Source organism: Gossypium raimondii, chromosome 4 (genome assembly GCF_025698545.1).
Source record: "Gossypium raimondii isolate GPD5lz chromosome 4, ASM2569854v1, whole genome shotgun sequence".
In the NCBI taxonomy this organism is placed as follows: Eukaryota; Viridiplantae; Streptophyta; class Magnoliopsida; order Malvales; family Malvaceae; genus Gossypium; species Gossypium raimondii.
This window is the reverse complement of record NC_068568.1, coordinates 40228700-40290678: the sequence shown is the minus strand read 5'-3', so window position 1 is coordinate 40290678 and position 61979 is coordinate 40228700. Positions and strand designations below refer to the sequence as shown.

Genomic DNA, 61979 nt, shown 5'->3' with positions numbered 1-61979 from the left:
GCCAACTTCATCCCACCTGCAATCCCCCATAATTCATCCTGTAAAGGTATACAGGAGCCAATAGTTCTGCTAAAACCAGCAATCCAATTTCTGTCACCCAGCTCCAATGGATTATAAATTGTTGAATTGTCAAGGGCAAGAATTATTATCTAATTCAACTAACTTTTCAGTTTTTATAAATTACGATACAGAATTTTGGCAAATTAAAGTAGTTTCCATAAATAAATAAAATAAAATAAAAAAGAGAAAGAAGAACTTGTCCTCCCCTTCAATCCATGCACCAATCCCCTAAACTCTCATATAGCCTTGGTAAATCTTTCCATATAAATCACTTTGAGAGCATTACCCGTTAGAGTAATGGTTGAATTAGAGGATAAAATAAGGGAGAAAGCCATGTTTTGGGTCTTGAATAATAATTAGAATTAAATACAATGACTAATGAGTAAATTAACCAGAAATCTAATCACACACAAAAGTTCAAAACCCATTATATGATAGAATTTATGGATTGAATTGCAAAGAATTAGAAATATAAAGGGACTACTGCGAGAATTAACCAAACATGTATTTGAGCCGGCATTTGTAATCAGTTTTATTTTAGGGTTTTGAAGAAATCCTTGGGTTTTTTTTATAGGGGTGGGGATGGAGTAATTAAGGGTGTATTCGATTTGGTTTGTGGACAAGTTTTTTATTTTTGAAATCTAAATCGAAATCTTATGGAATAATAATAATAATAATAATAATAATAATAATAATAATAATAATAATAATAATAATAATAGGGTTAAATGAATTAGTCTATATAGATATTGAAATGGTCAATTTATTATTTTATTAGGACTATTCCGATTTTTTTGGGTAAACTGTAAAAATAGTCACTTTTGTTTGCCCCAAATTACATTTTAGTCACTTATGTTTGAAATTTTACGTTTTAGTCACTTACGTTATCGTTTTGGTATGAAGTGGTCACTCTACCATTAAGCTCCGTTACCTCCCTAATGGTAGTCCTACATAGCAATCCAAATGGATTTTAAATGCCAACTTGGATGTCCTACGTGGTAATCTAAATTAAATTTATTTAATTAAAAACTTGTTTTCATTCCAACAACCGGACATCCAAGTTGGCATTTAAAACCCATTTGGGCTACCGTGTAGGACTGTCGTTAGGGAGGTAACGGAGTTTAACGGTAGAGTGATCACTTCGTACCAAAACGATAACGTAAGTGACTAAAACGTAACATTTCAAACATAATTGACTAAAATGTAATTTAAGGCAAACAAAAGTGACTATTTTTTAAGTTTACCCTTTTTTCATTCAGTTTGATTTGGATAAAACGAGTTTCATGTGGAAAAATTGAACTTGAACTGAATTGTGCGATTTGGGTGATAAGACCAACCTGGAATCGAACTAAACAATACAAAACTCGAGTCGAACCAAATACATTGATTCGAACATGTGCTAAACAAGTGTTCAACAAAAATTTTAATCACCACTCCTTACAAAGTCAAGACAAATCTTCTTTTTCATTCATTTCGTGGCATGTAAAAGAAGGGTTGAATTTTATGGTAGTCCTTATATTTATCAATTTGTGCATTTAGTTCATTTACTTTTATTTGTTTAAAATTGGTCTTCTACTTTTTGATTTGCTCATTTTCAATCTCTCCGTTGATTTTTACAGTTAGCTTTGTTAAAAATTTAGCTCTTCAATCTTTACATATGTTATCAATTTGATCCCTACTCTTTTTCCTTATAAAATTTATAAAACTATTTAAATATCAAAATATATATACTAGTTAATTTTTTATAAAATTTTCTAAATGTGTTAACAACTTAATGATACAAAACGCCAAATTTTGGTATCAATAACTAGATTGGAGATTATTATTCAATTAATTACGAATTTATTCTTACGCAATCGAAAAACTTTCTTAATAATAATCTCTTTTTTTTTATTATAAAAATTCATCTCTTTCAACTCTTCCCACTTTCTTCTTTCATATTCCCTCCACTCTCTTGGCTTCCCTTGGTAATCGAAACTAACAAACAAAACATCCACTCCCTCTTTTTTATAAAAGATAGAAACTCAAAAAGGAGAAAGGAAAGAAAGTCTTCATGCCTCTTTTTTTTTTTTTTTGAATGGTTTCCTTCAATTTTCTAGAGGCCCACAACCTTACTGTGGTGCTGCGAGACACCATTTTCATTAAAGGTTATTATCTGATTTTGTGAAAAATATTTTTTTTTTATTTCTTGTTTTTTATTTTCGAAAAAAAATCAAATATTGTATTTAATGAAATAACACCATGCAAATCGAAGGGTAAAATACAAAAAAAGCTAATTTTTTTTTAAATTTATCGAAATAGGCTCGGTATTTTATTATTTACCGGAATGAGCCATTTTCCTCTAAATCGCGTCCACGTCAGCGCGCTTTGCTGACATGTGGATGCGATTTGCTAACACGTCCCCTGACTTCACGCTGACGTGGACGCAATTTAGGGGAAAAGAGCCCATTCCGGTAAATAATAAAATACCGGACCCATTTCGATAATTTTTTAAAAAAAAGTGGTTTTTTTTGGTATTTTGCCCCAAATCGAAAAAGGAAAATAAGTGAAAAGTGATTTTCAGTAAAATATTTTGTATCTATTCAAATGTCCAACTGTTTGCTCTCTTTTATAAATCAAATCCTCACTTCTGAACTTGTTTTTTCATTCTAAAATTTTTCATTTTTTTTAAATTTTTTCTATATTATTTTAAAGTATGTATAATAATCACCTAAATGATATATTGTTAATTTTAAATTATCTCTAATCTAATATTAATCTAACATTTACATTTAGTGTTAATCTAATATTGTTATCCGCACTAAAAAGAAAAAGATAAATAATTGAACCTAATCAAACTTTAAAAGATAAACCTAAAAATTATTTTAAAATTGTAATTACGTATGAATTTGTTGACATGTTAAAACATGTAGAGTAGAAATGCTAATTCAATTATTTCATTAAAATAATTTAACAGTTGATAATAATTAAAATTAAATGATGTAATTTGATTGAATCAAAAGTTTATGATTGATTTGAAAGTTGAAGTTAAATTCGACGGTTTATAATCTAAATTACTTATTGTTGCTAAATGATAATTACAAGTTAAAATCTCCGGGTAGTAAATTTTGGGAATTTTTCTATCTTCAATTTGTTGCCACATATGAGAAAAATTATAATTTTTCAATTTTTCTATATATATAGATATTAATAATTAAAGCAAAATTAAAAAACATGAGTTAAATTGACAAAATTGTAAAAATTAAGGGACTAAATTTGTGATTGCACCTAATTTTGACCGAGTTAATGGAAAAATTAACCAAGAATTGGAAATGAGCAGATCAAAAAGTAAATGAACCAATTTTGAGCAAATAAAAGTAAAAAACTAAATCTGCACGAATTGATAGCTGATCTTAATGATTTCTTTGCTTTAAAAAATATTTTAAAACAGAAATAAATTTTAAAAATTTGATAAGTATATTCTTTTTCCAAAAGTTATAAAAAATAAATTTAAAAACATATATCTAAAATTTCTCAAAAATTGTATAAAAATATAAACAAAATTACAATAAGAATTCTAAAAATATAAATAAATATTAAAAATAAAAAAGTCTACTCCACAATTTCCTTCTTTTAAAACAAAAAACCAAAAACTTTTCAACTACCCCCATAGAAAAAAAGGAAAAACTTCATTCATGAACCACATCCACATACCCATCTCGTCTTTGAAATCAATTTTGTGGGGTTTGTTGTCTGACGAATATTAACCAAAAAAATTTCTTTTTTCTCACTTAGTCTCACAATCAAAACACATCTTCATCTCTATCCCTTTCGCAATAATTCTTCAAAAAAACTAAAATATTGATAAATATATTTACTCAAATTTATTTTTTTATTTTTGGAAAAGGCTTTTTTAATGAAGTTACATTTTATTCATTCAAATTTTTTTTACAAAATTATGTCTAAAATTAATATTTTATCTACTTAAAACCACTTTTATAAGGCAATGCTAAACACGATCAAAACTTTTCAATAATAATTTTCAAATTTATTTTTAATAACAATATTCAAAAGCATTTTTCAACTTCAATGACAAATTGACCCTAAAGTAAATTTCTACTCAAATTTATTAGTTACATTGAAAAATAATTAACATTTCAATTCCAAAATTCTAGATAAGGACGCTTGCGAAACGGATCGTAAGTTTGTCTAAGTCGCGGATTTGATTTAGGACTCTAGACGAATGAAAGGAAACTTGGAGTTCAACTCAACCTGAATCACATACAGTCCTAGTCAAAATTGAAAAGGTAACAACAAAAATCAAGTAACAATAGAACAAGGAGAAAAAAAAAAGAATTAGGGTTCTTTAAGTGTAACACCCTATTACCCAACCCGATCGTCGGATCCGAGTTATAAGGTATCACATTCGTTTCTGGAGCAACTACAATCGATAATATTCATTTCAATGTCAATATATATATATATATATTTAAATTTAAGTAATTCATGCTAATTAAACAATATATCATTATTTCCAAGCCTTATACAAGCATACGAAGACTCTTTTATTGTAAAGAATACAAAATTTAGAATTGATGTTGCGACTTCAGGGGGTTTCCTTGTTGTGATGTGACTATTGATTTGCCACAGTTCGTTGTGACAAATTAGAGTCTTTTCAACACTGAACGAGATTGTTTTCTAGTCATTTTAGATTAGTTTGTTACGTTTTCCATTTTTAGTACCTTATGATTGTTTTTACCATATTTTGGCTATTGAATGACCTAATGGGCCAATATGGGCCTAAGGAAGGACTAATATATCGATTTAGTGTGTAGGACATTATTTTCAAGCTAAGAATGAGAAGGACAAAGGCAACATCGCGACACCAGCAAGTGGTGTCGCAACACCACACTTTGAAGCCAAGGAAGTCACCCATGAAGTACAGTATCGTGACACCGGTCCAGTGGTGTCGCAACACCGGAGCAACAGGATGCAAAAATAAGTCAAGGGTGTTTTGTTTGCACAACATTTTTTATTCAACTTTAGGGTTTGTAATTGACCTAATTAGGGTAGAACATTTGGCGATAAATATTAATGTTTAACCTAATTTTAGGAGGCTTGACCGATTGGCCGTTTTAGATTAGATTTTTAGGATTTTGTTTTCAGTTTTATTTTTCTTTCAATTTAGTCTTTTATTTTCAAAAATAGAATTTTTCCTTTATTCTAACTTGGATTCAATTTGGATCCAAGCTTTTTTTATTGAGCTTTTATTAAATTCTTTTTTGTTATCAATTGCAATCGACATTATCTTCACAATTGTCAAAGGAATTTCGGCTTTCGCGCACAAATCGATATCGAAATAGACCAATTTTTTTATTCCTTTTTTTCTATTTAATTATTTGCTTTGCATGTTTAGTATGAATTACCTTATAACATCATATTTCATGCATATGACGTTTTAATTTCATTTTACAAAAGTTTCCTATAGTTTCACATTTTATTCAATTTAGTCCCTAAAACTAAAATTACCATAACTTTCAAATTTGACCCTTGATTTCGTAACCGATCTCAATATCATCCTTTTAAGACCCTATAAAGTCTATATTTGCATAAATTTCATATAAATTTCGAAATATTTACACTTTAGTCCCTAAAATCAAAGTTAACAAATTCTTCACTTTACAAACTAGTCCTTTTTCATATCTAAGCTTAAAATAAATCAATTTAGCACCAAAAACTTCAAGATTCAGCAATGATAACTTTTATAAATTTTAACAGTTTCACAATTAATCCCTGGGCTAACTAAATCAAGCTCCCAATATCTCAAAAACCTAAAAATTACAAGAAACAAACTAAAAACGACTTACCAATAGAAGATCTAAGCTAGGACATTCAAACCCTCTCTTTTCTTCTTAGAAACAGCGTGAAGAAGATGATGGGAAAGAATGGATTCCTTTTTCTAATTTTATGTTATACATTATGTTTTAATTATTTTAAGTTAACAAATAATATAAATTAAACAAATTTTATAGAATTAAAGGCCACCAACCGTCCACTATACTCATTAGTGTCCTAATTTCTAAACCAATCCTTGATTTAACACTTTTCAAGCCTTTTAACCAATCAAAATCAATAAGGATTAACTTTTACAGCTTTTACGATTTAGTCCTTCTATCCTAATTAACTATCCATTCAATAAAATTACTAGACCAAAATTCAATATAAATTTATACTAGGTTCATAAATATTATACAAAAATATTTACGGACTCGATCATTAGAAAATGGGGTTTTGAAACCACAATTTTCGACAGCACTGAAAAATAGGCCGTTACAATTCTCCCCATTAAGAATATTCGAGCTAGTTTAGCTTTGCTTTTGAGAATTTCTTTTAAAAAATTCATTGGAAAGGTGATTTTGAGAAGTACTGTTGAAAAGTTTGGTTTAAGATTTCAGTGTTTAGTATTGTTGTCAAAAAGTGCTTTTGAGAAATAAAATGTGCATTTTCAACATGATGTTATAAAGTAACAAATAAACATTTAAATAATGTTCAAATTAGTTAATATTTTGATATTTTAATAATAATATATAAAATAATTTATTATAATTTTTTGTTAATATTTTAATATATGATAAATGAATTTTAAATATTTTTTAAGCAATTAACTAGAGAAAGGAAAGTACCATGTGTTGGAGGGGTAAAAACATAATTAAGTTGTCAAAAGTACTTTCGGAAGAGAAAAGCTAAAAATTTTAACTTCTCTATTTGGGGAAAAGTTATTTTGAAAAGCCAAAATTTCCCGTCAAAATTTGCTTGTTTAGCATTCCTTTTTGCTTCAAAAGTGTTTTTCATGTCAAAAGTGCTTCTAACAAGCACTACTAAACATAGCCTGAGAAAAGATTCGGGTACTGTGACCTCATAGCTTCTTTTGTTTCCCACGTAGTTTCCTCAACTTTGTGTCAGTGCCACAATACTTTTACCAGATGTACTCGTTTATTCAGAATTCTTTTATTTCACGAGTCAAAATATTTATCGGTTATTCATTATAGGTCAAATCAGGCTATAATTCTATCTCATCTAAACTTATTACATGGGAAGGATAAAAAAATAACAACATGGCATTGATACATAGAAAATATTATGAATCTTCTCGAGCTGTAGAGGCAAAGCTAGTCTGTAAGCTACTGGACCAATTCTTTCTAGAATCTTGTACGACATTATCAATCTCGGACCAATTTTCTTCTAGGGCGAGACTTTCAAAAACACTTTATCATCTATCTGAAACTCAATATATTTCCTTTTCATATCAGCATATGATTGTTTACGATTTAAGGCGACTTTTAAATAGTCCCAAAGAACTCCGACTTTATCCTCAGTCTTACGAATTAGATCAATTCCTGCCAACTTTCTCTCGCTTAACTTGGACCAGCATTTAGGTCTTGTTGCAATTTACCAATCATGTTCTCGAACTTATCATTGACCTAAAAAAGTCTTATTGCAACTTTGCCGTGAAACTAGCAGGGTTCTTTATGGTAACTGATGGCTTTTCACTCGGATCATCATTCGCTTTGCTATTACGAGTATCACGAGTCATTGTGAAAGCCTAAAAATAACACTACACTCAAAATGAAAAATTAAGCAAACCGCGTTATGCACTCAGAAATAAAATCAAACTCTCAATGAGGTAGTAATTAATCTTGTGAGTCTTTTAAAAGTGTTTATATCAACCAATCAGAATGTGTGAGAATCAAACTCGCAAAGCAAACCTAGTGACACTAGAAGTCCAAAATCAACTAGATACCAAAGAATTATGTTGCACGGAGGAAACAAACCTACTAACACAAGAAACAATAAAGTATTAGAATGCGTAAATGAACAATAAAAAGCAAAAGCAAATGAAAACGTAATGTTAAGAGTTAATGAAAACCGTTGAAACTCGAAAACTCGAAAATTGTGGAGCAACTTGATAAACTTTGTTCAAGGTGTTCAAAATTTCAAAAAATCACAAAATTTAAACTAGAGTCTCCTCAAATAATGTAGATTTGATCTGGAAAGTTTCAAGATGAAATTTAGCCCACGTAATATTTTTTAATTTCTTCTTTCTTTTTACTTTTTTGATTTTTTTTGTGGGAAATATTTTTTATATTTCAAAATAGTGTCAAGAATTAGTATGTAAATTTTTAGGTCGTTCGGAAAACGTTTACCCATTGATTTTGTTTTTCAAAAAATTTCTTGGTAAAAAAATTATTTTGAGGCTATTTTGATGTAAATCAATTTATAAAGACACAAATAACACCTAAAATGCTCAAAAAATAGATGCCAACTAATAGGGATACGCATGGAATAAGATCATAAGTTTGTTCAAGTCGCGGATTTGATTTAGGGCTTTAGACAAATGAAAGGAAACTTGAAGTTCGAGTTTGACTCAACCTAAGCAATCGAAGTTAGAATTGAAAGGGAAACAACAAAAATCAAGTAATAATAAAACAAGGAGATAGAATTAAGAATTAAGGCTGCTAATTAAGTGAATGCAAACAATTAAAACATATATGAAGAATATAGACTAAAAACTGAATGAAATCACAAGAATAATTAAAGAGAAGGTTTGGTCAGCCAAGAACAATGAAAACCCAGGTGTTTGGAGTCATTTGGGTCGTTCTTGATGCAAAAGAAGCCGTCCAACAAGGATCTAAACAAAAAAAAAACATATTAGAAATTGAAAGAAAACAAATGAAAAAAGAAATCCAGCATCAAAGAAAGGTACGGGTGACCAACAGGAGTCCAAGAATGAGTAGAACAAGGTTTCTTGGAAGATAAGAACTCGTTATTGAACTTTAAAGATGTCTCCAAAAATATCTGAAGCAATATAACAGAACAATCTAGTAGAATGAAAAATTAAGCCAAAAGCAATTGTTTTGTAACAAAAGAATTCAAACAACAAGAAAAGTAAAGAACTCCTATTTTTGGGATGTTTCTTGATGAGAGAAGATAGGAGGACACCTCTCTTGATTGAAACAAGACCTGGAATTAAGTAAATTCAAATATTAGATTCAAAATAACAAGAACATAATAGAAAAAGAAAGAAAAGAGATGGAAAAGATAAAAATGGCGTGTAGAAGTCCTAAGAAGCCTTGGAAACAAGATGAATCCACAACCCCTTTCAAACAACTCTAATTTCCCTTCCAAGAAAAACTCATTGGCAATAGTAGGCTTGAAGATGATTCCAACGATCTAAAAAGATAGTTAAAACTCTTTTAAAAGAAAACTCAAGAGAAAGTTTTTAAAAGAAAACTCAAAAAAATTTATTAACTCAAAAGCAAAATAATCAATGAATGAATACAAAGGGGGTACACCCTATTTATAGCCTGTCAACCCCCTAACTAATCTCCTAAAATTAAAGAATGTGATAAGTATGCCAACTAAACATGGAAACTCATCAACTAACTAACTAATTTTAATGTGAAAATAAATCTAAGGGTAGAATTGAATGAGAAATCTGTCCAATGCTCTAAATGGGCTCCTTAGGCCGAATTTTTACGTGTTGATATATTAATTATGTAAAATTTAACAAAAAAAATTAAAATGTTTACAAATTGGGCCACTTTAATAATTTGGCATGATATTCAATTAAGTCATTCTCCAAACTTCATGATGGGTTTATGGACATCTTAATAGACCGATTTTCAAGAATTTGGACTTGTGATCCATTTGCTCCCGAAATTGGCTCATTTAAGCTCGTACATGTAATCCATCGCGCATTGGTTTCAAGATTCGGTTTCTTGAACCCAAAATTCGCAGATCTGAAATCTTGATTTTCGCAACACCACACTTTGAGGCCAAGGAAGTCACCCATGAAGTACAGTATCGTGACACCGGTCCAGTGGTGTCGCAACACCAGAGCGACATGATGCAAAAATAAGTCAAGGGTGTTTTGTTTGCACAACATTTTTTTATTCAACTTTAGGGTTTGTAATTGACCTAGTTAGGGCAGAACATTTGGCTATAAATATTAATGTTTAACCTAAGTTTAGGAGGCTTGACCGATTGGCCGTTTTAGATTAGATTTTTAGGATTTTGTTTTCAGTTTTATTTTTCTTTCAATTTAGTCTTTTATTTTCAAAAACAGAAATTTTCCTTTATTCTAACTTGGATTCAATTTGGATCCAAGCTTTTTTTATTGAGCTTTTATTAAATTCTTTTTTGTTCTCAATTGCAATCGACATTATCTTCACAATTGTCAAAGGAATTTCGGCTTTCGCGCACAAATCGATATCGAAATAGACCAATTTTTTATTCCTTTTTTTCTATTTAATTATTTGATTTGCATGTTTAGTATGAATTTAGGGAAATTTGCATCTAGATCCATGAGCGATTAATTTCATTAAGGAGATTAACGATCGGATGTGGGAATAATTAACAGAAGAATTAGGGTTTGATTTCGAGTTAGTTTATTTAAATCATGTGTGATTAAACCCTAGGATTGACGACCCTAGGAAGCAATTTAGGATAAACGAGGTCGAAAGATAAGTTTACCAAGTAAATCATAAATTATCCCGGTCAAGAAAGTGAGGTCGAAAGATAAGTGATTATTGGTCGATTACTTAATTAGTTAGAGGTTGAAATGTAATAATTGGTTAGTTAAAAGCTAATTTGATAAAACCCGAAATCTGAATTTAATTAAGAACACTAATGCAAGCTAATCTTCTTCTTGTTTAATTGGGTTAATTTCGATTGTTAAATTGTCTTCCTTAGTTTTATTTAATTTATGTTATTTCAGTTATTTAATTTCAATTTGATTTTCGTACTATAATTTTAGGTTATTACTTGGTAATTTGCAACAAATGCAGGATTCTAGCATTACCAGTGAATTCTCCGTACATCAGTATACTATGCATCATCTCTTTTACATATCCCGTACAGCACACAAATAACCCTTTTTGCATGCCAATTGTATCCTATCCTTTCTTATATTCATCCGAGCACATTTAACACATCAGATCAATTCTTTATAATTTAGTCCATTTCTCACATTTTTGTACCAATTTGTATACAATTCAAAGTACATTCACACAATATAAATTTATAATTCAAACACATACATTTCATTTACATATATAAATATACCATATGGACTTATCAGACAAAAACAACAATGTCCGAAGTGTCGAGAACTAATCCGTAATTTTCTCTATTCCTCGATTATCTTTCAGTTGAATCAAATCTCAATCTATACAATAATTCATTTTAATTTATTAGTTTAAATTACCTTATAGCATCTTATTTCATGCATATGACATTTTAATTTCATTTTACAAAAGTTCCTTATAGTTTCACATTTTATTCAATTTAGTCCCTAAAACTAAAATTGCCATAACTTTCAAATTTGAGCCTCGATTTCGAAACCGATCTCAAGATCATCCTTTTAAGACCCTCTAAAGTCTATATTTGCATAAATTTCATATAAATTTCGAAATATTTACACTTTAGTCCCTAAAATCAAAGCTAACAAATTTTTACTTTATAAACTAGTCCTTTTTCATATCTAAGCTTAAAATAAATCAATTTAGTACCAAAAACTTCAAGATTCAGCAATGATAACTTTTAGAAATTTTAACAGTTTCACAATTAATCCCTGGGCTAACTAAATCAAGCTCCCAATATCTCAAAAACATAAAAATTATAAGAAACAGACTAAAAACAACTTACCAATCGATGATCTAAGCTAGGACATTCAAACCCTCTTCTTTTCTTCTTAGAAACGGTGTGAAGAAGATGATGGGAAAGAATGGATTCCTTTTTCTATTTAATTTTATGTTATACATTATGTTTTAATTATTTTAAATTAGCAAATAATATAAATTAAACAATTTTTATAGAATTAAAGGCCACCAACCGTCCACTATACTCATTAGTGTCCTAATTTCTAAACCATTCCTTCATTTAATACTTTTCAAGCCTTTTAACTAATAAAAATTAATAGGGATAAACTTTTATATCTTTTACGATTTAGTCCTTCTATCCTAATTAACTATCCATTCAGTAAAATTACTAGACCAAAATTCAATATAAATTTATACTAGGTTCATAAATATTATACAAAAATATTTTCGGACTCGATCACTAGAAAATGGGGTTTTGAAACCACCATTTTCGACAGCACTGAAAAATAGGCCGTTACAATTCTCCCCATTAAGAATATTTGGGCTAGTTTAGCTTTGCTTTTGAGAATTTCTTTTAAAACGTTCATTGGAAAGGTGATTTTGAGAAGTACTGTTGAAAAGTTTGGTTTAAGATTTCAGTGTTTAGTATTGTTGTCAAAAAGTGCTTTTGAGAAATAAAATGTGCATTTTCAACATGATGTTATAAAGTAACAAATAAACATTTAAATAATGTTCAAATTAGTTAATATTTTGATATTTTAATAATAATATATAAAATAATTTATTATAATTTGTTGTTAATATTTTAATATATGATAAATGAATTTTAAATATTTTTTAAGCAATTAACTAGAGAAAGGAAAGTACCATGTGTTGAAGGGGTAAAAACATAATTAAGTTGTCAAAAGTACTTTCGGAAGAGAAAAGCTAAAAATTTTAACTTCTCTATTTGGGGAAAAGTTATTTTGAAAAGCCAAAATTTCCCGTCAAAATTTGCTTGTTTAGCATTCTTTTTTGCTTCAAAAGTGTTTTTCATGTCAAAAGTGCTTCTAACAAGCACTACTAAACATAGCCTGAGAAAAGATTCGGGTACTGTGACCTCATAGATTCTTTTGTTTCCCACGTAGTTTCCTCAACTTTGTGTCAGTGCCACAATACTTTTACCAGATGTACTCGTTTATTTCAGAATTCTTTTATTTCCCGAGTCAAAATATTTACCAGTTCTTCATTATAGGTCAAATCAGGCTATAATTTTATCTCATCTAAACCTATTACATGGGAAGGATAAAAACAATAACAACGTGGCATTGGTATATGGAAAACATTATGAATCTTCTCGAGCTGTGGAGGCAAAGCTAGTCTGCAAGCTACTAGACCAATTCTCTTTAGAATCTTGTAAGACCTTATCAATCTCGGACCAATTTTCTTCCAGGGCGAGACTTTCAAAAACACTTTATCATCTATCTAAAACTCAATATATTTCCTTTTCATATCAGCATATGATTGTTTACGGTTTAAGGCGACTTTTAAATAGTCCCAAATAACTCCGACTTTATCCTCAGTCTTACGAATTAGATCAATTCCTGCCAACTTTCTCTCGCTTAACTTGGACCAGCATCTAGGTCTTGTTGCAATTTACCAATCATGTTCTCGAACTTATCATTGACCTAAAAAAGTCTTATTGCAACTTTGTCGTGAAACTAGCAGGGTTCTTTATGGTAACTGATGGCTTTTCACTCGGATCATCATTCGCTTTGCTATTACGAGTATCACGAGTCATTGTGAAAGCCTAAAAATAACACTACACTCAAAATGAAAAATTAAGCAAACCGCGTTATGCACTTAGAAATAAAATCAAACTCTCAATGAGGTAGTAATTAATCTTGTGAGTCTTTTAAAAGTGTTTATATCAACCAATCAGAATGTGTGAGAATCAAACTCGCAAAGCAAACCTAGTGACACTAGAAGTCTAAAATCGACTAGATACCAAAGAATTATGTTGCACGGAGGAAGCAAACCTACTAACACAAGAAACAATAAAGTATTAGAATGCGTAAATGAACAATAAAAGGCAAAAACAAATGAAAACATAATGTTAAGAGTTAATGAAAATCGTTGAAACTCGAAAACTCGAAAATTGTGGAGCAACTTGATAAACTTTGTTCGAGGTGTTCAAAATTTCAAAAAATCACAAAATTTAAAATAGAGTCTCCTCAAATAATGTAGATCTGATCTGGAAAGTTTTAAGATGAAATTTAGCCCACGTAATATTTTCTAATTTCTTCTTTCTTTTTACTTTTTTTATTTTTTTTGTAGGAAATATTTTTTATATTTCAAAATAGTGTCAAGAATTAGTATGTAAATTTTTAGGTCGTTTAGAAAATGTTTACCCATTGAATTTTTTTTTCAAAAAGTTTCTTGGTAAAAAAATTGTTTTGAGGCTATTTTGATGTAAATCAGTTTATAAAGACACAAATAACACCTAAAATGCTCAAAAAATAGATGCCAACTAATAGGGATACGCATGGAATAAGATCATAAGTTTGTCCAAGTCGCGGATTTGATTTAGGGCTTTAGACAAACGAACGGAAACTTGAAGTTCGAGTTTGACTCAACCTGAGCAATCCAAGTTAGAATTGAAAAGGAAACAACAAAAATCAAGTAATAATAAAGCAGGGAGATAGAATTAAGAATTAAGGCTGCTAATTAAGTGAATGCAAACAATTAAAACATATTTGAAGAATATAGACTAAAAACTGAATGAAATCACAAGAATAATTAAAGAGAAGGTTCGGTCAGCCAAGAACAATGAAAACCCAGGTGTTTGGAGTCATTTGGGTCGTTCTTGATGAAAAAGAAGCTGTCGAACGAGGATCTAAACAAAAAAAAACATATTAGAAATTGAAAGAAAATAAATGAAAAAAGAAATCCAGCATCAAAGAAAGGTACGAGCGACCAACAGGAGTCCAAGAATGAGTAGAACAAGGTTTCTTGGAAGATAAGAACTCGTTATTGAACTTTAAAGATGTCTCCAAAAATATCTGAAGCAAAATAACAGAACAATTTAGTAGAATGAAAAATTAAGCCAAAAGTAAATTGTTTTGTAACAAAAGAATTCAAACAACAAGAAAAGCAAAGAACCCCTATTTTTGGGATGTTTCTTGATGAGAGAAGATAGGAGGACGCCTCTCTTGATTGAAACAAGACCTAGAATTAAGTAAATTCAAAGATTAGATTCAAAATAACAAGAACATAACAGAAAAATAAAGAAAAGAGATGGAAAAGATAAAAGTGACGTGTAGAAGTCCTAAGAAGCCTTGGAAACAAGATGAATCCACAACCCCTTTCAAACAATTCTAATTTCCCTTCCAAGAAAAACTCGTTGGCAATAGTAGGCTTAAAGATGACTCCCACGATATAAAAAGATTGTTAAAATCTTTTAAAAGAAAACTCAAGAGAAAGTTTTTAAAAGAAAACTTAAAAAATTTTATTAACTCAAAAGCAAAATAATCAATGAATGAATACAAGGGGGGCACACCCTATTTATAGCCTGTCAACCCCCTAACTAATCTCCTAAAATTAAGGAATGTGATAAGTATGCCAACTAAACATGGAAACTCATCAACTAACTAACTAATTTTAATGTGAAAATAAATCTAAGGGTGGAATTGAATGAGAAATCTGTCCAATGGTCTAAATGGGCTCTTTAGTAGACCTGTCCATGGGCCGGGCGGCCCGGCCCGGCCCGACAGCCCGCCCGAAATATGGGAGGGTTTGGGTAAAAATATAGGCCCGAAATATGGGCTTGGCAAAATTTTAGGCCCGCTTAAAAATGGGCAGACCTTGGGCAATATTTTTTGGCCCGAGCCCTACCAAAAAATATTAAATATATATATTTTTATTTTTAAAATATAATAATTTTTATTTTAAGTTTATTTACTTTCATTTCCTTAACTAGTGTTACAAAATAATAATAATAAAACATCAAGTTTGTTTTACTAATCAAATGTTAGATTTTGTTACAACAATTAATACAATTAATACAATTAATAATTTGATAAATTTACTAATCAAATGTTAGATTTTATTACAACAATTAATACAATTAACAATTAATAATTTGATAATTTTACTAACAATTAATTTTAATAACAATTAGTTTTAATTTTATTAAAAAAATAATTTTAATTTTAATTTTAATTAAAAACGGGCCGGGCCAGGCCTGGCTCGGGCCCCATATTTTTTCTTCGGGCCGGGCCTGGGCAAAATCTCAGGCACATATTTCAGGCCGGGCCGGGGCTTAGTAAACGGGCTGAAATTTTTTATGGGCCTTGCCCAAACTCGGCCCGGCCCCGCCCGAACTCGGCCCGGCCCGGCCCATGGACAGGTCTACTCCTTAGGCCGAATTTTTACATGTTGATATATTAATTAAGTAAAATTTAACAAAAAAAATTAAAATGTTTACAAATTGGACCACTTTAATAATTTGGCATGATATTCAATTAAGTCATTCTCCAAACTTCATGATGGGATTATGGACATCCCAATATACCAATTTTCAAGAACTTGGACTTGTGATCCATTTGCTCCTGAAATTGGCTCAGTTAAGCTCGTACATGTAATCCATCGCGCATTGGCTTCAAGATTCGGTTTCTTGAACCAAAAATTCTAAGATCTGAAATCTTGATTTTCGCTATTCTTGAAATCACATGACATAACAAAATTGAACCAATATTTAGTTTCTTGATTTTCTTCCAGAGAAAAAAAATCAAGTTTCTTCTTAATAATCGAAGTAAGAAAAAAATGTAAAAGAACTCTAAGGGTGTGCCTGGTTGGGTGGAAAAGTGAAAGGAGTAGTAAAGTGGAAAGAAAATAAATTTTGAGTATGTTTGATTGCGAAGAAAAGTGAGAGAAAAGAAAATAAGAGAGATCATTTTTCATCATAATGCGTAAAAATCAATCATTCCAAATTGGATTAATGAGAGGAGAGAAAATGAGAGAGATGTGTATGTTAGTTCAAAATTATGCATTTTTCAAATTTTTTATTTTCTTTCCATTCTTTTTCAACTCTACCAAGGAAAGGAATTTTTTTTATTCTTTCCATTTTTTTCATCCTTCCTACTAAACATACCTATGAAAAGAAAAATTATATTTTCTATCTTTCTATTTTTCTATACCTACAATTTTTATCTTTTCAATTTTGTTTTCACTCTACCGAGCAAAGCTTAAATTCAAGTCATATAATTAGTCAAATGGTAAGGAAATTAGTGGGAATACAACAACAAATGTTATGTTGAACTTTTTTTTTTTTTTGTGTTATTGTGTGTGTTTATTTGAAATTTCTAGGTTACTGTGTTATTTTATACTAGGTTTCTCCTATTGGCTAGGAAAGCTTTCTTTCTTCAACATTGTGAGGGAACCTAGTTCAAACTTCAATATTTTGCATTTGAAATGAGAAAAGAAAAGGAAGGATTAATATACATTTTGCTTACACAAAATTGAATTTCGTCACACTTTGATACCTCTGCAATAACACCATTAGATTTGATTACATGACCTTGACGAACTAATAATGTGACAACATGTGGTAGCTTCATATCATGATATATAACAAGCCTTAATAATTTTTTAAAAAAATATAAAATTGTCTCACATTAAGAATAAACCTTTGTAAATGGTTGTCCAAATTCGATAAACCTGAATATCAATTTGTTCACATTCATTCTAAACATTGTGTTTTTAGTAATTTTATATATTTTAATTTTTTTATAAATTATCAAGTTTTTATATTATTATTTTAAACTAAAAATATTCAAAATTTTAAAACAAATATATGATTTTATAAAAATATAAAATTTATTTTATGTAAAATGAACCTAGACAAATTGTTGTCTTGATTCAAATGAGCCGTAATAACAATTTATCTAGATACATTTTATAAGTGTTTCTTTTGTAATTATATATATATTTAAATTTTTATAAATTTTAGGGTTTTATATTATGATTTTGAAATTTAAAATATATAATACATAAAAGGTGTGTATTTACTACCTCGTTAGTGTACTTTTTTTATTCCATAGCGATTTTTAAAATTATCATATATTTATTTTTAATGTTTTTACTTGTACCCTAATCCTACTTCGGAGCCTAAAACTCCACAACAGAGTAGTAAATATTTTTCCATACATAAAACCTATTTTTTTAAATATATAGAATTATAAAATATATAAAAATTTATTGTACATAATATAACATGAACAAATGGATGTGTATATTCTAATAAACCTAGATGTCACTTTGTCCAAACTCATTGCAGACATATTCTTTTAGTAATTTTATATATTTTAAGTTATTTATAAAAATTGATTGTAGAAATCTTGAAATACATAAAATCGAATAATAACATATTGATATTTTATAAAAGCTCAACGAATTAAAAAATCGTGACAAAATAATATATAAATAATAACAAGTAAAATGATAAAATTACTAAAAGAACATGTATACATTTTATTGTAATTTTTTTAAAAAATCAAAATTTTAAATTTTGTCGATAATTTATTCATTTTTGCTATTTTTACGTGTATATTTTATTTGGAATTTATTTTTAATATATTTTAAATAATTTTGAATTCTTTTCGAGTTTTTTAATTATACAAATATAGAGGATTAATTTAAAAAATTATTGATCAAATTGATATAATATATAAACATGGAGAGTTAAATTTGTTAATATGTTAATTTTAAAACTATCAAGTCATCTTTCTATTGTAAAGTTTTCAACAAATAATGAATCAAAGTTGAATGATTGTTTTGTAACTTTTATAATTAGATAATTATAAAAGAAATTTAAGCATAATGATACTACCAACAATGCAATTTACCCTTTTAGTCATGGTTAAAATATGTTCCAAGTTGTTGTGTTTTTTTATAAATTTAGAATTTAATTCCTATATTTTTATTTTAGAAATTTCAAAATTTAATTTTACTTGTTGAGACCACCTTAAATTTATTAGTGTGGTATTTTAAAATTAAAAACACTCACTTAATAGTAATATAATAAAAATAATATTATAATAAATTTGAATTCCATTTTTAAAGTTGAGAAAGTAAAAAATAAAAAATAAAAAATAAAAAATTAAATTCTAAATATACAAAAATTAGATTTCATCTATTTATGACGTGGGTGCTTAGCGGAGTTGTCTGTCCATTTAGAGAACAATGCATTGAAGAACGGAAGTCCCTCTGCACGTAAATTAGTAACAAGAGTAAGGGTAGTTCCGTATTTAGAAAATTACGGCCGCCTCTCGATTCTTTCCCACCTTCACAATTTTCGTTTACACCCCGTTTCACCGTGACGTGACGGTTTTTCTTTTTAACCTCTTAATTGAAAGTTGAAACAACGAAGACAGTCAAAGAAAAAGAAATTATTATTAAATTCATGGATGATGAGCTTAAAACCAAAGCAATGGCTTCAAATTCAACGAATGTAAACCCTAGCAAAGATATCGAGGCATCTAAAACTAAAGAAGAAGGCGAACTCTCTGATTCATACGACGACGTAATCGCACTTTCCCTCTCTTTAACCCTAATTTCCATGTATTTTTATTCCTTCTTTTTAACTGGTTTTTATCTGCTGAGGAAATATAGGAAAGTGTTCATTTCTATGAATATTTGTTTATCCAACTTTATCGATTTATTGTGAATATATGTAAGCTTTTTGGTGTTCTTGAACTTTTGATTATGGTAGCGGGTTGTTTGTGCTTCTTTGCTGCGAAATCGAGGGGAAGAAAAAGAAAACAATTTCGTCTATTTCGATCTTAAATAAGATAAAATGAAGGCTGGATTCTTCTTTTTTCATAGTTTAAATTTTTGCAGATTTAAAGGCATAATATGTATTGCTTTAAAAAAGCTAACTAGATTATAGTTGTATATTTTACTATGCTTAGTTCAATTTTAGCTTAGAGACCTGTTGTTGCTTTGTAAAATCATGGAGCTGAACCAGAGCTTTCTGTGAGAATTTCATTTTATTTGAATTTTACTAAGCTCTGTCTTGGTTTATGTTTTTTTTTTGCTGTTTGTCTATTGTTTTGGGTTCTTTTTTTTGCTTTCACTTCGTAATAGACTTATGTACCAAAGAACATAAATGTGCCACTTATTGTTGTGTTATTTTCCTTTTCCAGGAAAATCTGGATTGCTCCACTGCTCAGTCTAGTGGTACTATTGCCCCACCTTTGGGGCCTAACTCAGTGCTTTCTGCGGTGAAACCCATACCACCAAATCTGGCTGGTAAGTCATAAAGGCTAACATCGAGATTCTTAAGTAGCTTTGATGTTTCCAACATATTTGGAGCTTATTTTGTTGCAGCTGAGTTGACTATTGAAATGTCCTGTTTGTATATTGAAGTATTAAACTAGTGCTTAAAATGTACTTTGACAAATGCACTATTTGGTTGCTATTTGATGGTACACATTCAAACTTCATAAGGGGCATTTCTAAGTCTTTTACTTGCTTAGTTTTTGTAGAGATTTTATTTTATGGTCTACTGCCTTTACTGCACTATCTGGAAAATGTCTTTTACCTGCAAAATAGGATGTTTTCCTAATATTGTTTAAACATTTTTTCCTAAATTTTAGTATTATATTATAATGTTTCTGCTGATATACAGGGAATGCTATTGCTGGTAATAATATCGCTGGCGCTGTTGATGTTCTTTCACAACAACCAATTCCACCAATGAGTCAGAAAAATGTTGAGAAGAATCAGTTGCCAGTTAAATCCACTAATCGTAGTTGGTATGCTCCTTCCGGAGGTAGCAATAATCTTGTAATATGCTTCTCAGATGATGATAGTGGAAGTGACTCAGAAGAATGCAGCCGACAAAAACCTGTTGAAAATAAATCCAACTCGATTAGGGATGGTACTCAGAGACCCTTAACTTCATCTGCACCAAAGTTGAACAAGTTAGGACAGACTTCAACAAATACTACCAGAGCAATTCCCAAGAAACCTTTAAGCCGTACATTTATCTCATCAATGACCAAGATCAATGGTGGGGCCAATCCCAGGATTGCTGTTTCTTCGGTTGATCAGGGATCACAAATTAGATCTTTTAATCCCCGCAACAAAAGTTTGGCATGCCAAGATCTTTTGTCTGAGCAAGGTGTAGTTTCCAACAATAGTAAACTACAGGACTTGAGGCAGCAGATTGCACTTCGGGAAAGCGAATTGAAGCTTAAAGCTGCCCAGCAACATAAGGAAATAGTTCTGACCTCAACTATGAACCTAGACAATAGTGGAGGAAGGAAGTGGATTGCAACTTCAGCATATGGTTCAGTTGATCCAAAAGAACCAGACAAGAAACGCTTGAAACTTGGAGATTCTAATTTTACCCAATCAAATTCAGGTGCTCAACCAGAGGTACATCACGTAAAATCTAATTTAGTGTCAAAAGACCAAAAACTGGAGACAAAGAGTCTGCAGAGCAAGGATAAGGTTGATCATAGCAAGAAAGTAGATCCAGTAAGCAAAACCAAGTCAAGCATTAAATGGAAAAAGAAAGATGACAAGCGGGTTGACGTTTCATTGGAAGATGCATCAAAAGTGGTGAAGGATGGTAAACTTTTTTTGTATCTTCTTTAAGTTTATCTTATACAATCCCGTGGATGCTCTGACTGACATGTTTCTTTCATCCTGCAGGTGTTGACATGCATAAAGATTTGCATCAATCCGTAAGGACCAGTAGGGAGGTTGATCCAAGTATTTTAGCAAATCAGACTGTAGCTTTAACAAACGCAAGTGCCAGTGCTATGAAAAATAACTTGGTACGTTAATGTTTTAGGGTGCTCTTTACTCGTAAATGTTTTTTAAAAATAATACTGGCACTGTATGGTTAACATATTAGATCTGTTTTGCATTATCTACTCGTGCAGAAGAAAAACATTGACCTTCATTTTGATGCAATTGGTATTTCAAGGATTATCTGATTAGTTAATATCTTGTTCTGAAGTTATTGGTGCTAAATTATGGACGAACAGAAATGAGTTTTATCTTCATAAAATTAGAAGTCTTAAAAAAATCAGTTTCCAAATGATTGTCTTCGTATATCATCTAAGCTTTTGGTATAGTGGTTAATAGTTTTGCAACTTACAGAGATACGTGGAATTAAATCATCCAACTAAGGTTGGTTTAAGTAATCCACGAAGTTCTTCACCAAGCAAAGCAGTGAGAGAGCTGAATTTATCAAAAGGGAACGATTACCGTGAAGTCACATCTGGTGATAAAACACTTGATCCCCATTTTAGCAAAAGATCTCAGGTCTCTCTATGTCTGTTGATCAAATAATTTTAACTTTATTTAGCCTCATTATGACTGTGCTGAGACTTGATTAATGTTGCATTTCAGACTTCTCAAGATACTGCAAGTCTGTGGAACAGTTTGGGTAATGTAAATATCCCTGGTCATTCTAATGTGGATGTAGATATACATTCTTTAGTTGAGATTGAGGAAAAACTGGACAAGGAGCTAGAGGAAGCGCAAAAGCACAGATGCTTGTGTGAAATTGAAGAAAGAAATGCTCTTAAAGCTTACCGGAAAGCTCAGAGAGCTTTAATTGAAGCTAATGCTAGATGTACAGATCTTTATCGTCAAAGGGAACTTTGTTCGGCACGCTTCAGATCTTTACTTGTGGATGATCCCTGTTTATTACGGTCTTCCAGGCAACATGAACACACTAGAATGGGATTGGATGCCTCAGACAATGTGCCTGAAAATATGGACCTTGTACCAATATCAACTCATAGATTACTGCCTGCCTATGACGGTCTTAATCAACCAGGGTATGCTGCAAATATCCAATGTATCAATATAGCTCGTCACAATTTGTCTATACAGCATGATAATGGGCGAAATTTGGGTTCTGAACCATGCAGTGAGCAGGATGCTAGTACATCAGAGCCATTTCCTCATAATAGCAACAATGCTGCAAATGGAGTAAGATCTCCGTGTAGTCCGATTATTTCTGCAGATGAAGATGAAGGGACCTCTCTAATGGACCATGATTCCGTTCAGCCCAGTCCTGAGTATCAGCAAAAAAAACAAAACTCTGAAGTAATTCGTAAGAGTGCAAATAATGAGTCTAATAATCAGGATTCTTTGCTTCTTGAAGCAACATTGAGGTCTGAACTATTTGCGCGGCTGGGAATGAGAACATCAAAGAACATTGATTCATGTTACAATGAGCCTTCTATGGAACGAGGGGCAGAAAATGATGTTGAAAGTGAAAAGACCCAGATTAGCAATGGTAGTGTTACACTCTCAGAGGCAGAGAAAAAGCATCAATTTGATGTTTCAGGTAGCTTTTTCATCACAAGCAATGTTTTAGCAGTGTTATTTTTGTTTGTTAAAAAATGATTAAACAATAGACATTTCCTGATTTAGGCCCTGAAAAGCCAAATGAAGTTATGCCAGAAGCTTTGGTGCTCCAGGAAAAAAATAATATTCCAAAGTTTTACGCTTCAGCAAATCCAAAGGACAATGGAATTTCTGTTGGATGTCAATTTTCAGCGACATCTATAATATTTGCACCTTCTTCCATTTTGAGGAGTGCAATGGGCCATTTGAAGGCCATGGCCCCTGTTACTAGACAAAGAGTGAATCATGTCTACAGTGAAGAGGTTGCTTATGTCAACATTGATGAAATGGAGCAGTCTGGTCAGATAGCAAACTCTTTAGAGGCAATTTGTGATTTATCTAGGAAAGGAATGGGCTCCTATACGTGCAATATTGCAATTGACCCATCTTGGCCACTCTGCATGTATGAGCTCCGAGGAAAATGCAACAATGATGAGTGCCCGTTTCAACATGTTAAGGAGTTGTCTAAGAGAAATACATACATGAATGGAAATGATGATTCTGACAGTGCTGGTATGAATGTCATTTTACATCTTTGGAAACCTGTGCATTGTTGCTAACCTAGTTTAAACCATCCATTTGCAGATTCTCAGCTTGTTCTGGCATCATGTCAACAGCGAAGTAATGGTCCAACAAAACCTGTCAAATATAATGATGTTTTCATTTCACCAACTTATATAGTCAGCTTAGATATTTTGAAAGCTGATCCACTCGAATCTGTTGTGCCTTGGGCGGATGCACACTCCTGGTGGAAGTATTTCAGTATTTGCTTAGCTTTATCAAGCTTTTTCCAGAAAGATTTACCTACAGATGAGCCTTTCTTTCATGAGGATGATGGTCGTATTGAAGTGCGTGGCAGCTGGAATAGGCAATCCTCATATTTCCAGAGTAGAAATGGAATAGCGGTTTGTAATCATACATTCTGTTTTATTTTTCTACACTTGCTCTTTTTGGGTTTGAGCTCTATAATCTTTTTCTTTTGTATATTGTACTTTACAAATTTCTGGCCTGATATTTATGTACGGATGTTTACTTTCAAGTATGTCTTGTTTAAGTCCCAAGAACTGTGAGCATAAGGTTGACCTTCCATTGAGTCATCAGTAATCTCTTGTTAATTGTGAGATGCGTAGAAATTGGAAAGCCTTTTTTATTTTTCTTAGAATACATTCTCTATCTGATTTCCTGTTTTCTTTATACAGTTTCCTATGGTTATACCCTGTAGTCTTGTCATGGGAAAAACCTGTGCTCTTTCCTAGATGGTCAAAAGCAGTGGCCCTTGTATTTTGACTTTGAATCAGCACCTGCTTTCACTCATTTTTGTTTATTTAATACCATGAGATATGTTTGCATTTTTTTTTTCTGTATTACAAATTACAAATTGGCATATTGTGTTGTTTACATCCATATTCTAATTAGGACACTCCTTTCATGGTGTGTACTCAGAAAAAACTCAGCCAAAGCCAAGCTTCAGATGCTAAGGCCCAGTCCTTGGAGATGGCTTTGCTTATCCTCAATCAGGAGGTTAACAAAGTGGAGGGTATGAAAAAGGTAACCCTGGCCACCTGCAAGATAACTTTTGGTTCATATTCACATACTAACACTTCTGTTTCTGCCATCAACTCCACTTTTTAACTCGCAGGCTCTTTCTTTACTTTCACGGTCCCTTGAGGCTGATCCGGCTTCAGAGACTCTCTGGATGGTTTATCTGCTTATTTGCTATAGTCGTAGGCTATTTGTTGGGAAGGATGACATGTTCTCTTTTGCGGTATGTAAATTTATATGCATGGTTATGATAATTATTTGGACTCTGCATGTTGGTAACATTTAGATTGGAGGTATGGTATTGGTTAAATTGTAACTATATGCTCACATGTAAAGGATTCTGTCTACTGGGTATTCTTGGTTCTCTCTACTAATGGTAGTTCATATGGACACTAGCAGCTTTGGCTGTCCATAGAAGTTCGCTTCATTTGGAAACTAATTATATAATCCATTGTTTTATGCATGCTTTCTCCTAGGGTCACTAGTTTCCATTAGTATTTTCATCACTTAGCCACAATGGGAATGGAATAGAAGCAGAAGGGCTAAAGAAATTACTAGTCCAATGATTGCATGCATGGGAATGTTACAGTAATGGTAATTTTGGGATTGGGTAAATTGTTTGGGGGGGATTGAAAAATATCTGTGAGATTGTTAGTATTGCTTTGTATGTGTGCGAGTATTTGTTCATCTGTCATTCTTTTCAGTTTGCTTAAGATATTCCCTCCTTTTGTTCCTTTCTTAAGTATTTATGTGTTTTCAAGTATATCTATTTTGTTCTTCTCAATATTTATTCTTTTAATGTAAAATATTTGCTTTGCATTGGCATTAAATTTGTGTCCTATTCCTACTTAGGTAGCACTTCCCATCTTGGGTATTCCTTTCCCCCTCACACGAAAACAAAGCATGCATGAATGTAAATCATGTGTATGAGTTTGAGACAAACACATATAGACATGCATCCTTGTTCCTCCCTTCAGAGAATTCGGATAAAATTCAAACCTTTTGTTTGGGCGTACTTCTTCTCTTGGTCTTCAGGTCAGAAACAATGAAGGATCGTATGAACTTTGGCTTATGTACATCAACAGTCGAAAACAACTGGATGATCGGTTGGGTGCATATGATGCGGCTCTTTCAGCACTTTGTCGTGGTTCATCTTCCTCTGGAAAGGATGTACTGCATATGAGTGCATGCATCCTAGACCTGTTTTTGCAGATGATGGATTGTTTATGCATGTCTGGGAATGTTGAGAAAGCCATCCAGAAAATATATAGACTTTTCCCTGCTACGACAAATTCTGATGGGCCTCGTTCGATGTTTACTGATATCCTCGCATGCTTAACCATTTCTGACAAATGTGTATTATGGGTTTCTTGTATTTACTTGGTTATTTACAGGAAGCTGCCAGATGCTGTGGTCCAGCAGCTAGAGCGTGAGAAAGAACTTCTTCCGGTCAAATGGCCCTCTGTTGATCTGGGCAACAATGAAAAGAAAAGGGCTATGCAGTTGTTAGAAATGGTAGTAAGTTGTGTTGACTCGTACATCAATACTGAATCATTTAAGAGTGAAAGTGATCTCAGATCGGCACAACTTTTTGCTCTCAATCACATTAAGTGTTTGGTTGCACTCAATAGCACTGACTGCTGTCAAAGCATGTTTGAAAAATACAGAAAAGTTTATCCATCTTGCTTAGAACTTGTTCTGATATCAGCACGAGTGCCAAAATATGATTCTGAGAATTTGAGTTTTCTTGGGTTTAAAGAAGCCCTTAACAACTGGCCAAAAGGATCCCCTGGAATTCACTGTATCTGGAATCAATATGCTGAATATGCCCAGCAGAATGGAAAAGCTGGTCTTGCGAAAGAACTCATCACATGTTGGTATAATTCCGTTTGGAAAGTTGAGTACCCTGAAACTGAAAATTTGAAACCCATAGATGATGGGAACTCTTTTGTCTCTTGGGGAACGAATTCAATGTCAAAGTCCAGCGTTGTGGTACCTAATGCAAACCAGACAGATATGATGTTCGGATATCTTAATCTCTTTCTTTATAACTTTTTGCAAAATAACAATGTTGACGCTTGCTCAGCTATTGACCAGGCATTGAGGGCTGCCACTCCCATGGGTTTCAATCATTGTGTAAAGGAGCATGCCTTATTTTTGCTCAATGATGAGTCTCAAAAGGGTGATGTTCCTATTAGTTGGCAGATCAATACTTTGAATATGTATTTGGATACTGCTCGCTCTTTCCAAGTCTCTGAGCCACTATCTAGACATTTTATCACCAAGATTGAAAAGCCAAGAGTCCAGCAACTTGTTCGAAACATTCTCAGTCCAGTCTCGTCTGATTCTTCTCTTGTGAATTTGGTCCTTGAAGTGTGGCATGGCCCATCTCTTCTGCCCCAAAATCTAACACAGCCGAAGGATCTAGTCAATTTTGTGGAAGCCACCTTGGCATTAGTGCCATCCAACTATGAGTTAATGTTTTCCGTGTGTAAGGTGTTAAGCCAAGGTGACTGCTTTAGGGATGTTTCTCCCAGTCTTATGTTTTGGGCTAGCTCAACCTTGGTCGATGCATTCTTTCATGCCGTCCCAATTGCACCCGAGTTTGTATGGGTGAAGGCTGCCAATATAATGGACAATGTTCCGGGCATCGAGACCATTCTTACAAGGTTTTACAAGAAGGCTTTAGCAGTATATCCATTCTCCCTAACGTTGTGGCAGTCGTATCACACTCTAACTGATAAGACTGATGATCGGAACGTCATGGAAGAAGCAAGAGAAAGAGGTATTGTACTTGATTGAAGTCTCTTTCCCTTAAATTGAGTGTATACTGTTAGGTTGGTAGTTTCAGCATTTGCCACAGAAACAATATTGGCGAGTCTTACTTGAGACGATTTGGTATTTGAGGAAATTTTTGGCTAGGTAAATATTGAGCCAGTTCATGTGTAATAGGAGAGATTGATGTGTAAGTAGGAAACACAAAAGAACATACAAATTATAGGAACTAAATTGAAATAGGGATTTATCTTTTGGTGGGATACTAATCTGAAATAGGTGAAGATTTGTTTAGATGTAAAACAAACCCAGTTGTTGCGCCCATTTTGCCTTTAGATTTTATGTTGCTTTTTTCTTTCAATCAATGTAATTGCTCATAGCGTTTGAGTAAGTTTTGGTTCATTTTGTTTTGTTCCACCGCTTTCTCAGAGTAAAGAAGAGAAATAAATTAACTTATCAGTACGAGGGTATGATCATTAAATGTCTAAATAACTTTAAAAGAAAGTCGAGCATATTCGGCACTTAACCAAAATTTCCATGAAGGATGCCGTTTGGTAGTATTAGTTGGGATTTGTGCGGTGCCTGACTAATGCTGCAAATGTGGAAATCATTCAAGTAAAAAATCATCATAACACATGATTTCGTCGAAATAGTTAACTTATAGCATTCTCATTGAAGATGCAATGTGGAATGATAGTACGAATGAGCAGTGCAAGCACATACGGCATCTAAAATTGGAATCAAGATGCTTATTATTGAGGGCCCAACCGGGTTCGAACCGGTGACCTCTTGATCTGCAGTCAAATGCTCTACCACTGAGCTATAGACCCTAGTTGTTCTTTTCTGGCTGTATTAACACTTATATAGACTCTAAATTTATATGTGAATCAAATTTCAACCTATCTTATCACTTCAAACCTTTTTTAGAGAAAAGTTTATATAACACAGTCGATCACTTGATGCTATTTTATTAATTTGTCAAATATCAATGACATCTAATATCAAAATTAGTGACATGCCATTCATTGTTTTTATTTATAACTATATGATATTCAAGGTTTTTTTTTTTTTTTTTAAAATATACTAGTCTGATGATTTAATTAGTAAAATAGTTGAGGTGGTGGGTTAATTAGAGAAATAGACGAAGTCCACACTTTGGGGGTCTGAATTTGAAAACTTCAATACAAAATTGGAAGTCGGTCCCTGGAAGTGTCGACTTTAAACTGGAACCCCAGGGTGAGCACTTCACTAATTTGTCATGTTTTTTTCACGCAGCAGCAACTCATGAGCATGCATGAAGATGCAGGAAAATACAGGAAAGAAAGGAAAGTATAGAACCCGTGGCAGCAAGCATGAAAGCAAGAAAATGCAGTGTTTTATTTTCATGTAGCAGAGGAAAGAAATAATGGACCCATGAACAAGCATGAATGAAAGAAACATTAAAAGTATACTAGCATGCATGCTGAGGTAAGCAAGTATGAGTCAACTGTTTTAAATTTTATGCATTTTGGTTTTGTGTATATAAATGAACAACCACTCTTCCCTCAATTCCTCCCAATCTCTTTTTCTTCTCCCATTTCCTTTCCAACACAACTATGTGTAACAAATTCTCTACAAATCCCTCACTAATAAGTAAGTTATTTTTTAAAAAAACTTTTTTAGTTGATAAATGTGAAATTTAGAGATTAGTTGAATGTTTATTGTTATATTTGATATTTTTGTTATTTTAGATGTTAGTATTACTAGATTGCTATATTTTAATATATTATTTGTTTAAAGATTGATATATTAATAATTATCATTTTAAATTTGTTTAGAATTTGAGTTTATTTTTATATAAAGGAAAATATTGGTATATTGATATATTACAGTTTATTATTAGTTTGTTTGATTGAAGGGTTAATATATTGATATAGTTTATTAATTGTTTGTAGAATAGTTGCTCTATTTTTTGTTTAAATGTTAAGATATTTTTAAGTTTTTGTATATTTTGTTATTTTTTATGTTTATTAATGGTTTTATTAGGAAATATAAAGAATATTTTGAAGTAGGAAACTTTTATTTGTAATGTTATTAGTTATTAGTATTACTTTTGGGATTATTGTTAGTTTCAGTATTAATATATTGGTATATTTATATATATTATTTTTAACTGTTTGAAAAATATATAGTTTATTATTTGTTCAAATATTTTTTATGTATTTTTAAGTTAATTTACAGTAAAGTTTTTTTATTATTAAGTATTTGAAAAGATATATTTGTATTTTAATTATAAATTTGGTTATAGATTTATGTTTATGGAATGGTAGATTAATATATATTGTTTGTTGAGTGTTTGTAATAGTATATAGTTTATTGTTAGTTAAATGTTAGTATATTAAGATATTATTTAAATATTATTTTATTGTTATATTTTAGTTTATTATCAGTTTATATGTTAGTTATTAATTGGAGAAAAATTAAAAATTTTGTAACAATGACCAGTGGTGGAATTTTGTTGAGATGCAAAGGTAGACATATTTCGTCACGCATTGATCAATCGGTAAAATCTTGCAACTAAAAACTTTTTCGTACGCAAAAAATTGATTTTTAAAAAATATATATTATGAAGTTTTCTTTATTTTATTTAAAAATTGAAAATAACTAATGTATCTATTTTATTATAGGCATCGTGAGAGGCAGATGGAAGGAGCACATCATTCGACATCGAAATTTGGGTTTTTCAATGTGACTTTCGCGCAACATTGGAAAAAGATTCATGCATTGGTTACAACGTTGGTTGAATGTTGGAGGCTTGAAACGCACACATTCCACTTTTCGTGTGGAGAATGCATGATAACATTAGAGGACTTGGCACTACAACTTGGCCTCCTAATCGACGGTCGGCCTGTGATTGGAAATAACGTTGTCAGGTGCAACATTTATGAGATTTGTGAGGAGTATTTAGGCATGGCTCTGGTGAGTTAATACATAAAAAGCCTTCGTTTGGAAATGACATGGTTGGAACACAATTTCACAGTGAACAAAAATTTGAGTTCAGAGGAAATTGAGGTAGCTAAAAGGGCATATGTTCTTGAAAATAATAGGGTAAAGTCACAAATACCATTCATCAACATAAGAGAATATATATACATGTCATATCGCACTTAGAATCAAAATAGGAGAACTACTCCTATTTGCCCTCTACTTCTTATAATATAGAAAATGGAACACCTGGACATCATTATTTAAATTAAAACTAATGAAATTTGGACTAAATTGAGAGGATTAACAAATTGTTGGACCCCACCGAGTAAATAAAAAATTTTAGTGGCCGAAATTCAGATAGTTGTATCTCAACCTTGGTTCGGTTAGGATATAACCAGATGGCTCCAAAGTGGGAGACATAATAATTAGGATTGAGTGGCGGCAATGGTTTGTAGAAACCGTGCTAATGTAGTATATATATGTGAGGGGGGGGAACGAAATTTCTCTTGCTTCCCAAATCTTTTTCTCTAAGCATCATCTTCTTTAGTTGCCCTGAAGAAGAAAAAGATGTAGTTGAATGCAAGTTGCAGCCATCGTGCGAATTTTAGTCTAAAAGTTGAAAGATTGGGAACTGATAAGTTTTCTTGTCCCTCTGAACTTATGGATTGAAGAAAATAAATAGAGTAAGAAATTCAAAGTTTCTAGATAATTGTGGAATCTGAGTCTTAAAGATTGAACACCTTTAGTTTAACTGATACATGGTTGTCATATTTAGTTGCCAAGACAAAGGAGGCTCTAGTGTTCAAAGACGCTAAGATAAGGAGGTACGAAAACAATGTGAGTTTCCACTCTCCATTTTTGGTATGTTGTATGTTGATTAGTGAAGGTTGAAAGCATAAAGATGAGTAGGATTATATGTATCCGCCAGCATATCGTTATTAAAGTAATGGTTATGGATTGCCTGAAATGCATGTATATATATGCATAAATGTACTAAGGAATAATATAGGGGGTTATTAAAGGGTTTAGATGAAGTTAAGATTGGGGAACAAGGGGTGAATCTGTTAGATACTTTCATACAGTGTTGTTGTATGCACTCGTGATAAGCGAAGCTTCAGGCTTTGCGGAGGGGACACTACGGTGTTCAAACATCAAGGTTAAGATGGTGACTGGATGAATGGATGAAATGCAATGGGAAGAGTATATAAAAGATCATGGCTATTCCATGGGTCCGATTGGAGGCTATAAACAAAAAATGAGTAAGACCCTAGCTGAAAGATGTTATGGCATCATGATAAAAGTGAGAAAGACCATAGTTGAAAGATGTTATTGCATCATGATAAAAGTGAGTAAGACCATAGCTAAAAGACGCTATGATATCATATAAAATCACGCCATAAAAATAATTAAGACTAAGACCATGGCTGAAAGACGCTATGACATCCTTTGATAGTCTACCGGGATAGTAAACACAAGGTTAAATTATGTAATACCATAGCTGAAAGACGCTACGACATCATAGGTAGTCCACTAGGACACTAAATACGAGGTAGTCCACCGAGACACTAAGTACGTGGTAGTCAGCTGGGACTGTAACATGGGAAGTCTGACAGGGTGTAAAAACATGAGGATTGTAATTAGAAAACCCGCAGTTCATGAAGACTGCCAAGGGTGAAAGTAGAGTTCGCGGGTGACTGGATTGATAAGTCATCAAAAGAAATGAGTTGGTGTGGCTAAGAAATATAGACCACTGAAATAATGAGTGACGCCAAGGTTATGTCTCAACCTAGATAGGGTAAAGGGAAGAAGAGGCCCCTTAGATAAGGAGGTACACCTAGTACACACTTTATTAGTTCGCCAGAGAAGCTACGAGTTCCACACGATTAGGATGCAATCATGTGACGTGAGTTGACAAAAGTCAGCTGAAGGGTTTAATGAACAGATCAGGGTATTCATAAAGGCATGTCCAAACGACTAGTAATACCCGTTTGAGGATAGTGGAAAGAGGAGGTTAGACATAGTTATAAAGAATGGTAGAGACCTTGTGGATCTATCACGGGTAGGAACTATAGGTCCTAAGAAGCTTCCTTGAGAAGAAGATCTACATAGTAAGGGCTATGGTGTCATTCAGAAAGCCTTAATACTCCCGGGTAGTGAAAACATTGAAATTTGGTGTAGACAGTAGGTGTAGAAACCTTGGGTAATCGCTAAGCGTCTCTACCTGAAAGTAGCATATGCGATTACCTGGGAGATAAATTTTGTGTTGAACGTCTCACGCTTTCTCTAAAATTTTATATGTGAAACTCACTAAGTTCCATTGAACATATAAGATTTCTTCTTGAATGCATGTTAGTTAAAGAATTAGTAAGTGAGAGGGACCAAGCCAAACTCTGCTTAGTACTAGGTGAAACTCGGCAGCTGTGCATGTGTATAGAGGGCTACTCGTAGAAGCTTCACCTCAGAGTTCAAGTCATGTACAAGTATTTTCGAGTCTCTGTCCAAAATTTGTAATCAATTATAGGAATCGAGATTTAAAGTTCTATTTCTAGTATAAAACGACTTGTAAATTTAGTTAGACTTTCGAACCCACGTTGTTTAAGTATGCAATTGAACCTGAAACAGAAAGTTGTGTTAAGTAATTCTGATTAGTGTAGCATTCGATATCCAGATCTGGTGATTAGAGCATGCAAATCGTAAATTCCTAACTTGCTAAGATAATAATCACATTGTTTTTTTCCCAAAGCCTTTACAAATATATCTGCCAACTGATCTGTAGTAGAGACATATGAAGGAGAAATAAGACCCTCTTGAATTGCATCCCTAATAAAATGACAATCCACCTCAATATGCTTCGTACGTTCGTGATTAACGGGATTATGAGAAATATATAGAGCAGACTGACTATCACAAAACAAAGAAATAACTTTAGGGTGATACACCCTGAGACTGAGGAATAGAGCCTTCAACTATTTTAATTCACAAGTAACAGAGACTATAGAGCAATACTCTACTTTAGTTGAGGATCGAGAGATAATGTACTACTTCTTAATTTTTTAGGAGACAATCAATTTTCTAAGAAACATGAGCTAGCCAATTAGAGACTATCGAGTGATGGGACACGCGGCCTAATCCAAGTCACACTAGCCTTGGTAAAGACAACTCACTATCTGCATAGAGGAAGGTACCCTGGCCTAGAGCACCTTTTAAATAACGAACTACTTGAATTGCAGCATCCAATGTTCTTGCTTTGGATGTTACATAAACTGAGATAAAACATGCAAAGAGTATGCTAAATCTAGATGTGTAACAACCAAATATATAAGGTGACCCATCAATCACCAATAGGATTCTGGATCTACAATTAATTCTCCTGTATCATGTGCAAGCTTGTGGTTTTGTTCAATCGGAGAGCCGACTGGTTTGGCTCCCAATAATCCTGCCTTAGAAATAATATCAAGTGCATACTTACGTTGACACAAGAAAAAACCTTGAGCACTATGAGTAACCTCAATACCCAAAAAATACTTCAGTACTTTGAGATCCTTCATATGAAAACAATTATCGAGATAGGTCTTAAAAAACTTCAATGGAGTAGAATCGTTACAAAAATGATCAAACCATCGACATACACAAGCATATTAATCTGTACAACACCTCCAATATATGTAAAAAGGGAATAATCAGAGCAAGATTGTAGGAAGCCATACCCCTTTTGAGCCATAACGAGCTTTGCAAACCAATAGCGAGGTGTCTACTTCAAACCATACAAAGATTTTTGAAGCCTACACACCGTGCCTGGATCCAAAGTGGCAAACCTAGGTGGAGGTTTCATATATACATCATCATCAAGAGCACCACGTAGAAAGGCATAATGAACATACATTTGATGAAGCTCCTAATTCTTTGATGCAACGATGGCCAAGAAGGTTCGAACAATTACCATTTTTGCCACCAGAACAAAAGTCTCATAATAATTAATTTCTTCAATCTGATGATTGTTGAGGACAACTAAACGGGCCTTCAATCTCTCAATGGTACCGTCGGAGTTGTATTTGATCTTATACACCCATTTGCTACCTAGAGTTTTCTTTCTAGGAGGAAGAGACTCTATCATCCATGTGCCATTAGCCTTCAAAGCATGAACCTCCATTTGCATAAAACTACGCCACCCCGCATCTTTCATAGCCTCTTTAAAAAATTGTGGCTCTATTTCTGCAATTACTATTGCAAGAAAATTTCTGTGTTTCGCAGTAAATTTGTCACAATTAACATAATGTGCTATAGGAAAAGGCATACCTAAAGAAGGAGAGGAAGCGGGTGATACGTGTAACACCCCTCACCTGACCTAATCGTTGGACCCGAGTTATAATATGCTACTACTGTTAACGGAACAATCACATGTAAACCATAACATTAACTCATTCAATAATTTGCTACTATCATAAATACATGTAAAAAATAATATGAAAGCAAATCAGATACCCAATCGAGCTTACAAAAGCTATTAGGTTGACTCGAGTATGAATGAGGACCAAACTGCAAACTTTTCAAAGTGTGAGCATAGGTATGGATACCCAAGTCAAGTACCGATACCATCCTTTGCTTCGATGTTTCAAAAATCAAGTTAAAATACACAAGTATCGATACCAAATTAGGTATCGATACCATTTTGGCATTCTACCATTTTAAAAATTTTGGACACAAGTCAATTTATATCGATACCTTTATAAAGTGTCAATCTTTGAAGATGATTATCGAGACTGTATATTGGTATCAATACCAAATTGGTATTCTGTCATTTTAAAATACGATTCATTTGGTAAAGTATCGATACTTCCATATATAGTATCAATACTTTTTACTAGAAGGTAAAAAATCACATGTTTTGGTATTCTTTCATGCCAAAATCAAAATAAAACATAAGTGGTGCCTTAAGGCACACTACAACCTACATAAAACCTATTCCAACATGTACCAAAACCCTCAATTCACCAATTTCAACATAACTCATTTTGGCACTTATATCATCTTTATTGAACTTCTATCTAAGAAAATCATACCACTTGAATTACGCACTTATTCTATACATGGCAATTTCAAATACCAACCAAGCATACTATTGGCCATTTACAAGTCAATCAAACCATTGAATATCAAATAAGTACCTTACTAGACATATCAACCTAAAGAATCATTAACCATTACTCACATAGAGGATGCCATTCACCATCAACAAGTATTCAAACATCATCATTATTCTTGCCATTCACAGGCCTCAACTAAAACCTAACATGTTGTCATCATGCACACTTATAAACATAACATGTAAGCATCTAAAATTATACATCATTTATGATTTAAACTCATAAAATTCAAAGTAAGCGCATATGCCAAACATCTATTATATACATGCCACATGATCGAGTCCAGAGCGTTTAATAGTCTACCAAGTCAGAAGCTAGATAGTGTGAGCTCCGAGATGATCTGATCGACATGTTTCGTAAAATGACCACTACAGAAACAGAAAACAAAACAAAGTAAGCATTTTGAATGCTTAGTAAAGGTTTTAAAACAATAAAATTCACCTCCATTCACAATTAACATAATAAATTAGCTAACTATACAACTTTCCTGTCATAACATTTCACAATCGTAAGTGAGCTCATCACATATGAGTCTTATAACATTTCATGTCAGATCCCAAATCTGATGGATTTGAAAAGAAGACATATAGTTGTAAAATTATCTATTTGGCGTATTATAGTAGTGTAGTCCGCCATTAACATATTTTTGGCAAACTAATGTTTGGTGCATAGAGTATCAGCCCATAGAAGTATTTAAGGATTTATTCTCCTAGTATTCCTCAATAGAAGAAAGGATACGACAAGTTAAGAGTACGCCTCAAAATTTCTGGTTGAGTATAACATGCCATATTTGAGTTATCGCCATAGTTCTGGTACGCCCGGTTTGTTCAAATGAGGTGTATGTGGGGTTCTGTAATGTGATTGGTAGGGCCAACTGAATGTTTTAACTAGTCAAATAGCATCGACATCAGACTTTCTTTTATATTTTCTCTAATTTTTGTAGGACATTAAGGGGACCACTTCTGCATGCATTTGACACTTGTAACAACCTGTTTTTCAGTGGTACTGAAAATGGTGATTTTGGGACCACAAATTCGACGAGTGAGTTCGTATAAATAGTATTTAAATTATATGAGTCAATAATAATTTTTGTATTAAATTTTGATTTGAGGAATTTTAACTAACTGAATTAAAAGTTAGTATAAGTGGTTCGGTTCAAAAGTCAAGTGGTTATTGAAAACGAGTTATTAGGATCTCATTTCCATAATTAAAGGCCGTAAATATTTTTATTAGATATTTATAGAGTTGTATTATATGTGAATTGAAGTTTGATCTGGTAATTTTGATGATTTATTGCTTAATTATAGTAAAATGATTAAATTGTAAAAGAGGTAAAAGTTAATTGATATAGATTTAAAATAGTAAAGGGACCAAAATGGTAATTAAACCATGGGCAAAAGTCCAAGCGGTGGTGGATATAATTAATCCACTAACTTTTAGGTTATTTGTTCATTTAGTCCTAATTAGTTTAGGATTAATTGAAATAAAGTTTAATTAATTAATAATTAAAAACAATTGAAGGACCAATTGTGGAATTAAACCTCATTAGATGGTAATTATACCATAATCTCATTTGATGAACAAATATGGACATGATTTAATAATTTCATTAGTTATATTTAAAGGTTAATTTAGTAAATAGTTAAAAAGGTAAGTTAATTTAAGAAATTAAAAGTTAAAATTTAGCAATTTCCTTTCTTCTTCACGGGGAGAGAATCGAAACACCATAGCTAGGGCATGGGAGCTTTGGCCAAACTTGAGTTCTTCGATTGGATTAAGAACGAATGGAAAATCGAGGAAGAGAAAATTACTGAGTAGTCTCTGTACCTCGTTTGTTGTTGCGGATTAGTCCGATAAGTTCGTTCAGTTTAATTTTAGTACATTTTTAAATGTATTATATGAACCTAATTGCATAATGTTAGATTATATTGATGTGTGTAAATGAAAATGAAAATAATGAAATGATATTACGTCGATCACTGATTGAGATACTCTAAGTCATTATAAGAAATCAGTCCTATAAGTTCATTTAATATGAACTCAATTATATTTCTAATTGTTTATGAATGTTAGAGCTTAAATGATATAAAATTACTAATATTAAATTGATTTATTGATAGAATTGAAATTGTAAAAGTTATGAGAATGATAATTTTTGACATTAATAGAGACAGGTTGTATTCGTACTTAAGACCGTAGCGAGGCTATGGTAACTATTCAGACGTAAGACCATGGTTGGACCATGGCAGTGTATATATGTAAGACCATAGCTGCGCTATGACATTCTGATGATAAGACCATAACTAGGTTATGGCACTATAGACGTAAGACCATGGTTGGACCATGGCAATGTATACATGTAAGACCATAGTTGGGCTATGACATTCTGATGATAAGACCATAATTGGGCTATAAGATTCTGATGATAAGACCATAACTGGGTTATGGCACTATAGACGTAAGACCATGGTTGGACCATGGCTGTGTATACATGTAAGACCATAGCTGGGCTATGATATTCTGATGATAAGACCATAACAGGGTTATGGCACTATGAACGTAAGACCATGGCAAGGCCATGGCAATGTACATATAAGACCATAGTTGAACTATGGCACAATATGAAATGTGTACCGAGGTTTCAATCGTCTTTATAGTATTCATCAAATGGAAAAAAATGAGGATATAAATGTGATGTGTGAAACGATAAGCGATCCATAATAGTATTTATGTAAGTGTTAAATGTTGTATTTTTATGTGTTAAAGAGATTATCCATTGTGATAGTAAGAAATGCGAATGCTATTGAAATGTGGAAAATTGATTTGAACTAATGTTTGAGCATTACTCACATGTTGGGAGCTGTGATTGACAGGAATTCTGATAATAACCTCGTTGGTAAGAAATCCATTCATTAATCTTTCAGTTGAATTATTATTATGTTTGATTTGGTAAGCTTTACCATTTAATTGACGAATTTACCAAGCTTTACGAAAGCTTACTCGTGTTATTTGTTTTATTTCTTGTAGATACATTTTGTGGATCAAGAGATCGGATTAGCTTAAAGAATCACACTATCCGAGGATCATTTGGTAGCTTTTGAATCATCTTGGCTTATATTGCATGTAATAGGAGAATTTGATTATGTTCGTAAAGGTTTATAAGTACATATTGATGTTGTTGTTAATGTGCATATGATGATGTGGTATAAGTAGCTAAGTGATATGTGCATACTTGAATTTATGGTATAACATTTTGAGATAGAACATAAGTTAATTGAATGTGCTTGCAGCTTGTATACTTAGTTAAGGAAATGAATTGTGTAAGTACTTGAAATGTGGTGTCATTGATGGCACATTGGTTAGACCTTAGGATGATTGTTTTGACATGTTTCGGGTGTCACTGAAATGCATTTTAGAGTCTTATAATATTGTGTTGAGGATTGGTCTAAGTACCTAAGCATTTTGATGTGAATTAAGTATGTTTTGAGTCATTTTTGGGAACACACGGTTTGGTACACGGGCTGTCACACGACTGTGTGTCACACATGGAAAACCCACTCAGGTGTGTGCCCTGATCGTGTTAGGTGGGTACAGGTTTGTCACACAGCTTGGACACACGGCTGTGTGGCCCTTGTTTTGAAATTTTTTAGTTTTTCCCTGAACATTCTGATTTACTATGAATTGGCCCCTAATTGTTCCTAAACTAATTTTAAGGCCTCATAGGCTCGTTTAAGGGCCATAAATGTATGTATTACTCCGATATGAATTATTATGAAATTTTATTAATTAAATTGGCAACTTGATGCTATTTGTTATTGGTTGTTCTGGATTGTAGGGTAATACATCGTAACCCTAATTCGGTGACGGGTACAAGATATGGGTGTTACAACACTTGTCAAAATCCATTAAGAGGTACTGGGTGTATATATATGGTGTGAAGGGATCGTCTGGATGGCTTTTTTTTTCCTTCAACATTACTCTCTGGTTATTTTTATTAAACTTAAATGTTCTCTTCTTCTTTATTAAGCTGGAGGCTAAGGTTTTGAATTTATCAATGGATATTCCAATTCTGGGTAAGTCTGATAGCTCTGCATGTTAAGTTTTTGAAAGAGTAAGGAAGTTAAAAAGCTATAAACAGTAAATTACGAATAAGAGGCCCTGCATGGGGGTCGTCTGTAGTTGAGATGATTGCAAATTGTTTGTTAAGGAGTTTTTAATGATGGTTCCCATGTTCTTTAAGCAGTTGCTGTTTCTGGTTCATGAAGGGTGCTCGAGTTTGGAACTTCAAGCTGCAGTATAGGTGAGTATCAGGTGAACCTTACTGTGACTCCTACATGTAAACTATTTAAGTAGATATATATGATGATAACATCTCGGATAACTGGAAAGTGTGTGAAATATTGTAATGACGCTGCATGTTCATATTTGAAGTAAATGAGTTGTATGAATAAAATAATGTGTGATGTAAACACATGTGAAATCAGGTATGGAAAGGTGAATTTTCTTAAGAGAATATGAACAAGTCAGGTATGAAAATGAATTAGGGTAAGTGTATACTGTGTTGGATAAATCAACAACCATTTGTGATGCCTCTGGTAGGGTAGGTACATTGCTAATCGGACGGGCAGATCATGATGATAACAAGAAGACTTATGGTGATGCCTCTAGTGAGATGAAGACTGGACTAGCAGATTACGACATGAGGATGTGTAAGTCCATGTGGCTGAAACCCATGGCATAATATGATAATGAGAATATTCATGGTGATGCCTTCGGTGAGTACCCAACTAGACACGCTTTCTCTTTCTTTCTCCTAAAAACTACAAATTTCCCTAATTAAAAAAAAATTGGCATTTAAGATTAATTAAAATTGTTACCATGTCCCAGATTTGACTTGATTGATTTTTTTAGAAAAGTGTCTCGTGGCAGTACTTTAGTAGTCCATGTATACTGTCACGTTATACTTTAAAACTATTAGATTTAAGTACTTTTTCAAAAGACGAAAACAAAATATAGGGGATCCATTGACATTTTAAAATATGAAAGACAAATATGTCATTATCTCGTAAGAAATTAGCAATTAATTAAACTTTTAAAATTAATTTTTTATAGTATCTAATATCCATTAAATAATGATGTGATATTTGATGTAGAAAATGATAATGCATTAGTTGACATGAAAAAATATTGTCATGAAAGTTGATAGGTTGGCCTGAAAAGATGATAATGATATACACGTAATTAAATATTTTAAAATAAAAATTTAAAGAAATTTAAAATTTTCTTAAAAATCATGAAAAAGTTTAAGAAATTATAAAATGAAAAATAAAAACTTAAGAAAAAAAAATCAATCAACATTGTACAACCGTTTACCTTTTTACATTTAGGACAACAACATTTCACTGAAACCAAAACACGCAACAGTTTTGGCTACATGAGATCTTCCCTCAACTATGTGACATATGACAAGACAAACTTGGGCATCTCGGACAACATGCAACATCTTCAACATAATTTGGAGGGTTTTTTACAAAAATAATATAAAAAAATAAAAAATTATCAAAATGTTATAACTCTTTTTTTATTTATCAAAAAATATATAATTTTTTATTTACCAAAATATATAAAAAAACAAAAAAACAAAAAAAAACAGAAAAAAACCTGAACTGATTTGACAACTCCCTGGGTGGAGGGAAGCAGGTTGGCGGCACCAAACAAGGGAAGCAGGTTGGCGGCACCAGTTGAGGCAACCCTGTTGGTGGCACCACCCTTGAATTTAAGGGTGGTCGGTTGGTGGGGGGAAGAAGGAGAGGGGAAGAAGAAGAAAGAAAGGAAGAAAGAAAAAGAAGGAAAAGGAAAGGAGAGGAAAGAAAGAAAAAGAAGGAAAGAAAAGGAAAGGGAGGAAAGAAAGAAAAATAAGGAAAGAAAAGGAAAGGAGAAGAGAAAAAAAAAAGAAGAAGAAGAAGAGGAAGGAAGGAAAAAAAGAAAATAAAGTAATTTTATTATTAATTTAAGATTTTGTAATATTTGTGTGTTAAAAATAATGTTAAGTACATTTTACGATTTTATTAATTTATTTAGGATATATAATTTTGAGATATATTTAGCATGAAAAATTCATGGTATGTACATTATATGTTGATTAGGAATTCTTTTATGAAATTGACTTACGATGTTGAAATTAGTTTTGTTAGGAAAATAACATTAAAAGTAAAATGATAAAGAAATATATTTAAGAAAACATAAAACACGAAAAGAAAAACGAAAATTATATATTCACCGAAAGTAAGAAAATGCGAAAAAATTATATCTTTAATAAATTTTAAACATAATGCACTGAAAAATTATAAAATTATAAAATTTAAAATGACGATATTTTTAAAATAATAAAATGCGGAGAGAAAATACGAACAAATGACCAAAATAATAGTGTATTACTAACTTTTTAAAAATTGAGAAATAGTTAATACAAATATTTTAAAAAATGTAATGAAATAATATAAAGTAATAAAATAAAAAAATAAAAATATTTTTATTGAAAGTAATAAAATCGGAAAAAATACGAGCAAATGGCGGGATAAGGATTTTTTCTTACACCAAATAAAAACCTGTTTTTAGTATTTTTTATTTTGGTAAATAAAAAAATATATAATATTTTGATATTTTTAATATTTTATTTTTGTAATGTTTTATTATGGGTTTTATAAAAAATAATATAAAAAATAAAAATTACTAAAATATTATAACTTTTTTTATTTATCAAAAATATATAATTTTTATTTACCAAAATATATCAAAAAAGTAAAAAACAAAAAATAAAAAAACAGAAAAAACACACTAAATTAATAAATTAATTTTACACTAAATACATGAATAATATGAGTAAATGGCAGGGATAATGGTTTTTTTACACTAAATTAATTTTAAAAACACACTAAATTAATAAATTTAAAACATTATGTAAAATTATAAAATTAGAAATGAAGATATTATTTAAAGTAATAAAATGCAGAGAAAAAATACGAACAAATGGCCGAAGTAAGAGTTTTTTACTAACTTTTTTTTCAACTTGCAGGCATCGCAATGGCTTCATTGATTAGCACCAAAAGCCACATATCAGTTGCGGTTAATAACGCGGTATGATTTATTATTTATTAATCACGGGTTCTATTTATTTAAAAAGGATAGACGTACAAAGAAATAATGTTATCGTAAAATTTTTTCTGTAATTTAACACTATCAGGACTCGTACCAAGGTTTAAGGGGCCGTGTGAGTGTTTTGAAGAATACTCCGGATGCATGGTTGATGCCGTACTTAGAGCTAGCCGGATTTGGGTCCGTAGCACAGATCCGGTACATCGTCTTGCGCTTTGATTTATTATCTGCGCTAGATGAGCGGTGGCGCCCGGAGACCCACACTTTTCATTTTTCGTGCGGGGAGTGCACGGTGACCTTGGAGGATGTAGCGTTGCAGCTTGGGCTCCCAATTGACGAGAGTCCCGTAACGGGATTATCTGCATTTACCGATCCGGATGCACTTTGCTATCAGCTTCTAGGAGACTCACCAGGGGACGGTGAGTCATATTTTTCAGGCTTACAATTTACATGGCTGAAAGCCAAGTATGGACAATTATCAGCGACAGCCACTGAAGGCGAGTTGATGTGCGCTGCTCGAGCGTACATCATGCATATCATAGGGGGAGAAATCATGCCTGATGCAAGCAACGACAATGTGCATTTGATGTACTTGCCCCTGTTAGCTGACTTGTCCAGTGTTAGCTCCTATAGCTGGGGCTCAGCCGTGCTAGCAGTCTTGTATCGAGAGCTTTGTCGGGCGACAGATCTGAAAGTTCGCGACATTGGCGGATACCTCTCACTGCTGCAGTCCTGGGCGCTGTATCGGATGCCATTTTTGGCATCGGTTAGACACCAACCATATGTTTATCCACTGCTGAACAGGTGATAAAATATAACTTCTCATTATTTGTAGTCATAATATATTGACTAATGTTACCAACTCTAAAAGCTATATTTGTTTTTTGTAGGTGGAGTGCTCGTCCGAGTATCGGGAAGTCATACAATGTCCCGCTATACCGCCTCATGATTGAACAGTATGCCCGGGATGGGGTAAGATGCTATTCTAATATTCATGCTATTCTAATATTCATGACATCTTACTTTCTATATCTTACGCACACGTTATGGCTAATTATAACCATGTTATTAATCATGCAGTTTATATGGACGCCATACCGAACGCCAGAAATTACCGCCGTGGTACCCTCGTCTGCGTACGTGCATTCGTACATATGGTGCACTAACGCACCAATTATAAATTTCAACATGGTTGAGTGGTATCACGGGGATCGAGTGCTACGACAGTTTGGCTTCATCCAACCTATCCCGGATCCGCCGTGTGAGGTGGGAGAAGTTCACGACAAGAATAAGAGAGGAAAATCGATGATAGATTGGGGAATTAAGTATCGAAAATTTGTGGCGCTGTGGAACGATCGATTTCGTCGAAGACCTCAGATGGTTATGGCTACCGACTCGCAACCATCAGTAGAGTATATGCAATGGTACTATAGTTGCGGGAAGCCATATTTATACGGAGGCCAGTCGATTGTAATCCCCCCGCACATGCAGCGACATGGGGGATCGGCCACAGCGGCCCAGCATGATCTGGATCCCATGGCATATTATTCTCCGGAACCACCGGAGCCCGAGCAGGAGCCCCAGCCAGATCCGAAACAATCTGGATTTGTCGGTTCCGAAACAATCTGGATTTGTCGGTTCAGATAGCTATCATCCGGATTTGTCAGGCACTGACGATTTGTCGAGCTTTTCAGGGCCAGAATATGTATACGACTTTGAACTATTCGGATCCTACTCGCCCGGCCCATATCCGCAGCATTATGAGACTCCCTTAGGTGCATCAAGTTCATCGCTGCCGAACGAGGGACCTGCTCAAAATGATTTTCCTCCCTATTTTTACTACACCACCACCTGCGCCAAATGATAATGTCGGTCGTCGCGGGCACCCAGAACGTGACCGTCGACCTCCGAATAGGTATACCCCTAGGACTACACCATCGAACCATAAATTTTAGGGGTGTATGACACATGTTTGTACATTAACACGTTTGTACTTTCTTGTATCAATTTAATTATTCTAATTTAATTATTCTAGTTTTAGTTATTGTGCTTATTGTTCAATTTCTTTTTACCAATTTAATTATTTTAAAGTTGCATTATATTAAAGCTTAATTTAAGGTTATAATTAATAATTCCAAACGCCATATACTATTTTATAACTTAATTTGGCTACAATGCAATCATAATCATTTGTATACTTTTTTATCATTACACATAAAAATTTTACAATATTAGGTCAATTGCGACCCGATCCGGATGACTGTCCAACATGAAAGTTTCGGTTAGGGCATTTATTCCGACTATGACCACTTAACCTGCATATTCCACAACGCTTTCCATCAGACTTCTCCTTGATGTCCATTTTATTACGGATTCTGCTTGACTGCGGACGACCTCCCGGATTCCTCCGCAGCCCTCTGTCTGGGAGAAGCTCGAAAGTCGTCAGAGGCACCTCCCACGTTGATAGGTCAGGCAAGACGGGGAACTCATTTTCCCAGACACGCAATGTGCGCTCCAGCATGTACACATCATCGGCATATTGTTCAACATTGACGTTAACTTTAGCACACGCTGCCACGACATGCGCACATGGATAATGAAATGTTTTGAACCTTCTGCACTCGCACCGTCGGTTCCGGAGATCAACTCCGTAGGACCTAGTTGGTATACCAGGTCGACGACTGATGGTCTCAGTAACTCGAAATGTTTCCAGTCGTCGTGAATATATTTCTACATTCATTGACCTCGCCAACCGACGGTTTACGACCATTGTATCCCTGACATGTTCGACAAACACGTGTCCCGCCTCAATCTGGTCGACTTGCTACTGACCCATTCTTGGCATCAAAGTAGCCAGCCTGTAGAAAGTAGCAGAAAATACAGATGCAATCGGAAGATGACGTGTTTTTAACAAAACAACATTGATCCCCTCGACTAAGTTTGTGGTCATTTGGCCATAACGAAAGTCCTCGTCAAAACTTTGAGCCCATTGCCACGGCTCCATTGTGCCTAACCATTGTCGGAAAGATGTGTTTGTCTGCCCCTCCATGTCACTCTCAAGTTGGATCATTTTTTGCCGGAACATATGTGACTCTAACTCGTACGCTGCATACGTATTAAGAAAAATAAGTTCTAGTAACTCGATAACATGAAACATTACAACTTATATTGAAAATATAAGGTTATCATTTACCCATTGCCACGACTTGTCTCTTCCAGTCTGCATTCTTGTAATCTTTGTGGAAGTTAGCCGCAATGTGACGGATGTAGTAAACGGATCTCCACGGCACACTGGAACGCCTGATTGCTGCAATTAAACCCTTCCTTCTATCGGAGATGATGCAAATGTTATCGTTGCTAATAACATACCTCCGCAGGTTTGTGAGGAAGAATTCCCAAGACTCCATGTTCTCTTTATCTACGATAGCAAATGCTATCGGGAGCACGTTTCTATTGCCGTCTTGAGCAACCGCAATAAGTAGGATCTGTGTATATTTTCCATACAGCCAGGTCCCATCTACCTGCACAAGTGGCTTATAGTGGGGAAATGCCCGCACATATGGATCGAACGTCCAGAACATCCGATGGAAAATCTTTTTTACTTACTGTAACTGGCCGTCCGGGCCGTAATATAGTCTTCTCTGCAACTCAATCACAGTCTCCGGTACATACTCTCGCATAGCAGCTATCCAACCTTGAAGCTCGTTATACGATGAATCGTAATCCCCATACAGTTTTTTTATCACCATCTGTTTAGCAATCCATGCCTTCCAATATGAGACTCGATACTGGAATCGTGCTTGTATTTCGGCAATCAGTACCAAAACTTTAATGGTCGGCATGTCCTTCACCATTGGCATGATACACGTACATATTGTTTTTGAATCAAGTTTCTATGATCTTCTGTCATACGTGTTGATGTGCATGTATGAGGACCAACAAATTTTCGTATCTCCCACATCTGAGAACTTTTAATGAATGCAACAGCACTTCGCCAATTGCAAACATTCCGCGCCTTCAACACTCCCCAACATATATTGTCGGAGTAGACATCTGCGACTTTATAATCAATCGATATATTCATCTTGCATCGTTTGATGGCATATCGCACTTTTCTTTACAGCTGAATCTCTGGCCTATGAATAACTCCTCATCATCAGATGTTACGGCCAGCCCGTGACGATGAACTATTTCAGGGGACTCTGGGAACTCAGCTATATACGCTGCGTCGGGGTCTATGAGCGACATGTGTGACCCAGGATTATTGTGTATCAAAATATGCCGCATTTGCTCCTCGATCGAAGAAGCATTAATGTCTTCATCGTCGATATCATCAGGTACATCGTCCACATCGGGATCACCGTCACTATCGACCTCTTCATCCCAATGATCACCACCACCTTCTTCTTCGCAACCACATTCTTCTTCACCACCAACCATATCAACATCGGGTGTAATATTCAGGTCGATACCGATCCCACCCATAGTTGATTCACTATCAACGTATGATATTGGAGCCACCATCCGCGGTTCTTCAGCCCCGTCTTTTCATCGATGCATTTTGCTCCATACCGACTAACTCAAAGAAATAAGTGAATCGGTGCATTCTTGTCACTCTCATTCCCACAGAGAGATCGACCATTGTCTCAACGTCTTCGTCGTCGCAAGTTCCATTTCACGAATTTGACCGGATTTGTCGGCCGGAAACTTGTAGAAAATTTTACTATCCTTCTCCCACAACGTCTTAAAATTTTTGCATTAATCATTGCCTTCATTTCATCAAACGAGACATTTCTATTAAATCTCATTGCTATTTGTTGTTGACATTCAAATACACATCCAACACTTGTTGTCAAGATGACTCAAATCGAAATAAACGCATACAAAAACTTAGCATCCATCTTCAATATTTAATCATCAAAAATAAACAAAATCTCGTAAAACATCTCGCACGGATAATAAATAACTTAAATAAAAAATTAATGTTTCAATATTCAATTTTGTACATGAAAGCCATTTAACCACAAATCCTAATAACTAACACAATAATAATATTAATAATTTTATATACAAAATAATACTAACTAAAATTATTAATAACTAACTATAAAAATAATACTAGTTTTTACTAACAATAATACTAAGTAACATCTTAATAATAGTAATAATAATAATAATAATAATAATAATAATAATACTACTATAAAATTTTTATTTTTTTGTAATATTTTGATAATAAAACCCTAACTAAAACTATCAATTTGAGTTTTATTGATTTTAATCTTAATAACTAAACTAAAACAAAAAAAAATACAAATTATACAAAACAATAACAATAACATAATCAATTATTTTTAAAAAAATACCTTATTTTTCTCTTCTCTTTCTCTCTTTTTCTCTTTTTTCCGCAGCACCTCTTCTTTCTTTTCTTTTTCTTCTGATTTTTCTTGTTTCAGCTGGACAGAGTTCGTGTTTATAACACGAGTAGTGCCGCCAATCTGGTTGGCAGGGCTAGTGCCGCCAACCTGGTTCCCTCCACTGGTGCCGCCAACCTGCTTCCCTTGTTTGGTGCCGCCAACCTACTTCTCTCCACCCAGGGAGTTGTCAAATCAGTTCAGGTTTTTTTTCTTTCTGTTTTTTTTGTTTTTTTGTTTTTTATATATTTTGGTAAATAAAAAAAATTATATATATTTTGGTAAATAAAAAAAAAGTTATAACATTTTAGTAATTTTTAATTTTTTCTATAATATTTTTGTAAAAACCCTAATTTGGAATTACTTAAATCGTTATAATTGTTTAGTTGATTGAAATGTTTTAGAGTTTTTTAATAATTTTTCTATAAAATGTGTGTGTTTTTACCTTTTGTAAATTTTATATTTTAATAATAATTATTTCTTGTTAATTTTTATTTTCTATTTTCAATAATTTTAGAGAAAATATATGTTGTTAGATTAAACAGATCATCATCAATTATTTTATTCACCGATCAAATTAAATATGATTCAAAATTACTTTAATTCTCGTCCGGTCATAAAATTCTAAAATAATCAAAAGATTATTATTTAATATATAATTAGTAAATTTTTACAATTAAAAAGTTTGACAAGTATGTTTAATTAAAAAAAGCTTTAAGATGAAGGTAAATATGGTAAACCATAGGGCAAAGATTGTTGTTTTCATTAACACAAATTATTTTCAATTAATCCAAAATGATTCCACTATAGAGAAGTACTTGTATATGGTATTTGTAGTTTCTACCAAATTGTTTGCAAGCATTACGTCCTAGGGACACCCAGCCTCTGCCGGAAGTCATCCTCCATAAGCGGAATTCCTTCGTGCAAGTTCACCTTCGGTTCCCATCCTAACACCTCCTTTGCTTTCGTAATGTCCGGCTTCCTTTGTCGCGGATCATCCGGTGTGTTTTCCACCTCTGATATTTGTACCTCCGGATTTATAAGCTGCAACCAATCAGCATTCCATTACGTCCTTCCTTTTCCTCACTATATCAGTAGCATTATAAAGCAATAAGAAACCAACCTCCTGCACTGCTTTTGCAAGTTCGTTCATCGTGAATTCACCTAACATGTACAAAAATCAACCCCAACTTAATATCGGAAATAATTATGATGAGAAAATGAAGATGAATGGCGCACCTGGATTCCCAAGATTGATGGGTCCGGTGTCCGTTCCTTCCATAAGTTGAGTAAGGCCATCTACCTTCAATCAATGAAAAACCAAAAATGAAACATTCAGTCACATGTCCTAGAAACAGTTTGTTTGATTGATATTAACGAGAAGTTGGGTTGGGTATACCAAGTCCGAGACATAACAGAAGCTCCTTGTCTGTGTTCCCGGTAATTGAACTGTCAATGGCTCATTACTGCACAATTCCACGCTCAGAAAATCAATCAGTATAAGCATACAAAGGAAACACCCAAGAAAAACGAAATTTGTTACCGGATTGCTTGAGCTATAAAATTGCTGACAACACGCCCATCATCGATGTTCATGCGCGGTCCATAAGTATTGAAGATTCTAGCAATCCGAATCTCTGTTATCATGTAAAAAAACCCTAAGAAATTTCCACGAATGAAACCGACACAAGCACTTCTTACCGATTCCATATTGCCTGTGGTAATCAAACATTAAAGTTTCCGCCATTCGCTTTCCTTCATCGTAGCAGCTCCGAACTCCTGCGAAGTGATATACAAATAAATCGATTCCGACTCAAGTTGTAGAGCTGCATGGAATAACATACAATGGGTCGAGAATAGAAAGAAAGAAAAAAGTACCAATGGGGTTAACATTCCCCCAGTAGGTCTCCTTTTGGGGATGCTCAAGTGGATCTCCGTAAACCTCTGAAGTTGAGGTAAATAAAATCCTGTTGGACAAAAATCGTACGTAGCATAAGAATGCCGGTGAACATATTCCTAAAAATCTTTATGGTAGAGAGAAGCGACCTTGCTCTGAGGCGTTTTGCAAGTCCCAACATATTCAATGTACCCATCACATTCGTCTTTATCGTCTGTTTAATATCCGAGAAACATAGTTTCCGGTTAGCAGTCGATCGAAAAGTGGTGTCGACTCTTACGGTCTTACCTTCACAGAATTGTATTTGTAGAAGATTGGAGAAGCGGGGCAAGCTAGGTGGTATATCTGATCGACCTCAACAAACAACGGCCGGCTAATATCTGTATGATACATAGATGAAACACCAAAATTCGAACATGAATGTACCATGCTGGACATAAAAAACGAAGATGAATACCGTGACGAATAAGTTCGAATCTTGGGTGTCCGATCCATTTCTTCAGATTGTCCTTGGAGCCAGTAAAGTAGTTATCAGCAACAATAACCTGAACAAATGAAATCATTCCGCATTTGGAAATTGGAACCAAGACGGAGATATCCGAATGCAAAATTAGACATTGGATTTCACATCAGAACTGACCTCACTCTTTTCCTTCTCCATCAACTTGTCGACTAGGTGGGAGCCGATGAATCCGGCACCTCCAGTAACCAGAATTCGCATGTTTGTTCGACTGTCTGTCCATAAGACAAAAGATCGGATTATGTTAAAATGCAGAAATCTTGAATCCAAGGTCGTAGATTGAATGGCGGCATTGTCGCATTTTATTTTATCATGCCCCCCATTTGTAAACTAGATAGTGTTCACCATCACATTCATTTAAACACGGGATTCATCATATGTTCCCGTAAGTGAGAATTGAATACCAAATACTCAATTTTTTTCCAAGTATTTTTCATATATTTCGATGAATATGTCCGTGTATGTGAAGTAACACAACATCCATGATCTTTACTCTTTAAAAGATTTTCTTTTTCCTTTCAAATAAATTAAAAATAAAGTATGGATTGCCAATAACCTCAATATTAAACTCGAATGGACTTGGTGGCTTCTTGGAAGCTGAAATGTAAGTTCCATTTGTGACATATTTTTCAGATACTTTCTTGAAATCTTAAGTATGATTTAAAATAAAAAATACTTAAAACTTTCTTTTTCAGATCTTAATATGGACCCATAAAATTTTGTTTTTGAAAAAAGAAAGAAAGGATAATACCTTGGGAAAAGCTTTGTTTAAATGAATGAAATATTGAAGAAATTTGAGAAGTTTTAACGTAGATGGTGGTGAATAAGCATGAAATAATAAGGTGGTGATGACGTATCAAGGCGTTTTATTTTAGGTTTTGCCACCCCTAGTTTTCGACGGTTTTTACTCGGGGATCAGTCAAATCTTTTTAATCATTAATTATCTTTTTATATTTTATGCAAATTTTTAATTAAACTTGAATGATAATTAATTATTTTAGATATAAGTTAAAACGAAAAATCATTTTAAAAGTATCTAATAAATAATATCACGTCATTAGATTTTAAATATAACAAAGCATTATTATATATTTATCTATATTTATTATCTTCTTCAACTTAATTGAATTTCAATTAAATTCTTAAAATAATTAATTTTTTAAATTATCTTTTACAAATTTTAATCCTTTTGTTTTTTCATAAGTTAATATTTTTCTTTTTTGTACAACCAATTTTAAAAAAAAATTAGAAAATTTGTGCAGTTTTTTTCATGTCATTGACACATAATTTTGGTAATTATTTTATCTTTGAACTCGAGCTCTAAGGTTCAGGGTTTGGTTTTAGGTTCTTAATTTGGGGTTTAAAGTTTGGGTTTAAGGGTTTGGAGTTACGAATTATGAGTTCGGGGTTTAATGTTTGAGTTTAGGGTTTGGGTTCAGGATTCGGGATTCTAAATTCAATGTTTAAGGTTTTGGGTTCGAAATAAAAAAAATTACCAAAATTATGTGTCAATGACATAGAAAAAAATTGTTAAAATGTCATTAAATAATTGAAATGAACCATGAATAATGTGATGAGTAAATTCTATAAAATAATTTCACTATGGAAGAGTGTACAATAATAATTTCATGTCTTTAGAATTTGACGATATGGCAAAATTTTATGGTACCTAAAACCTTAATTTTAGGATCATCAAGTTAAATTGAAATCGAAAAACACAATAGATGGAATTAAAACACCACTTGAATAACATAATTTAATATTAAAATTAGAACAATTAAATAATACTAACATAAATTGTTTAAATAACATCAAGACTTTAATTTTTTCTCTAAATTGAGCGCATTAGTTCCAATCTAGTCTCTAATTATTTTTTTCATATTAGCTCCAAAATTTTACTGTTGTTTTCTATTTTGATATTTGAATTTAGATTTTGTTAAGATGTAATGACATGAGGCTTTAAGATTGTATGATGTCAACACCTAAAAATTTTAAAGATATATATAATCTAAAAACAAAAGATACATAATTTATATATATATATATATATATATATATATATTTTAAAAATCAAGTTATTACATAACACAACTTAGTGGAATCCAAGTTTAAGGACCAAATTAAAAAAAAACTGCCAAGTTCAGAGACTAATGAACCAAAAAAATATTTAGGAACCTAATTGTGAGGATTTGTCAAATTGGACATTGAAGTCAAACTCAAGTACAAAATTAAAACAAAAAAACTCAAATACCAAACTAAAAAATCAAACTAAATATAAATGCCAAATAATATATTAACTCTTTAATAAATAATACAAAACAAATATATATATATATATATTTCTTCCTTTTTTCTCATTGTTTTGTACTTTTTCTTTTCTCACCCACCATCCCATGCCAAAAAGAAAAAGCCAGGTTTTTAAAATCTAAGGCCTCACATCTACAGTGTCTTATGTATACTTTTTTGTATATAGTATATATAGTTATGGCTGGTTTAAACAACTATGTTGTTTTCATAAAATAATTAAATATTTAGATAGAATTTTTTGAAATTTACCGATATATACTATTTTTGGAGAGAGAAAAGAAGACGCGTCTTACAGGGCACTTTTTTAGGAAAGAAATGAAAAGGCGCCCTATAGGACGCGTTTTCACTTTGTTGAATTTTTTTCTTGCGATTGGAAATTAAAAGTTCATATATATATTTTTGTCTATGTTTGATATATACATTTTTATAGTTTTAAGGTATGTTTGAATTTATGGTGATGTCGTGGAGCTCGGTGACCTACAAATTTTATCTGTCATATGAGTATGGAGTCATTACCTAAGAAGTCGGATCACATTGCAACTCAAGGTCCCTATTGATAGTGATTATACAGTCTCGGTTTGAAGTGTAACTAGGGCTTCAAGTTTACAAAGGTTATACTATCAAGGAATGAAGGATAAATGGGGCCCCAGTTGACAATGGTTATGCGGCCATGACAACGAGTTTCACCTCATCAGAGGAGGATGTTTTATAAAACCCGTATAGAAGTCAAAGATAAAAAACATAGGGGTCTTTCAATATAATCAAGTAATTCATTTTGTCCATCACCACCAAAGGCGGTGATCCCGTTACTATAACTTGTGATAGAGTTTGGGGCAACAAGATTTCTGATGAAACGAGTTATCGTGCGGTGCAGAAAAGATGAAATGCGAAACAACCGCTTTTGCCTTGATTCTCGTGTCATCTTTTCTGCACCGCACAATAACTCGTCCCCACCAAAAATCTTGTTACCCCCAACTCTACCACAGGTTTTAGTATCAGGGTTATCGCCTTTGGTGGAGATAAACAAAACGTATTACTTGATTATACTGGAAGGCCCTTGTGTTTTTCATCTTAGACTTCTATATGAGTTTTATAAATCATCATCTTCTGATGGGGTGAAATTCATTGTTGTGCCCGCATAGCAATTTCCAACTAAAGCCCTAGTTATGCTCCATACCTTGACAACATAACGTTTGTAAACTTGAAGTCCTAGTTACATTTCAACCCGAGATCATATAATCACCATCAACTTAGACCTTGAGCTGCAATACGATCTCGATTTCTTAGGTGATGGCTTCGTCCTCACACGGTAGGTGAAATTTGTAGGTTACCGAGCTCAACGACATCATCATGAACCCAAACACAACTTTTCTCGTATGTTGTGAGCAAATCATTACTTTTTAAAAATATTGTTATTAACAAATGGGTAGAGAAAAACTTAAATGAAAAATTAACGGAAATGAAAAAATGATTCGTACTAACCATACGATATGGTAGAAAATAAGCCAATTTAATAAATTTGTTGCGTAGATTGTAAATAAGTGTACATTTGAGATGTAAAATAAAGTATACAATTTAGTGTCAATGAAAGTGGAACAAGTGGATTATGGGTGGAAAATTTTATTACAACACAGATTAAAATTTAACAAACTAAAGAATGAAGTATTTGAGAAAAATTACAAAAAAAGTAATCGTCGGTGCCTCGAATGTGTGCCAAAACTGGATGGGCGTTGGGAACACCTAGGGTTCCATCGAACAACTTGAGGTGGCGGCTCCTCATCGTTTTCATTTTCATCTTAGCGTGCATCTTGATGTTGATTTCCATATTCATCTACTTCTTTCGTGGTTGACTGTGTCTGGGTCCTAGCCGCTCATCGTACATCCCCCTATATTAATAGGCTGTTGCGAAGATGACCCACCTTAGTAGAACAACGATGTTGAGGGTCTTTGCAACACTATTGGCGGATAATTGTATGTTGTCACAGAATCCGATTATGGATAAAATGTGGGAATTGACGACGATATCAAGCACACCAGCATTGCTCAAAGTATCAACATGTAATATGGTACGGTGGGTGGCGATGGTGTGAAATATACACCTGGAGAAAATATTGATGTAGTGACTAAGGAGCATGCTGTAGTGTAGACCTGTTCATAGGCTGGGCCACTCGGTCGAAGGCCTATCTGAAAAGTGAGAGGGTTTGGGCAAAAAAGTAAGGCTCGTTTAAAAAATAGGTGGGGCCTTGGGTAAGGCATTCTTTGCCAGGGCTTGACCTGAATTCACAAAAGGACCAAAAAAATCTATTGTTTTAATGTTATATTCTTGTTGTTTTCTCTCAATTTTGCTATCATTTTACTATTATGTTGCAACTATTTTGTTATTATTGTTTGGATATTGTATAACACTTGTTTTATTGTTAATTTTGTTATTATTTTAGAGGCATTTGGTTATTAAGTTGTATCTATCTTAGTGTTATTTAAGTATACATATTTTTTAAAAATTTATTTTCAATTTGTCGGGCAACATTTATTTTAATGTTTTTAATATTTTTGATGTATTATATAAATTTAAAATTATAAAAAATATTATAAAAAAATAATATGGGCGGGTCAGATCGGGTTCTGGTTTTAACATTTTTATCCGTGTCAGGCTTGGGCTAAATTTTAAGCCCATTTTTTAGGTCGGGCCCAAGCCAAGCAAATGGCCCAAGATTTTGGTTGGGCTCGAACTGGCCCATAAACACCTTTATTGTGGTGCTTGTGTAAAATAAATTGGGTTAGCACCAAAAATATATAAACCATACTGACTGAGAGGTTGCACGGCAATCGGGTCTTCTTGTGGAGTTGGAGTAGATGTTGATCCCCTTGCGACATCTTCTCCCGACCTAGGATTGATGGGCCCTCGTATTGGCCTCATACAGCGACGTGCCTACTTCTTTCCGCATCTGGTAGTAGATACGACTTGTTGTTATGCTTGAACCAATCAATGTAATCCGGAGATGTCGCCAACTCCGGTGTGAGAAATGATTCATGCATTGACAAGTAATCGTACCTACGTTGCCACATCTCGATATAGTTATTGTGGAATTTTGGCCAATATTCCTCAAGTCTTCCCCGCAAGTCGATTTTGTGTAGATCATTGAGCTCCTGGGTGGCAGCGAAATACGTTGTGTACATCCGAACTGTCGCATGAATCTGCCGGATTCGTGCATCTCAACCATTGCAAAAACGATCAATTACACTTTGACGTGCCAGATGTTGCGATTGGCCAAAAATTTAGCTGGGATGCATTCTTGAATTCTCTAATCTGTATATGATATCCATACAAACTGCAATATGAATTTATAATTTTTAGCACGTGCCTAATATTTAATTTCAAATGCTAGAATAAATATTATATAACTTTGAAATTCATAAACTAATCTCCTCTTCGGTTTGTTAATCTAAAGCTAGTTGGATATCTTTGAGCTTGGTTGTTATACCTATATGTCTCGCACGATTGTTCCACCTATTCAAATAATATGTTATTTCAAAATTACAACAATGGAAAATTATAACAATAATGATATTATCAAATGAATTTTACCATATTACGAATGAGAATTCATAAGAGGGTCCACTCAGGGGCGTAAAAATGGTAGTCGATACCATGCCCACGACTGTAGAAAGAGCATACAACTGCTAATTTTAACTTTTTCTGGTTTCGTCATTTGCCACATTTCTCGGTACAACGCTGCCAACACCGCTGATCCCCAATTAAGTCGTCTTGTTTTTTTCAAGTCGACTAGTAGTAGTAGCCACCTTAAATGTACCAGATTTCAAGATTTATCTTACATAAGTAGACCCTCGATCAACTTCAAGATGACTGCATGCGCGAATTATTTTTTCCAACATCACTTGTAGAAGCCTCGATAGTTTTGAAGTTGCCCTCCAACCATCCCATCTCGATCTGGCTACCTTAAACTAGGGGCGAACAAAACTTGATTCGACTCAAAAAAATCGAAAACAATTTGAATTTTGATAACGAATCGAGTTATTCGAGTCAACTCAATTTTTTTTCCAATTTCAAGTTTGAATCGAATTTAGTTTTCGAATTCAAATAAATTGAATACTAAACTATAATATTTTATATTTTTAACACAAACATTTTTACTTTTCCCTCAAAACTTTTACTCCATCCTACTCATTTTCCCCCCAAATTTTTTTTGAATATTTCTCTCCCAAATTTTACTCTCACATTTACTTTCCTCCTAAAATTTTACTCGCCCAACCCTCAAAACTTTTTATTTTTTCTTTAAACTTTTACTTCTCACCCTTTACCCAAAATAAAAAATCATCTAAAAAACTCCCTAAACCTAAATAGTAATAATTTTATTTATGTCTACTATTTATATTATTAAATTAAATTTCACATTTTGTACTATTTATATTATTGAACCGGTTAATCATATTAAATCTTTATAAATTTCATTAAAATTGAATTATTGATGATGTCATCAAATATTCGTGTAAAATTTTATGTTGGTATCAATTTCACATTTTATCTTTAAGATAACTTTTATTAAAAAATCACATTTTTACGTTTAATATATTTTTAATTTCAAAATATATAGTGACAATAATCAAAATACAAACTTGAATGCGGAGCGTGATAGTAGTTACAAGGTCCCAAATTCATTTTTTAATTTAACTCGAAGAAATATATCCAATTCAATTAGAATTCTATTTCACTCGACTCGATTCAAGAAAATTTCAAATCGAGTTAGTATGATAAAATTGGATTCATCAACTCAATTAACTCAAATTTTTTCATTCGATTCGATTCGATCAAACGCTCACCCCTACCCTAAACTTGTTTGGCACTTTCCCTAGTATTTGCTCACATGCAATCGGTACTCGCCACTGGCCCCGTAACGACTTCCTCATCAACCAGTAGATTGAGTTATAAACCAACGTCCTCGAGTTAATTTTACACTCACCGCAAGGAAGATGAAATGTGTGTCTTCGGTCTCCATATTTTGACCAAAGTACTGATAAGTGGGGAATTCAATTTAGTCCCCTCAAGCATGCGAGCCACGTATAAGAATCTTGTATCTCGCAAGTGTCCATAAATGGCAACCGATGCAATCATGCTTAAATTATGTATGTATGTCTCCAAAATTTGATTTTCGGCCTGAGTATATAAACATAAAAAATTGATAATGTTAACATCATTATAATTAACTAATTAAAATTAAATAATTAAATAATATTTTCTTACCATTTGTAATTGAACACCGGAGATGTGCTTGTCATTCAAACGAATAAGGTGATTTGTCATTTTATAAATTATAAGGAATAAAATAAAATCGAAGAGAATAGGATTCAGAGAAAGATTTAAAATGAAATTATCGAGAGAATTGAGAATTGAGTTTGAATTAAAAAGAATGAAGTTCGGAGGAGTTTATATAGGAAAAAATATGGCTATTGGGGCATTGTAGCCGTTGGAATTGTGACCGTTGGGGGAAAGTTACCATTAGCTTGAAAACACATTTTCATTTCTATCTCCAAAATCAACATATATTGGTAGTAATAATAAAAAAAGGGGCAGGGGGCGGAATGGGTTTGGGGTAGAAGGGGGGTGGGATGGGAGGAGAGTAAAAGTTTTGGGGGGAAGTGGGAGGGAGTAAAAGTTTTGGGGAAAAGTAAAGAGGTTTGGGAGTTTAGGGTAAAAATGTAAAATATTATAGTTTGGATTCGGTTTGTTCGAATTATTCGAGTTATTCGTATTCGAAAACCAAAATTAATTCGAACTCGAAATTTGAAAAAAAAATTGAGTTGACTCAAATAACTCGATTAATTTGAATAACTCAATTCGTTTAACTCGAAATTCGATTTTTATTTTATTTTTTTGAGTCGAATCGAATTTTGCTCACCCCTAATAATAGTGACCTTCTTATGCGCCAAAGAGGAGGAGCTTCTGTCGTAAGTTATAAAAAATTTTAGTGAACGGTTTTGTCAAATCAATCAATTATAATTATTTTATGTGTGAGGATTAATAAAGATTTTGTTATATAAATAGATTTATTAGTATATATTATAGATTTTATTATCTATATAAAATGTTGTTATATAAATAGATATGTTAAAAATCATAATAATTATTTAAAAATTTTAAAAGTTATTTTTTGGCATTATAAATTTTACAATTTTGTAAGAATATTTACAAAGTTGGGTTTCCAATAAGATTTTGAGTATTTGGTTAGAAATTTATGTTTTCATTAGGAATTTGAGTAAATAGTTGATGGTTTGAGTAGTTGTTATAGAATATTGTTATTTTGAGAGAGATATTGTTATTTAGGGGATATTTTGTTATGTATTACAATAAACCACGCATTCGGAAAGTGCTATCTCCACTTTCCACTAACATGTCATATCCCTTGGCTTGGTGCTTAGATGCTAGTATTCTCATCCTTGTGACCTTCGTTTGATTCCTTTTCTAACCATTTTTTTTTCATGTTCTTAACATCAATTAATGTCCGAGTTCAACATGTCACATTATCGGTTTCAAAATCTCTTTATATAATATATAACAAAATATCTCTCTAAATAACAATATTCTATAAAACTACCAAAACTATCAATTATTTACTCAAATTCCAAATGAAAATACAATTTTAAACAAATACTTAAAGTCCTCTTGGAAACTCAACTTTGTAAAAATTCTTAAAATATTGCAAAAAAATGATAACTAAAAATTGTAAAATTTATAATGCCAAAAAAAAATTATAAATTTTATGATTTTTAAAATTTTAATCAATATTTTTGTTTTACAATTTTTCACAAGTTTTATGAATTTTTACAAAGCTAGGTTTTCAATAGGACTTTAAGTATTGGGTTAGAAAATTGTGTTTCTTATTAGGAATTTGAGTAAATAGTTGTTAGAAGTTTATTGGAATAACTGGTTAAAAGTTTTACTCAGCCAAGATTTTTTTTCTTTTACAGTTTATCGCAACTTTTTTAAAAAGAAAAACACAATACTTTCTTAATTTAGATGTTTGATTGTTGTTTAGAGTTAAAACAAAGCTCCGATTCTTTAAAAATATATAAACTTGATGGAAAATCGCATAATCTTTAAATCAAGCTCATGATCTCACATCTAAAATATTATGCAAATCAAATCTCTTATTTTAGGATGTTTAGAATAATATGATTTTTACAAGGCGTTGGAGTTCGTCATTAACCTTGATAAACAAGAACATGAAATTAATTTCTCTCTCTTCACTTCTTCTTTTAATTTTAATTTTCATGTGTATTTACTTGTGTAACCCTAATAGGTAAAATGATCAACTTTTAGTCAAAGTGGATTCAATACTTAATTGAGTTAAAATCTTACAAATTAGGCTAAAAATAGTTTATTGGGTAAAATTTTATCAATTACTTAAAAGTTCAATAAATTAATTTCGATTCTCCATTTAATAATAATTTTAAATTATTCACTTAAAAAGTGATTTGATACTCTTTTCGAACCAATTTGTCCGATCTTATTCCAATAATAATGCAAAAATCCGGATCCATGTTGTAATTCGTTACTAATATCTCTAAGAAAACCCCTAAAAAACATGGTAATGATCAAAATAAAAGGAATATGAAGTTACTGAACTGCCCCTTTAGGAAAAAAATACTTGTACTTTTAGTGCAAGTAGTCAGCAGGCGGCGATTCCAAGAAAAGAAGGACGATGAACCAAAAATTTGGAGCTGCAAAACAGCCGACGGGGACTCCATCTCTCGCCTGGTCGTGCGTCGTCGTCATCGCTTCACTCCTCGCCGGCGCCTCCGTCGTCCACAATATCTACAAGCCTGATCTCGTAATCACTTCACTACTGCTTTCTTTCCTTTCCGTTTAAAGTCTCACTTTTTTCGGTTTACGGTTCTTCTAGATATCTGGACACTCTTAATGTTCGATGGAATGCTCCAAACAACTTTATTAAATTCTTAAAACTTGAAATGGTTAATATCAGTGACTCATTATAATATGTCAATTACAGTATTCTCGTAATCTCTTATTGATTGCTATTCACTCTACTTTCTCACTTCTATTGGATTAGAATTCTTCTAGATATTTGGACACTCTTAAAGTGTTCGACGAAATGTCCCAAATAACTGTATTGAATTCGTGAAACTTGAAATGGCTAATAAGTGACTCATCATAATATGTCAAGTACATTATGTAATATCGAATGAAATCCCAAAGCAACACTAAATTCTTTTTCGAAAACTGGCATTGATTTTTCTGTGCATTTGGTTATGCAGACTCTACCACCAGTTGAAGATGCGGATGAGGCTAAGAAGAAACAAGCTGCTAATGCTAGAGAATGAGTAATTGCTTTTCGCTGTTGTTTCAAAGGGCATTGATTTTTTTCTCTATTGCTTTCTGTCCTTTCCATTTATAGTACTTGCCCGCTTCCTTTGGCTTTCATTGCTTCTAGATATTTGGACACTCATGAATTGTTCGACGAAATGTCCCAAACAATATTGAATTCTTGAAACTTGAAATGGCTAACCAGTGACTCCTTATAGTATGTCAATTAGAGTATATTATCGAGTGAAATCCAAAGCGACACGACTTTTAAAATGTTCGACGAAATGTCCCACACAACTTTAATGAATGCTTGAAGCTTTTTTTTTTTCCTCTTCTTTTGTTTTTCAAGTTATGAATCATTTGAATAGGTGTCTCATTATAGTTTATCAATTACAGTATCTAATTCTGTCTGGAATCACAAAGCGACACTAATTTGGGATGGATAATGTAGATTCGGATATTTGTGGATATCTGCTCTTTTTGTCGGGTGAGGGTATTTTAATTACTATTTACGACAGATTCAAAGCTGACTTATTTTTGTGGATAATGGATGTAGATTCGGATATTTGAATTCTCCATTTGCTTTACTTCTTTTAATTTTCTCAATCTTTAAACACTTTATAGGAGATCATTCTCATCTTAAAGATAGAAATTTAAAATTATTATCAAATTTAAAATGCAAAAAAGTAACCGATTTTAAATGATATAAAGATGTCTTTATGACTAGAGTTATGCAAAGATTTGATAACCAACAACCATTTTAGAAAAAAAAATTCCAAGCAAGACTTCCTACTTTACTAGGAGAA

The 61979-nt window shown here is 32.9% G+C and overlaps 4 protein-coding genes, 2 long non-coding RNA genes and 1 other non-coding gene across 8 annotated transcripts; 3 read left to right on the top strand and 4 right to left on the bottom strand.

Annotated features, from left to right (window-relative positions):
- Positions 1-12875: 12875 nt before the first annotated feature.
- LOC128040637 (uncharacterized) lies at positions 12876-15188 on the bottom strand. Its single transcript, XR_008195443.1, has 2 exons — positions 14660-15188; positions 12876-14574 (listed from the first exon to the last, which is right to left on the bottom strand). It is a non-coding gene; the product is annotated as an uncharacterized LOC128040637 (long non-coding RNA).
- Positions 15189-19097: 3909 nt separating this feature from the next.
- LOC105779685 (uncharacterized) lies at positions 19098-27830 on the top strand. Of its 2 annotated transcripts, XM_052629609.1 has the most exons (12): positions 19098-19260; positions 19883-19988; positions 20368-21315; positions 21399-21523; positions 21852-22016; positions 22104-22537; positions 22631-23052; positions 23139-23624; positions 23697-24016; positions 24555-24659; positions 24751-24876; positions 25689-27830. In XM_052629609.1, exons 1-12 carry the CDS (start codon positions 19141-19143, stop codon positions 27453-27455), a joined length of 5124 nt encoding a protein of 1707 aa, XP_052485569.1. In that variant the 5' UTR covers positions 19098-19140; the 3' UTR covers positions 27456-27830. The 2 variants fall into 2 exon arrangements, with proteins under 2 accessions (XP_052485569.1, XP_012459017.2); XM_012603563.2 differs by having other exon boundaries at positions 22104-23052.
- A 356-nt stretch (positions 27831-28186) lies between these two features.
- On the bottom strand, positions 28187-28258 carry TRNAC-GCA (transfer RNA cysteine (anticodon GCA)). The gene has a single exon. It is a non-coding gene; the product is annotated as a tRNA-Cys (tRNA).
- A 10826-nt stretch (positions 28259-39084) lies between these two features.
- On the top strand, positions 39085-44341 carry LOC128040497 (serine/threonine-protein phosphatase 7 long form homolog). Its single transcript, XM_052629264.1, has 7 exons — positions 39085-39101; positions 39783-39839; positions 40139-40248; positions 42615-42676; positions 42783-43498; positions 43585-43666; positions 43775-44341. Exons 1-7 carry the CDS (start codon positions 39085-39087, stop codon positions 44339-44341), a joined length of 1611 nt encoding a protein of 536 aa, XP_052485224.1.
- Positions 44342-44930: 589 nt separating this feature from the next.
- LOC128040496 (uncharacterized) lies at positions 44931-45464 on the bottom strand. The gene has a single exon (XM_052629263.1). The coding sequence runs from the start codon at positions 45462-45464 to the stop codon at positions 44931-44933; it is 534 nt and encodes a 177-aa protein (XP_052485223.1).
- Positions 45465-48969: 3505 nt separating this feature from the next.
- Positions 48970-50729, bottom strand: LOC105779222 (UDP-glucuronic acid decarboxylase 6). The gene is made up of 11 exons (XM_012602998.2): positions 50646-50729; positions 50463-50550; positions 50294-50385; positions 50155-50219; positions 49987-50075; positions 49810-49887; positions 49652-49745; positions 49508-49574; positions 49348-49411; positions 49232-49272; positions 48970-49152 (listed from the first exon to the last, which is right to left on the bottom strand). The coding sequence occupies exons 1-11, from the start codon at positions 50724-50726 to the stop codon at positions 48970-48972; spliced, it is 942 nt and encodes a 313-aa protein (XP_012458452.1). The 5' UTR covers positions 50727-50729.
- Positions 50730-60359: 9630 nt separating this feature from the next.
- Positions 60360-61393, top strand: LOC105780925 (uncharacterized). Its single transcript, XR_001129429.2, has 2 exons — positions 60360-60679; positions 61125-61393. It is a non-coding gene; the product is annotated as an uncharacterized LOC105780925 (long non-coding RNA).
- Positions 61394-61979: the final 586 nt, after the last annotated feature.

Coding starts and splice junctions, on each gene's coding strand:
- LOC105779685 (XM_012603563.2), top strand. CDS start 19,141: ATGGATGATGAGCTTAAAACCAAAGCAATGGCTTCAAATTCAACGAAT. Junction 19,989..20,367: donor CATACCACCAAATCTGGCTG/GTAAGTCATAAA, acceptor GCTGATATACAG/GGAATGCTATTGCTGGTAAT. Junction 24,017..24,554: donor AGAGTAGAAATGGAATAGCG/GTTTGTAATCAT, acceptor GTGTGTACTCAG/AAAAAACTCAGCCAAAGCCA.
- LOC128040497 (XM_052629264.1), top strand. Junction 43,499..43,584: donor GTTTATCCACTGCTGAACAG/GTGATAAAATAT, acceptor TGTTTTTTGTAG/GTGGAGTGCTCGTCCGAGTA. Junction 43,667..43,774: donor AACAGTATGCCCGGGATGGG/GTAAGATGCTAT, acceptor TTAATCATGCAG/TTTATATGGACGCCATACCG.
- LOC128040496 (XM_052629263.1), bottom strand. CDS start 45,464: ATGGTCGTAAACCGTCGGTTGGCGAGGTCAATGAATGTAGAAATATAT.
- LOC105779222 (XM_012602998.2), bottom strand. CDS start 50,726: ATGCGAATTCTGGTTACTGGAGGTGCCGGATTCATCGGCTCCCACCTA. Junction 50,551..50,645: donor TGGAGAAGGAAAAGAGTGAG/GTCAGTTCTGAT, acceptor TCATTTGTTCAG/GTTATTGTTGCTGATAACTA. Junction 49,575..49,651: donor TTTATAGCTCAAGCAATCCG/GTAACAAATTTC, acceptor GGAATTGTGCAG/TAATGAGCCATTGACAGTTC.